A 71145-nucleotide genomic window follows, 5' to 3' on the forward strand; every position below is an offset into this window, starting at 1 on the left:
CTCGGGGCGAACGACGACGACATTGTGATCCCCCATGGTGACCACCACGACGATGCTGCCTCCTTCGAGGCCCTCGCTGTGGCCAATCTTCACGCCCAGGCCGCCGGTGTTCAGAACATCCGCGCCCTGGTGCCGGTCGTTCTGGATCCGTCTTCATCTCACTACAACAAGTGGCGTGATCTCGTTCTCCTCACCCTCGGCCGCTACTCGCTCGCCGACCATGTGACGTCCGACGCCATCTTCCCCGACAATCCGGCATGGCACCGCATGGACTGTGTTGTGCTGTCCTGGATCTACGGCACCATCTCCCCCGAGCTCATGGACGTCGTCCGTATTCATGGGAACACCGCGCGTACAGCTTGGCTCGGCATCGAGCACCAGTTCCTCGGCAACCGCGAGACCCGAGCCCTTCACCTCGACGCCGAGTTCCGTACCTTCACGCAAGGCGATCTCTCCGTCATGACTACTGCCGCAAGATGAAGAGTATGGCGGATGCGCTCGCTGACCTCGGGGAGTACATTCCCGACCGCACTTTGGTCCTGAATGTCCTTCGCAGGTTGAGCGGCAAGTTCGCCTACATGATTCCACACCTCAAGCGGCAATGCCCCTTCCCGACCTTCAGCGAGGTGCGCGACGATCTCCTTCTCGAGGAACTCATGGCGTCGGCTACCTCGTCTACTCCGTTGACCGTCCTGATCGCCACAACGCCCGCCAACCCTAAAGGCACCGGCGGTGCTCCTGTTCCTCCAGCTCCGAAGGGCGCCTCCTCAGGCTCCCAGTCGCGTCCCCCCGCGCAGCCCAGCTCGGCATCTAGCTCTGGCTCCGGTCACCGCTACCGCCAGGGCAGCAGCAACGGCGGGAAGGGCGCCGGCCAGTCCAACTCCAGCAAGGCAGGTGCACCATGGCCATCCTTCTACAACCCGTGGACCGACACAATTCAAATGTGGCCTGGTCCGCAAGGTCCCTCAGGCGAGTCGCAGCACCACCCTCGCCCGCCCGCGCCAACGGCCTTCCAGCCACCGCAAGCTCTGGTTGCTGCCACGACGGGGCCCTTCGGCTACCCTCTGGCACCTCTGCAGTAGCCTAGCCTGCACCCCCCGGCTCTCGGCGCCCCGACCGTCCAGCTACCCTCGACGCCATCTCCATGGACTCCTTGGGCTGGAGTCTCCTGGGACCAGCAGGCACTGGCCAACACTTTTAGCACCATGACCGTCAACTCGCCCTCCACTGGCGAGTGGATCATGGACTCCGGCGCCTCCTCGCATATGACTCCCGACACCGGTAACATCTCCTTGTTTCACCAGCCGCATTCATCCTTTCCTTCCTCCGTCATCGTTGGCAATGGGTCTACTTTACCTGTCACGCACATTGGCCACACAGTCCTACTCGGCCCTTTTTACCTTAATAATGTTCTTGTCACTCCAAACATTATTAAGTCTCTTATTTCTGTGCGCTAGTTTACCATTGAAAATCACTGTTCTTTTGAGTTTGACCCGTTTGGCCTCTCTGTGAAGGATCTTAGTTCCAGGAACGTGATCGCCAGGTGCAATAGCTCCGGTCCGCTTTATTCCTTGCATCTGCCTGTGTCGCACCCGCAGCCTCGCGCCCTCCTCGCCGGTGTCTCCTCCACCATCTGGCATCGTCGTCTCGGACATCCTAGCCACGAGGCGCTCTCCACCCTTGCTAGTGATTCCTCTATTTCATGTAATAAAATTACTAGTGACACTATTTGCCATGCATGCCAACTTGGTCGCCACATACGTTTGCCATTCGCTCGCTCTGTCTCTCAAGCTCTCAAGATTTTTGATCTTATTCATTGTGACTTGTGGACCTCTCCTGTTCTGAGCATGTCCGGTTACAAATATTATTTGGTCATTCTTGCTGATTACTCGCACTTTGCTTGGACGTTTCCTTTACGCCTCAAGTTTGATACTTTTTCCATCTTGGCTAACTTTTTATCCTATGTGGCTACCCAGTTCTCCTGCACAATCAAGAGTGTCCAATGCGACAATAGTCGCGAATTTGACAATTCGTCAATCCATAGCTTCTTCCTCACGCATGGCGTTGCCCTTCGCATGTCATGCCCCTATACTTCCCAGCAGAACGGTAAAGCCGAACGCACTCTTCGCTCTCTCAATAACATGGTGCGCTCACTTCTGTTCCAGGCTTCACTTCCTCCTTCCTACTGGGTCGAGGGTCTCCACACAGCCACCTACTTATTCAACCGCCTCCCCACTAAGACCCTCCACTCCGGCACTCCCTTCTTCGCCCTACATGGCACCCACCCCTTCTACGCCCATCTTCGGGTTTTCGGCTGTGCTTGCTACCCCAATCTCTCCTCCACCACACCCCACAAACTCGCACCCCGCTCCTCTTTGTGCGTTTTCCTGGGATACTCGTCCGAACACAAGGGTTACCGTTGTCTCGATCTTGCCTCTAACAGAGTCATCATCTCTAGGCATGTCGTCTTTGACAAGACACAGTTTCCCCTTTCGGGTGCCAACAAATTGCTTCCCAGCGACCTCGATTTTTTATCTGACTTTGCGGATCAGTCGACACCTATTGGCCCGCCTCGACTGTTCCTTTCTGCAGGACCTCACCACTCTGTGCCCACGACGACCGACGCCATGACCACCGTGGACGCCGCGGCTCCCCATGCCGCGCCCACACCGTGCGCCATGGCTGTCTCGTCACCTCTCGGATCGGCGGTCCCTCTGTTTTTAGCCTGCGCGCCATGCGCGGCCCCGGTGTCGACAGCCTGCGCGCCACGCGCAGCCACGTCGACTCCAGTCACCACACCACACGCGGTCGTGATGTCTCCCACCGGCGCGCCACGCGTGGCCTCGGCGTCTTCAGCCGACACGCCACAGGCGGCCCGGTGTCTCCAGCCAGCGCGCCACGCGCGGCCGACACGCCCCCTCCCGGCAGTGCGTCACACCCAGTGGCGTCGCCCCGACTTGTTACGACACGCACCGGTCTTTGCTCCGCCACCACCGTTCCTCCCGTCGCCAATGCACACAGCATGGTTACACGCGGGAAGGCAGGGTTTCGTGTGGCATCTGATCTGCTTCTGCTTCACGCGGTCACCATGTCACCACTACCAAAGACTTACCGCAGCGCGCTCGCCGACATCAACTGGCGCGCTGCGATGACCGAGGAGTTCGACACCCTCCAGGCAAATCACACCTGGGACCTTGTTCCTCGGCCTTCCGGCGTCAACATCGTGACCGGCAAATGGGTTTTCAAGCACAAGTTCCATGAAGATGGCTCCTTGGATCGACACAAGGCTCGCTGGGTTCTCCGTGGCTTCACCCAGCGGCCTGGTGTCGACTATGATGAGACCTTCAGTCCTATTGTGAAGCTAGCGACCGTCCGCACCGTGCTGTCTCTCGCCCTGTCTCGCGACTGGCCCATCCATCAGCTCGACGTCAAGAATGCCTTCCTCCACGGCACCCTCTCTGAGACGGTATATTGCTCCCAGCCGAGAGGTTTCTCCGATTCGTCGCATCCTGACTGGGTCTGCCGTCTCAACAAGTCCCTCTACGGCCTCAAGCAGGCCCCGCGCGCTTGGTACAGTCGCTTCGCCACCTATCTACTCAGCTTGGGTTTCATGGAGGCCAAGTCAGACACCTCCCTTTTCATTTTTCGTCGCGGCACTGAGATTGTGTACCTCCTGCTTTATGTCAACGACATCGTGCTAACAGCCTCCTCCCTGGCTCTGCTACGTTAGGCCATCACGGCTCTTCAGCGCGAGTTTGCCATGAAGGACCAGCTCTACATCACTTTTTGGGGATCTCTGTCCACAAGTGCTCGGACGGCTTGTTCCTCTCTTAGCAGTAGTATGCTTTGGACATCTAGGAGCGTGCAGGCATGACTGACTGCAAGCCTTGCACCACGCCAGTGGATACTCAGCCTAAGATGTCTGGTACCGATGGGTCTCCTGTCAGTGATCCGACTCACTATCGCAGCTTGGCAGGCGCTTTGCAGTATCTGACTTTCACTCGCCTGGACATCTCCTACGCTGTTCAGCAAGTATGCCTATATATGCATGATCCTCGAGAGCATCATCTCGCTTCTGTCAAGCGCATTTTGCGCTACCTTCGTGGGACCATCGACCACGACCTTCTTCTCCGCTGCTCCGCACCTGACGAGCTCGTTGTCTACTCCGACGCCGACTGGGCTGGCTGCCCCGATACACGCAAGTCCACTTCGGGCTACGCTGTCTTCTTGGGGGCCAACCTAGTCTCGTGGTCGTTGAAGCGGCAGCAGACCGTCTCTCGATCCAGTGCGGAGGCCGAGTACTGCGCCATGGCCAATGGCATCGCCGAGGCCACCTGGCTCCATCAGCTTCTTCAGGAGCTCCACAGCCCTCTTCCTCGGGCTACGCTGGTTTACTGCGACAAAGTCAGTGCCATGTACCTGTCGACAAACCCCAGCACCAATGTACCAAGCATGTGGAGATTGATCTCCACTTCGTCCGCGAGCGGGTCGCCGTGGGTGATGTCTGGGTTCTCCATGTGCCGACTACGTCTCAGTTCGCCGACATCTTCACCAAAGGGCTGGATCCTTTCCTCGCATGGACCTGCCTTGCATGGCAGCCCGTCCATCCTTGCATGCCGCTCCTGCCTTGCATGCTGGATCAGCCTGCTGTGCATGCCACTCTTGCCTTGCATGCATGCCGCTCATGCACCTTCCTTGCATGTCTAAGCAGCCCTCATGCGTATGCGTTCTTCACACACAGCCTACCGTTGTATCTCTCGGTCTAGGCTATTTATTGTAATGCATACCTCTGAATAATACAATTCAACTATTACACGTGAATTATCTCGCTCTCATTCACGGCCAGTAAGGCCATATTAGGTTGTGTCTTCCGCACGCTGCTCTTTGGGCCCCGCCGATAGATCCAGGTCCGTTTGGCTACAATGCTAACTCACGGACGGTAAGGATATATTAGATCATCTTCAAGTGATTCCTGTTAGGGATCAAAATCCTTTCACGAACGGATTTTTATTCTCTTCAACGTTATAACAAGGGATTTCAAAAGTTATTCCCTTCAGGACGGGTTTCTCTCTCATTTCTCTTCACGAATTCCTTCAAAGTAAAACTGTTGGAGATAAGAGAAAACAAAGAGAATAGAAATAGCGAGGGAAATTAGGAAGGGAACGAAATGAAAAGAATATGGTTGGAGATGATCTTAAATTGTGTGTTGCTCTTTGGGTCCCGCTGAGATAGATTCAGGTCCATTTGGCTGTAGCAAAGGTCTATCTCATGTGGACATATTTTCACTTGTTGGTATACGCTCACCACTACACAACCTCATCACAAGCAGTTCAAACGCTAGTGTTACCAAAAGAGGTGTGTATTTATTGGCGACGGCCAAGGAGTGCGAGATAGATAGCATGACTTATAAGGCAAGCATTGGTTCTTTACCTCAGATTCTATATTCGCTCCACGTGTCGTATTTCCACTTTGGCAACCAGTAGCTTACGATTATATGTGAGCTATGGAACTGGCGATCGAAGACCTCACTACTATACAGCTTCATCACAAAGCGGTACAAACACATGTATTTATTAGTGAGGGCCAAGGAGTGCGAGCTGGATTTGCCCAACTTATAAGGCAAGTAACTTTGGTTCTTTGCTTCAGATTCCATATTTTATCCGCTCTATATGTCGCATTTTCACTATGGCAGCTGGTAGCTTATGATTATCCGTGAGCTACGGAACTGGCAGAAGACATATTTTCACTCGTTGGTATTTACTCACTACTATACAGCCATACATGAAAGGATGCCTGCCGTGTGGTACTTCCAGTTACGGCATGTGGTGCACACATGTCTTATGTTTTTAGATGTATGACATGTCCACTTTTGTTAATAATGCACGCATGATACATTGCTAACTCACGAACGGTAAGGCAATATTAGATTATGTCTTCTGCATGCTGCTCTTTGGGTCCCGCCGAGATAGATCCAGGTGATCTATTTAGCTGTAGCAAAGGTACGGTCTGTCTCACGCTGACACCTTTTCACTCGTTGGTATATATTTACTACTACACAACCTCATAACAAGCAGTTCAAACGCTAGTGTTACTAGAAGAGGAGGTGCGTATATATTGGCGAGGGCCTAGGAGTATATAGTGCGAGCTGGATTATGTGACTTATAAGGCAAGCATTGATTCTTTGCCTCAGATTCCATATTCGCTCCATATGTAACTTACGATTATCTGTGAGCTATGGAATTGATGAACATCTCACTACTATATAGCCTCATCACAAGCAGTTCAAAAACTAGTGCTACCAGAAGAGACGTATATTTATTAGTGAGGGCTGAGGAGTGCGAGCTGGATTTGTGTGACTTATAAGGCAAGCAACAATGCAACATTGGTTCTTCGCCTCAGATTCCATATCCGCTATATATGTGGCACTTCCATTATGACAGCTAGTAGCTTACGATTATCTATGAGCGACGAAACTGGTAGACACATTTTCACTCGTTGATATGTACTCACAACTCACTACTATACAGCCATGCATGAAAGGATGCCCGCCATCTGGTACTTGTTGGGTCCGACCACTGATCACGTGCGTGATCACTCCGGATTCGCGACAACGCAACCGACTAGACTTCTCGACCACCCGAGTGACCAAAAAATGGGAGCATGCCAACTCACGACCACCAGTCACGACCAGCTTGAGCGACCAGTTGTACGTGCTCAACCACGACTAGTTTGGCTATCCGCCCTGTACGTGCTGCTCTCGATCACACCGATTGACCAGCAACATCTAGCTACTCCTGAGTCGCATACTACTCGGTGAGAACGAACTCGCGTATCTCGACGAGAAACAAATTGAACGTCAAATAGCAGAAACTTTGATGAGAACAATAAAAACAAGGCAAAAACTCTCTGGGGGAATTTTTAGACTCTATTCAACTCGTGACTTGCACGACTCTGTGTCTTGCTTACAATTTAGAGATTACAACTTATATTTATAACGACCCGCTAACTCCGAATCCTAACACAAATCGTGCCATCCCACGATCCAACTCTGAATCGAACTCTACACACATACGAACGACGCTATAGCCGTATACGAACTCATTGCTTCCGCACTGTCGTGAAACGAGTCTCCGAGGCCTACGGCAAGGATTAAGTCTATCATATTCCCCCCTAATCTTGTCATGGGTCAAGATCATGAACTCCCAAAAAATGTCGCAAGACCGCTAGCTTCACCGCCAACAATGCCTTCGTTGGAGTGTCGGCTCGCTGCTCTTCCGTGCAGATGAAATCTACCTCAATCTAGCCTTCTTCAACGCACTCACGGATAAAATGAAACTTGGTGTCAATGTGTTTACTGCGGTCATGAAACACTGGATTTTTCATTAAAGGAAGCGCTAATTTGTTATCAACAAATAATTTGACTGTTTTAGGCTCTTCTCCTGTCAGCTCCCCCAATAGACTTCTAAGCCACAGTGTTTGGCATGCCGCCGCCGTTGCCGCCATAAACTCAGCTTCGCAAGAAGACAAAGCAACCGTCTTCTGCTTCTGCGAGTTCCATGACACCAGGCTATCATTAATGTAGAAAGCCATACCTCCAGTACTCTTCCTGTTATCTATGTCACCAGCCAGATCACTATCTGCGTAGCTGGTGATCACCTCTGTTCCTCCTCCTCTGGTATACACATTACCATAATGCACAGTGCCCTTCAAATACCGAAGAATTTGCTTTACTGCCTTGTAATGCATCATTGTAGGTATTTTCATGAATCTGCTTGCCACCCCGACAGCAAAAGAAAGGTCAGGTCTTGTATGGAGTAAATACCTTAGGCAACCGATGATGCGACGATACTCAGTTGCATCAATCAGTTGTCTATTTGGATCCTTATGCAGCTGCGCCCTCTGTTCCATGGGGAATTTTCTGGGATTGCAATCCAGCATACCGAATTGACCAAGAACCTTCTTTGCATACGCTGTTTGCTTGATTGTAATTCGCCCATCTTCTTGTGTTACCTCAATCCAGAGATAGTAATTGAGCAATCCGAGATTGGTCATCTCGAACTCACTCATCATCTGCTGCTTGAATCCGATGATCTCCTCTGGACTTTCTCCTATCACAATGAGATCATCAACATATACTCCAACAATAACTCCATGTTGGCATGTTCCTCTTGTGTATACGGCGTGATCTTGAACACACTTCACAAATCCAAGTTTCTTTAAGCTTCTATCAAGCCGGATATTCCAGGCCCATGGCGCTTGCCGAAGTCCATACAACGCCTTGCTGAGTTTGAGCACAAGATGCTCTTTGTTCTTCACTACAAATCCCTTCGGCTGGGTCACGTATACTTCCTCTTCGAGCTCACCATTTAAGAATGTCGATTTAACATCCAGATGATGAACTTGCCAACCTCGGTTGGCTGCAACAGCAAGGATGACACGTACGGTGTCCAGTCTAGCCACCGGCATAAACACTTCTTCAAAATCGATTCCTTACCGCTGCACATATCCCTTCATGACTAGTCTTGCCTTGTGCTTGATCACATCTCCATCTGAGTTCTTCTTCAGTTTGTAAACCCATTTGAGTCCAATTGGCTTGTGACCAGCCGACAACGCTATGAGAGTCCATGTGTTATTCTTTTCTATGGACTCGATCTCCTTGGTCGTGGCATCCTCCCATACCTGCTGTCCAGCAGCCTCAAGGTAGCAAGACGGCTCCTCCGTCTCTACGAGCATGGCCTCTTCTTCCACATCTTCATCGAGATCCACTATTGGAGCATCTCTCATGATGTCGTCAATATGCCTGTAGTGAACATGGCCCTCATCAGTGCTGCTACTCCCGCTCGATAGCGGTGTGGTCTGATCATCCACCGGCAATTCAGGCGCCGGCCTCACCACTACATTGGTGGGATTTTTTGGAGAGTTGGCTACCGTGCGTGCCACAGCGTGTCTCCTGGTTACTGGCCCTTCCGGCGTCACCTCACCGGCCAACGGAGTCGATGAAGGACCTAGATCACCATGTGCCGCGGGTGTTGGCACACCTGCCGGACCACCCGCGAGTGGCATAGTACCGCCCACTGGCGGCTCAGTGCTAATCGCCTCCTCAACATCGAAATCAGACGTCTCTCCACCACCTATTCTTGTACACTAGCTCCACTCCATGCTTTTATTGAATTTAACATCACGGCTTACATGAATTTTCCCGCGCCTTGGATCAAAGAGACAATGTGCCTTGCAGCCGTCTTCGACGCCAAGATACACCATCGGCTGGCTTTGGTCGTCGAGCTTCTTCAAAAGTGGCATTGTCACCTTCGCGTGTGCAGTGCAGCTGAACACACGAAGGTGCGCCAAATGCGGCTTCCTTCCGTTCCAAGCCTCTAACGGGGTGCGTTTGTCCAGCACCTTCGTTGACAAGCGGTTCAGCAAATACACCGCGTACCGCACTGCCTCCCCCCAAAACCTTCTAGGCATGTTCATGCTTTTGAGGAGGGACCTCACCATCACCATCACGGTCCTATTCCTCCGCTCCACCACGTCGTTTTGTTGTGGCATGTATGGTGCGGTGAGGTGCCGTTTGATCCCAGCCTCCTCGCATAACTGGGTGAACTCAGTAGAGAGGAATTCACCGTCGCGATCAGTCCTCAACGTCTAGATGCGTTGCCTGCTCGTATTCTCGGCCTGCAACTTGAACTTTCTGAACACGGAGCAAGCTTGGTCCTTTGACTTGATCATGAACACCCACATCCACCGTGAGTAATCATCAACAATTAACATGAAGTAACTGTTACCGACAAGAGTCGAAGGTGTGATCAGCCCGCAAAGGTCTGCATGTAGCAGCTCTAGTGGCTTCTCCACCCTGAAATTTGCTACTACCAAGAACAGCTACCTCGCCTGCTTTGCCAGCAAATACCCGTGACATAACTCATTCGGGTTTGTGATCGGTGGCACTCCTGCCGCCATCCCCTTGTCGACGAGCAGCTTCATAGCAATGAAGTTGACATGTTCGAGTCTCGCATGCCAAAGCCACACCGGGTCTTGAAGGCTGGTTAAGAGACACACTGGTGTCGCTTGATGCAGCTCGATCTTGTAGAGGCGATTTGGAGTTCGCCTCACTTTCATCAGCAACCATGCAAGACTATTATCATATACACGTAGATGTTCAGCATCCATGATCACCTTGTGTCCAACCTTGGTAAGTTGTCCAAGGCTAATGATGTTGCTGCACAGCCTTGGAATGTAGTAGACCTCCTGCAATAGCCACTGGTCACCGTTCTTGCAGCTAAACATGACAGACCCTAAGCCCATGATCTGCACCATGGAGCCATCCCTGAACTTCACCTTGCCAGTGACACCTTCGTCCAACTCTCTGAACTTCTCTTTGTCACCAGTCATATGATTATTGGCCCCATTGTCCAGGTACCAGACCTCAGAGCTGGAGCCTCCCTCCATTGTGTCGCGTAGTTCCGGCTTCAACTTCTCCTCATTCAGCAGTACGGCTTCCCGCTGGTGCTGCTGTTCTTGTGCTAGCTCTTCTGACACTACGAGTAGCACGGTCGGCTCGGTGTCATCAACACGAGTGAGATGTGTCTTGCCTTTCTATTCCTCCTTCTTCTTTGGTGCCTTGCACTCGTTCGCGTAGTGCCCTATCTTGTAGCAGTTGAAACACTTGATGTGGCTCTTGTTGTGGCGACCGCCACTCGAACCGCTCTCCTCGTCATTGCGCGACATCTCGCTACAACCACCTCTGCCACGGCCTCTGTCGTGTCCACGACCACCCCGGCCGCGGTTGCTGCTATCTGCAGCAAGGTGGGATTTGCCCTTATTGCTTGATGAGGAGTTGCCACCATCCTTCTTTTGCCGCGCTGCCACTCGGCCTGAGTGAACAGAAGCTGGCTGTCGCCGTTGCTATTGCCACCGGATGCACGCGGGCGAGTACATTCTTCAAACACCTTAAGCCGCCCCACGGCTTCCTCGAACAACATCTTGTCGAGGTCGTAGAACTGCTCGATTCCGGCGATCACACTCAGGAATCGATCTAGCACGGTGTCGAACAGCTTTTTCACCAATGTAGCATCGTCGAGCGTCTCCCCTAGGTTTGCGTACCTGACGGACATGCTATTGAGCCATCCAACGTACTGGTCCATGCTCTCTCCCTCCTGCATGCGCATGACGTTGAAGTTGCTCTTCAACGTTAGAAGCCGCGCGTTCTTGATGCAATCCGCGCCGACGAACCTTGTCTTGAGACAATCCCAGACCTCCTTCGCAGTTTTCTTCCTTGCCACCTGCATCAGAAGATCCTCTGGGAGCGCTTGGAAGAGATGTGACCTCACCTTCTTTTCCTTCTTCTCGTCGATGGCCGCCGCACCGGTCACTGGCTTGATTGCTTCCCAGACGCCTTGATCTTCCATCATCGCCTGCACGCGAATCACCCAGCTCGTGTAGTTCGTCGTCGTCAACTGCGGGTACAGGAACGGCCCACCGCCGCTCTCCCACGCCACCTCGCCCTGAGGTACGCTCGACATCTTCACGATTTAGTGCTACGCACTATGAGCTCTAATACCAGATGTTAGGTCTGACCACTGGATCACATGCACGACCACTCCGGATTCGCAACAACACAAGCGACCAAATTTCTCGACCACCCAAGCAAGCGACCAAACTTCTCGACCACCCAAGCGACCAAAAGATGGGAGCACGCCAACTCACGACCACCAGTCACGACCAGCTTGAGCGATCAGTCGTACGTGCTCGACCACGACTAGTCTGGCTATCCGCTGTGTATGTGCTGCTCTCGATCAGTACTTCCACTTACACGATGATACACACGTCTTATGTTTTTAGGGTCTATTCTATATCAACTCCAAAGATGTATGGCATTTCCACTTCTGCTAATAATGCATGCATGATACATTGCTAACTCATGGGCGGTAAGGCCATATTAGATTGTGTCTTCTGCGTGCTGCTCTTTGGGTCCCCTCGAGATAGATCCAGGTCCATTTGGCTGTTCGCAGAGATCTGCCTCACGCGGCGTAGAACCGCCGTGTCGCTAGATAGCTGCAACCTCCCTCATAGCACCGCCCGCCCAAGGTCCCGAGATGACAGCACCACATTAATGCTGCCACATCCGCCACCCTCAGAGCCGCAGCCATCTCCCATGCTCTAGACGCCCAGAACGATCTGCCGCTTCTTAGACCAGCAGCAGCCTCCTAAACTCGTCTTACGGCAAGGGATTTGGATGACACGCTGTGGCGGCAGTAGCGAAGGTTTCTTTTTTGATGCCATGGATGATGAGCAGAGGCTATAGTTACTGTAGATGACTAGTGAGACTGGTGTGCTAGTCTTGCTAGAAGAGGCGTGTATATTGACGAGGAGAGTGATCTGGATTACGCGGCTCAAGGGAAGTATTAGCTCTTTGCTTCGGAATCCATATCCCCTTCATATGTTGCATTTCCACTATGGAAGCTACTAGCGCATGATTATCCATAGCTACAATACTTACGGACATATTCCTACTCGTTGATAGATACTCAAGGCGATCTTACAAATATTTTACGGCACCGCGGTTGTAACTGAAGTATTAGCACTTAGCCTGGGAACCCATATCCCCACCTTGTGGCATTTCCACATTGGATTTGATAGCTTAAAAATATTTGTAGGCTATATATCTGACGGGCACCTTTCTGCTTGTTGGATTGAAACTTGAGTGAACATAACCGTCTGATCAGTTCAATAAGGTACCACGTTGTGGCTAGACCTCACTGGATCTGGATAGGGAGAGGGCCAAGAAGCCGATGGTGCAGATTGTTTGCCATTGTGTATTGTGTTTGTTGCAAAGAAGTAACTTCTCTGTTGCAATCAGTTTTTTTAATGTTGCACAATCAGTTAACTGTTGCTCTTTTGTTTTTTAGTTGTTGCACAAGAGTATTTCTTCTATTGCAACAAGTATATTAATTTGTTGCAGTGTCATAAAGTTTTCAGAGAGAAGATGACACTCTTCAACACTTTTCAATGCTTTTTGCTCTTGATATGTCTATGTGCATCAGATACATCAGATTGTTGCAACAATGTTTTATAGTGGTGTGGTACCATGATAATAAATGCTACAACTATCCTGGAGTTTGCTCATGTTGCAACAATCATTTTCTTTTGTTGCGGTGGTTCATCGTATTTGTTGCAACAAGTATTTTCTTTTTTAGATGTATGGCATTTTCACTTTTACTAATAATGCACGCATGATACATTGCTAACCACTCACTGACAGAAAGGCCATACACTACTAGAAACCGGAATATCCCTGTGTGCCAAAAACCATCAAGAAAATACCCATCAAAGAAAAAAATATCCAAACCACATAGATACTCCTGTTTCCAGTAGTGATACTAGATTGTGTCTTCTGCATGGTCCTCTTTGTGTCCCACCGAGATAGATGCAGCTTCATTTGGCCATAGCAAAGATCTCCCTCACCTGAGCATCGCGGCATCAAACTGCCGCATCGCTGGATAGCCGCCACCTCCCTCGTAGTGCCGACTGCCCAAGATCCCAATGACAATGCTGCCACAAACTTCAACATGGAGGGGGTCAAGATCCCCGCGATAACTTCACATCCCCTAGGCCAAAAACTCAATCCGCCCTCACGGCCGGGGGCGGCCATCTCAGAACGCCCCTGATGTGGCGCATGTGGTGATCCATGGCTCCAAGGAGTAGCAGCCTCCTTACTTCCTGGTGTGGACGAGCAAGGGGCGTCACGTGGCGATGGCGGCCAAGAAGAAGGTTTCTTGTTTGAGTCTATGGACATAACCCACGGGGCTCGTCTGACGTAATGTTAGAGGACAGTTGTCGCTAACATGTAAGTTTAGGTGCGAAAGACTAATATGTTAATGATAACTGTCCTCTAATATTTATGTAAGAGAAACCGGTTTCGGACATAACAGATGAGGAGAGGCTGAGGAGAGGCTAAGGTTTACTCTAGAGGATTAGTGAGGCTGGTGCGCTAGTGTTATCAGACAGAGCATGCATTTATTGACAAGGAAAGTGAGCTAGATTGCATAACTTGTAAGGCAAAGCCATGTTAGCTCCATATATATTGCATTTCCACTATGGAAACTGCTAGCATATGCTTATCCATAGGCTACGGAACTTAAGAGGACACATTTTCAATCATTGGTCCATCCTCAAGGCAATTTTACAGATATCTTATGGGTACTACCGCTCGTAAGTCTAGTATTAGCACTTAGCCTTGGATTACATATCTCCTCCCTATGTGGCATTTCCACATTGGTATTGGCTAGCTACAGATATATGTAGGCTCAAGATCTTACTGACACCTTTCCGCTTGTTTAATAGATATGGAATTAAAGATAGTTTGTTCGCAAAATTATGGATTTGGATACTCAATTCTTTATTGAAGGTAGATTTTTTTTTTATTGATGAGGTTTCTAAAGGCAAAGGGTTATCAATACCACCACCATGAAAGGATGCACGTGTGGCATGTAGGATAAAAATGACGATTAAATGGGTGAATATACGCTTCAATAATTTCTTACAAAATAGATGATCTTTTTTTATTTTTAATCACTCAACGCACTCAAAACTTGAATGGAAACAAAATACTCAGAGAAACAAAGCGACATGGAAAATTTCAAGGCAACATGACTTCACAGATAGAATATGAACCATAGGTTACATTCAAAATCATTTTATGTGTTTTTGTGCCCAAAAGCTCGTAACCTTGAAGATGAACGAAACAGAGACGAGATCACCGGGTAAGTAAACTCTTCAACATGATGGTATAAAGGCAAGGGAATTTAAGACTCCATCACATATACATATGTATGTGAATTTTATGCCTCTATCATCAAGAAAAATAACTTTCCAAATTGTTAAAATTTTAGCTAAAAAAACAAAAATCAACAATAAAACACCAAGAACTTGCAAACTTGCAAAGGAACCAATAGAAAGAAACTAGAATGAGGAGAATTTAAGCATATGCAAAAACTTAAACTTCATTACTCAAAGAGGTCAACCCTATTTTAAACGGATTACAAAAATTTATCTATCAAAACTCTCACCTATTACATAGGCTAAGCACTTATCTCTCTCCCCTCTAACACCCTAACACAAAGCTCTCATATAGATGGCACAAGGGGTGGGCTTCTCAACCAATCAAACCCCTCTATTTATAGCTAGGAAACTTGACCCCAAGTTTCTTTTACTGTTCCCAAAATACCCCTCTTTCGTAGTACATTCCTACTTATCACCAGGGGTATTTTGGTCTATTTTCTCCTCCATCCATCGGATGACCATGGTACCTTCACGACTTAGCTTCACCTCAACGTAAGCTTCACGATGATGCCACGTGCACTCTATCCTCCCGCGGTTTTATGGCCAAATCGGGAAACCAACTTGCACATTTCTTAAAGCGTGACTCACAGCAGCTTGATTTGACCTCAAGCAAGTCTTTCGATGTTGACGTGTGTCTTCTGTCTTACGATCTTGATCACCGGTAAGTCTTCCCCGCTCCCGATCCCTCAAGCCATCTTGTCACTTAAATCAGCATCCCCTTCGCTTGACTTTATCAACACGCCGCCTTCATTAATATTCATCTCTTGCCTTGCTTGACATCCACGTGTACCGATAGGATCATCCTTGACTACGCCTAGCCTCCTTGATCATCCAGTACCAAGCACCCCGCTTAGCCCCGATCACTCGCCGTTGACCGCTAAGTTGCATTCATCACTTGCACACCATGAGACCAGCAAACATGCATCTCTAGAACCATATAACATCATCACATGTTAGTCCAAATCAAAATCAAATTGATTTCTTCTGATAGTCTATAGCACGAGTAGATGATTTCTCTTATTGTATGGATTTCTTCTATTATTTATTACCATAATTGTCCATGTGTCATCCAGGGCTGACCCTGGGCAGGGCGGGCGGGGCAACCACCCTAGGCCCATGAAATCCAGGGCCTTCCAACCACGTATGTATATATATTGGCCTGCCATACTACCTACCAATCCAGCCCAAGTTTGTATGCTGCATAACATGTTAGAAAGTAGCAACCAAGCACAAGTAAGTCTCCAAATATATAAATAGCTTAAGGCCTAATGTTACCTAGTAACCTAACCCAGCTAAACCATGGATGATGGATCGTTTCCTAACTAACGAAGCCTCATGCGCAAGCCTAATTGTGCGCGATAAGAGAAAATTGCTTCTAATTAGTTTTGTGGTACTATAGTCATGCCATCGTCAACCTCAATCAAACCGATCCCAATTCACAGCAATAGCAGCAATAACAATCTTCGCCCATTCCCCTCCCCTCCTTCGACCTCTCCATATCTCCGTCCAAAATGACGCGCCTGCATCAGCTCACCTGATCCTCCTTCTCCTGAAGCTCAAGATCGATCATCCAAAATTGACGAAGGCCTAATCCCCAGCTCGATCGCGGTAAGACATTGTTCGCTTGTTCCCCTCCCCTCTTCTCCTTCTGATCGCCAACAAGTATGGTTCCCATGCTCAATCAAATCAAGGGCTAATCCCCAACCAGATGATTTTGTTTATTTAATTCAATTCTTTTACAGCTTTGCACTAGTTGTCAACCGGTGATGACTATTTTTTAAAAAAAATTAGGACTATTTGCACCTGATTATCATTGTGTGATAATTTACATCTAGAAAGCATATATCTAGCAGTGGAAAAAGGAAAGAAAAAAAAGAAACGAGTTGATAGAGTCACATAAAGAGGACCTTGACAAAAAAAAATTAATATTCAGAATATTGTATTTGCAATTGATATATAAATATTTTGATGTTTATGTTCAGTAAGATATCTATTTTAGTTTCGCCTCGGATCTCCCAAATTTCATAACCGGCCCTGATGCCATCCAATAATTGAGTGTTACATAGACTACCTAAAGATAACAAATTGTATGACTTATGTATTATATTGTTTATAGATGACATAAAACTATACTACAGACTATAGGCATATGTATCGTTGTACGTGCCCTGGTGGACCTGAAATCGGTCACCGGGCCACCGGCTCCTATAGGCTAGGGGTGTGGTGAGGTGGTAGGGTGAGTTTTGAGTAATTTTAAAACTTCAAACGCATTTACCAGTCACCTTTTTCTAAAACTGTTTGTACCATATTGTCGTACATAGTTAGTGCAATAAAATAATATCCATGTTACATATATATTATTTATATTATACCTTTTAAAAAATAGTCTACAATTATAATGCACCGTTTCAATAAATAAAAAAACAAAATATCATGTTCGTCAAACCATTGAAATAGATTTCATCAATTGTTAAATATGTCTTTAAAATTGGTTAATAAGGTACTTATAATTTTTAAGTAGGATTTGTAAATTATTGAATCGCCTCTTCTGAATTGCTAAGTGCGTAAAAAAGAAAAAAACTATGAAACTGAAAATCTAAATCACATGATTAAATCACCAGCAGTATCCGGCCCACCAGGCCCGTTTCGAGCAGCAGAGAGCCCTCGTTGGCTTCTTCCGTTCGAACCCACTGCGCCGCCGCCACAACCCCCACCCTTCCCAGCTCCCAGCTCCCGCCTGGAGAAATTTCTCCTCCGATCTCCAAGTCATCTTGCGCGGTTCCTGGTGAGTTGGACTTCGCGTTCTGATTGATTTCTCGTTTGGTTTCGTTTCTTCGTTCCCATCTTTTTTCTTTTTCCTGCCAATGTTTCAGGAACAGCTCGGACGGAGGCGCGGCGATGGAGCACGGGTCGGTGACGGACTCGAGCGCGTCGACCTTCTCCATCATGGAGGAGGACCACACCCTCGCCAACTCCGCCAGATTCGTCCTCAACCAGGAGTAAGTGAAGTGAGGTTTCTTGGTTTTCTTTTCTTTCCCCCTCCCTTTTCATCTAGTTCCAAAGAATCGGTACCTATCCTTGCTGCCAGAGTGCGATTAGAGAGGCAAAAGAGCGTTCTTGGAGGCAATGGCCCTCTTTGTTTAAGACTACGGTTACAGTGGAGGGAAGGACGGTCAGTTATGGGTTGTTCGATTCAGTCGATTTTGACATGAACTTTCTTGCATAGAGCAATTGGACATCCAGTTCAGTGGGAGCTCCGAATAAAGTTCCAGCAACCAATTTGGATTTTGTTCGGTGATGTCTGGGTAACAGAAAAAAGGCGCAGCAGAGGGCAAGATGTTAGATGGCCAAGTATTAATCCTTTGCGACGACGGTGATCAGCCATTCCCTATGATTGATTACTATTTTGATGTCACTGTACATTCCGGGACACACAGAGAACTAGTCGATACTTGAACCCTGATCGTTTCAGCTCTATGTATAGCAATAGCAATATAGCATGTTATTTCTATCACAATTAGTTTTCAGAAGAGGGCACGGGCAGCTCAGTTGCTGCCAGAGTACTTAGCCATGACTGTGTAGTGTGTACCTCAGGCAAACAAGTGTCATCAGGTAAGGTACAATAGTTCGCAGTTAAAAAAAGTTTGTGGTGTAGGCATTTAATCGTCAATTTAGGAAAACCAGGGATGCTCTGAGGGCAATGCAACCTACAAACTATTATTCAGTTGGGGATGTATTTTGTGATGGTGTTTATTGAGTAGTCATTGATGACTTCACCATTTAGTACATTCCTCGGCTGCAAGAGGAATACTGCAATTGCTACCTCATCTGGTTCTGATCACCATAAACTAGAAACATAAAGTAAGTGTATATGATAGTGTTGTGGAAACAACCATCTTGTTCTGTTAATGTGGTTGTCACTAATCGTTTTATCATTAGTTTGTATTTGTATCAATTTAGATTATCAACTTATCACAAGTCACATTTAGTGTAATTCTGTTGTGTTACATAATAACTCACACACCCTTAAGTGTAGAGGACTGTGTGTCGATAAAGTTAGACTAAGGAATTAGTTTTTTTTCTCCCTTGCACATCACTGGCTCACCTGTTCAGCTTTTGGTGATTATTTCAGCATTGACATGCTAGGTCCCAAGTCAATGTTAAGGATCACTGGTTCAAGCTTCATATTTAGCAAATACAATACATCAATAACTTTCAAGTCAATTCTGAAGATGCATAATTACAAACCATACTGTTGCATTTCAATCATTTGTTGCATTACAGTTTATGATATCTGCAATAGGTCTTTCCTTTTACTTTCTTTGCAAGCTTAAGTCCTTGCAAAGACCATTTGACATTGTTAATAAAAATAATGTGTATGTTGGAATCAAGATTATTTATTCTTTATCTGTGGTCTTCTTTCTGTCCTTGCAGCCCAAGGGTGGCATTTTGTGGATATAGCATCCCTCATCCTGCTGACAATAAAGTTAACATAAGAGTTCAGACTACAGGTATTGTGATTTGTGAAGTGAAATATGATCCTTACAATCTGAATTTCCTTCGGTGGTCATCGTGAATGGGTCTTGATATGTTGTTCACTTTAACACTTAATGAATTTGCAAGAGTTAATAATTAGTATTGCTATGATGGCCATGATGCGCCAAGTCTTTAATCGTCTAGGACACTAAGATGTGTTTGGAGAACTTGTTAAATTTGCTTCTCTGGAATAGATCTGATGTATTGTTTCTTTCATGACGCTGGCTACTTCTAAGTAAACTATTACCATAACACTGATGTCCCTGTTCACGCATAACTCAAATAACAAAATGGTGTCTTCTCATTGCCACTAATTGATTCCTTAACGGTTTCATTACTTCTCTACTCCCTGAAAAAAGTTCTCACATTACTGACGCATCTTGCTTATGTTGGCAGGGGATCCAGCAAAGGATGTTCTAAAAGATGCTTTACAGGACCTGATGGTTATGTGCCAGCATGTCAGAGGGACCTTTGACAATGCAGTGACTGACTACAGAGCAAACAAACCAGCAGAACCAATGGACACTGATCAGAATTAGGAGTGAAATTTCTGGGCACCCCTCATCAGGATTCAGGACCAAGACTATGTGTAACCATATTATCATTGGAGGCAGATTTCTTGTCTTTTATGTCATTTTAGGCGATTTTCCTAAAATCTGGGATGCCACCGCAATCGCCTTGGCTTATGAAAGCTAGTGCTTTGCAGAAAGTCCGAAATCTTCATTTTTTAAGTCTGCTATAGTTAATCGCTTTATGCATTGGTTTCCTTTAGGCTAATGCCAAATTCTTGCAGTTTTATGCGCTAAACCTTCTCCAATGTGTATTATGGTGAATTCAGTTTCTGCAACGGGGTTTGGTTAAACACGCATTTTTGTAGCCGAGTCACAGATATTCCAACAGCGAACCTTCATCAAATGTATTTGCAGTTTTAGTGCTTATCTTAGCATGAATAAAGTATATTCCTATCTACCAATTGCCTTTTATTACTTGCTTATTGAGTACCAATAATACAACATACAGTTCTCAAGGATGTGGCACATTTTCAAAGCATCTTAGTAGATGCTGACTAGTGCTCCACATTCCATGATAGGGCAGACTAATCCAAAGATGGCTACGAAGAAAACAGCACATGAAACAAGATAGGAACAAATTAGAACCCTAGCATTCGAAATGGTACAGCGATGGAAGAAAAGCATCTAGCTACAAAGAAAACCCTAAACACCGCCGACTGGTCGAGCATCACAATGGACGCAAGCTGAGGATGACAGCCAGGTGCATATTCCGAAAGAATAAAGATCAGATGCCTTTCCGGTGTTATTCATGCAATTCCGGAATCGCGCACTTCTACTTTCTTGACGCAGATGACAGCCACACAGTGGTGCAAGCTGATACGGAACCCACAAGAAGAAATGGATGAAAAGACCTAAGTACGAAGAGACCCAGAGGCATCCCCCCGCGAGTTGGGGTCTTTGTGTTTCAGAGACAAGTTGGCAAACTGGGAATCAAGGTCTCTGCTGTTAGTATGACCATGAGCAGGAGCATGCTGCTGCTGCTGATACAGTGATCTGAGACGACCAATTTCCCGCTCAAACATCTCCTGTTGAACTGCAAAATTGAGAAAGTATGTTCAGACAATTTATTATTTCTTATCAGAATAAAAAATTAAGCTCGCACCCAGTATTTCAGCAAAGCAATGTACTGCTCCTGATGAACTGAAAATCATTGAATATAAGATATCTAGTTTGTGAGTAGATAGCGGTTCCTTAGTCACTTTTGAGAAATATAAGCTCCTTAGGTTTTTGTAAGCCAATTAAATTTCTATGATAGCACTCACTATTTGTATGTAAAGCGGATATAACAAGTTAACAACATATGGAAACATTATGAAATACCACTGACATGTTGATTATGTATTAAAATGGCCACATAACAAGATACATGGATATACAAAATAGTTACTCCTATTGTTATTAAGTATACACCGTGTGGCTTATGGCCTTAAGTTCAGTATGTATATTGGGCAATTGATAGGTCACACGGAACCTGTATACTTGCTTGTAGAATTTTAGCTGTTATTGGTTCCACTATGCTTCCCCAAATTGTACAATAAATTCTAGAGATCAGCAAGAGAACATGAGACTATTTGATTCCCTTGCACATCTTGGTTAAGGTTGGAAAAATAGCTTAACTAGGGTAGCCCAGTTTAGCTTGGCTAGGTACTAGGTAGTTCGGTTTTCTATCTTTTAATTACAGGTCCCTTAGATCTTTGAATTAATTAAACAAAGAGTGGTTTGTCAACTGTGTTCGCTGGAAGTTAGAAACCAAAATTCTCAGAATAGCTCGATCGAAAGTTCAACCATAGATGCATAGACATGAGACATCTTGCTGAGAAAACAATTCAATGCTAAACTATCACTTCGGAGTTGGGAGTGCTGTCTGCATGTCAGAGTTGTTCAGTTGAGAAGACATTGTTCGGAAAATTATTTATGCTCATGCTTAGTAGATGCTGAAAATTATTAAGAATTGGTGTTACATAATCACAACAGGTGCCACTGTCCAGTTAACTGAAAAAATGCATTTGAGTTAATGTCTCAAGAAACATGTGCACCTTGTCACATGATAATATCTCAGTAAAACTTAATTCGATTACTGAAATGATTTGGGTGGAAAGCAGAACTCTGAGATAAAATAAAAAAACAAATTACAAGGGAGAATACTTACGGCGTTTAATTAGTTGCTCCTGTGCTAAACTCTCCAGTCTTTGCTTCAAGGCTTTGTTTTCTAGGTCAAGCATAATATTCTGCTGGGTACGAAACTCCACTTCGGCAGACACTTCTATCCCTTCTGACTGCATAGTTCAAACATGAATATCTTTCTGTCACATAAAACACCAAATTTTAGAAGAGAAGTAAAAACGATTCATTGCAGTAAGCTCACCTGTAATGCCTGGACCTTTCTCTCAAGCTCTGCAATATACTGGAGCTTCCGGACACGGGACCTCTGAGCATATTGCCTGCAACCAATATGGCAAAGGAAACCTTAATGCATGAAAAAAAAATGCACGGACATTGTTATCTCAACATATGGATTTGACAAGATTGAATTGCATGATGTCCTAATTTAAATATTGAATTGTATGATTCTTAATTTAAATTGAACATCTCTAGATTATGATATCTTACTTTCAACCAATGTCAATAAGATTTGACAGATTTTGCTGGCATTATACTCTCTCCAATCATAAAAAAATGAGGTTTTGGACATGTTTCGGTTAAACTTTTAAAACTGACTAATAATAGCTTTCAAAATATTTAGTTTGGAAACCTTAAAACCATATGTATAGTTTTGTCTTGAAGAATGCTTTCATAATATCACAAATTTATAAACATATGCTAATAGATTATAGTGGTCAAAGCTATGCATTGGAGATCGAATCTTGTCCCAAACGTCATGTATTTGTGACTAGAGGGAGTAGCTGACAAGTGGAGACATCTGATTCCAAGACTTATCAAGTTGCAAACTGAAAAACTTTGACAAGCTGTTTCTCATTTATGTTACCACAGGTCAATTCTAAAATACTGCCAGTTCACCATGGATATACAGAAAACACAGATTCACAACATATGCACATTGCAGTCTGTAGGCCCACTCAATACCACTTGTTCATTAAGTTATAGCATATATATGGTCAGCCAAACAAATGAAATGAACATAAAATTCACATTATATATATGCATTGTGCAGCCATACAAAACAAACTCCAATGAAAACGCTGCTCACTTCCTCACAATGCAGGTTGTATTCTCAAGGTTAAGAGAAAAACATCAAATAGCAACAGCTGCACCATTCTTACCAAGCGCTCTAAAGAAATGTCTAATTAAGGGGTGATCCTATTGTATGTGTGCTTAAAGTTACAGTGAAAGCCTTGTTCTTTTCAGATTGCCATAAGTAATACTGTGCAAGTGTGAAACTATAAAATCCATAGCCAGATAACTCATGAAAGTGGTAGAACCAATACAACAGCAATCAAACTCACTGTTTAGCACGCTTGTTGTCCGCCTCTAATTGCACATGCTTGGGCGGCACACCCTCGTTTGCCCCAACCTTCTGATCATGCTCAGCCTCATCAGGAGCTCTCTTGTCCATGCCATGGTCATGATCCCTCAATGCATTCGGTGGCCCATGATGCCCACCAACCTTCTCTTTCGCCAGCATTGGTGGGCCACCGCCATGCCTGTAACCCACCAAGTTCGGCATGCCTTGCTCCCATGGCCGGCCCTGCGGCCTCCCAAACGAGCCTGGCTTAGCATAATACTCATGCACACCACCCCATGGCACAGACTGCCCTCCTCCTCCCCCAATCCCCTCAAAACCATTGGCATAGGCACCGGCACCAGCAGCTCCTCCGTCAAACAACGCGAACGAGTCGCTGGACGACCTGCGGTGCCCGGCCCGGCCGTGCTGCCGCACCGGCGTCTCAGGCTCGTCCAGCAGGTCCTCGAGCCACGAAGGCTGCTCCTCTATGAAGCTCTCGGACGACGTGCGCTGGTGGTGCCCATGCCCGTGCCCATGAGCATGCCGGTGGTGCGAGGAGCCCTGCGGCCGGGCGATCAGGACGTGGTCGGCGTACGGTGACGGCGCCGCCGCCGCCGTCGGGAAGGGGCTGCGCGGCGGCAGCAGCGCATGCTTCTGGAGCTTCGCGTTCGCCATCATCGTGCCGTGGACCAAACTGCGAGTAACACACAGCTCATCTCAAACTCAACGTCAAGATTTGAGCAAATTTAACGCCAAACTACCACGAGCTTCCATCCAATCCACGAAGGCGGATTTGAGCAAAATTTAACACTGAAGCACCTGTAGATCTCAGCAAGCACGCGTGGAAAAAATCGAATATTTACGGTTCGAATTCACGTCAAAGATTCGATTTCTCCAAGCGCAAGCATCAAATCGTACCGAGAAAACGGTCAAGATCCACCAAAGAACGAGCTGGAATATGCATATTGGACGAAGAAAAATAGCACGACAACCAAATCGAAATAGAACAGCACGCACTGGAGCGGATCCAGAACTGGAGCAAACCCGACCGAAATTCAGTGCGAGAAACAACCAAAACCCCAAGAAATATTTACCAATTCAGCCGCGATTCCTCCAATCACCCCTCCCGGTCAGCAGCAACCGAGAACCTGATACAAATCTCAAATTGTTCGGATTTTTCCGTGCAGGGTTCAAGAGGAGGGGAGGGTGAGGGGGAGAAGAATGGAGAGAAATCGTATATAGTGGTGGGAGGATGGAGAAAAATCAATAAATATTGCGTTTCTTTTTGCGGGGTGTTTGGGTAAATGTCGGAGGATCGTAAATTTTCGGCACATATGCACCGTTGGATTTTACGATCAGACGGTAGATGATGCTGTACGGACATTCTGTAGTGCGGGGTGGCTGGTGGCCCATACTAGTGGCGAGAGAAATGCTATGGATACTCAGGGGTGTGCACATGAGTAAAGAAAATAACATGATGTACAGGTGTACATGTAGACTTCAGTTGACATGTGAATTTTTTTAATGATACGGGCGTTATTTACAGGATATTTTACAATGATAGATGATTTGTTTACCTCGAATCTTTCTATTATGATGAATTCAGTTAACAACAATATCTTGTTGGAAGGCTGGAACACAATAACCTGCGTATTATGAGCTTACTTGACCCAAATCTACGTATCGTAGTTTATGAGACACGTTTACCATGAAGAAATTAGTGTACATTTGCGAGGGATCAAAGATATAGAACATGCTCACATTACGTTAAATAATTAATTTTAGTGTTTGTAGAACACTCAGGTGTCTTAGGAAAGCAAACACTTGAATTTCCCATCCATCAAATTTGAGATCAACGGCTCATATTTGATCTGACTTGGTAGTAGTAAGAATCGAGTGTTTTTTAGACTCTAGCACCTGGATTTTTATTCCCAGAAACACTACTTGAGTATTAAAAATGATTGTAACTATGAAAATCACAGTAGAAATGATTGTAACTATCTGGCATTGAGTATATTGTGTTTTTTAGCTTGTGTTCTTTGCACTAGCATTGGATATAATGTGTTTTCTAGCTAGTGTTCATTGATAGATATTTAAGAGCATCTCTAAACGATCTTCTAAATAGCTTCCTATAGCCAAATATAGGGATTTTGACTCCAAATTCATCTCCAACAGCCTTTATATCTCACTTTTTTTCCTTACTGAACCCAAAAACACCCATCTTGCTCTCTACTTCTAAGGAGTGCCTCCCACTCCCTATCAGCCCAACAGCCCCTAACCCCAAACCTTCCATCTCTCACCACCCTTGTGCGCCGTGAGCGACTACGCCGTGCTAATGGCCTACTTCACCTACGTTACCGCCGGTGTCCTCAAAAACGCCAAGAAGACTGACCCGGGTGCCATTCCGCGCAAAGAGCTCCTCCACAACCTCGTCTTCCTAGCCATCTTCAATGCCTACGACGGCTTTAAGATCTTCTTGCCGCACCTCGTCAAGTGGTTCGCCCGCGGAGGCATGAAGCTGCACGCTAGGCTAGCCAACGAGGTCCGCGTTGTGGTCCCTGCGGGCACAGACGAGTTTGTCACCCTCTCCGGCATGGAGAAGATGTCGCTGGTGAAGTCGGTTGTCTGGGAGGTGCTGTGCATGAACCCGCCTATGGAGTTCCAGTACAGTTGTGCCCGCCAGGACCTGGTCATGGAGAGCCATGATGCTATGTACGAGGTCAAGAAGGGAGAGATGTTGTTCTGGTACCCGCCGCTCGTGACACGCAATGAATGCATGATCAAGCGTGGCCACGAGTTTGTCTTTGACCGGTTTGCCGTCACCACCGAGGACGAGCGGCGGCGGCTTCTGGAGCACGTGGTCTGGTCTAACGGGCCAGAGACTGGCGCAGCCGCAGAGGGGAACAAGCAGTGCTCGACAAAGGACATGGTGGTGGCAATGGGGCGACTGATGATGCCTCTCCATAGCACGATGATGTCGATGACCACGGGTTGCTCTGTATGCTCGTGAAGAGGAAAGGGGGAGATGACGGGTGAGGTCCAACTATCGATGACACAGTAGATGACATATAGGGCGTGAAGAACTATCCAAATAGTATTCTAATTAATCATCAGGAAGATTATTTGCTTAATTACAACCTCAATAGTTAACAGAAATATCATCCTGGTAGTCTCGACACGTGTTTTGTACCCAAGATTAGAACACATGCCTTTCCAACATATAACATCACAACAAAGCTTAAAAAAGAGCAGGTAATTAACATTAGATTATAAGTTCTTAAATATTCAACCATTTATAACAATTTACATAAAAGATTAGATCAACTATGCAGCGGAAACAAAACTATAGACAACAAAAGAAGAGTGGAACCACATGCCTTTAGGCTCCATCCCAAAAGCTTCGTCACGTGAGAGTAATTGCCTACTCAGGCCCGCCACCAACATCGGCAACATTGGCGGGTGTGAAGTAGCAAAAAATGAGCTCCTCCTCACCAGAAGTACCTGAAAGAGCAGCATGAGTACGAAACTACTCGCAAGACTTAATTCATACAGGTTACATATAAATAGCCTGACTCTAAGGATTATGCATTAAGCTATTAGTAAGAAAAGGTAACATGGTTAAGTAGAACATATGCGACTGCATTCTAGACACATATATGTGAGCATCTAAACTTAACCGACAACCTGTCCAAACCTATAAAAATCTAAACATAAATGTAAACAGAACCAACTCCCAACATACCATATACAAACCACCACACACATTCGTGACGCTAGGACTGCTGCAGATGAACAGAAGTATGCTCATAATTAAGAGTGTGGTATTTCGAAATGTTTTTACACCCCACAGAGCGGTACAACTTTACCTACACTATTTGAGGATCATACGGCTTACATGATCACACAGGTCCATATAAGGGAATACTCATGTCAACCTTTCTCAATAAACCCCGACCGTTTGATCATGCGTTAATAGGTGCAGGGGTCATCTAGAACTACTCCCAGAGCAAACTGTATACCTCAACCGGCCTCTCATGCTCGACACTATCGACTTGCACGCCAAAAAGCCACAACTATAAAGGTAATTATCTTATCATTCCCATATGCGACATATAATAAGCACGGAAAGTGCGAAAACCAACTGCAACAATGATCAGTGCTTAAACGATGCAAACGGTCTACAACATCCGGGTTCCTCTCCTGACATACCCCGGGGAACTCCACATCGAGGTAGGAGAAACACCCCTAACACCGCCCACATCTCACCTCATTCTCACTACTCAACCAACTCAATATCATCATTGTATTTTGTGAACACTAATTAAGCCTTAAGCTCGCAAGCAATAATCACATCATTGCTTGTCTTATACCAATGACCTATGTATTGCTAAGCATATTAAGTCGATCTAGTAACTTAGACAACAATATTATTAACCAGGCTACAAAGATATGGTTAATCAAAAACTCAAGGTAGAGATCATACAACCAACATAGATTCTACCCGAATAAGGCTGACACTTGATTTAATACATGCAAATATACATAAGGTATAATATATCAATTTTAGACTCTATTCAATTTGAACAAGAGGGTGCAATATGCTTAGATGCTTGCTTTGCTGCTCTGGGGTTTGCTTGATACTTTCGGCACAACACTCGCAAAACTCTGGGAGGTTGGCGTTGCCTTCACTCGCTTGAATTGTCGGCGCAACGCTCTCTAAACGGAATAAGAATGCATTGCATAAATAATAAATGATGGATAAGTGTGTACATGATGCATGCTTGAATAATACTAAACGTCGTGTTTCAAAAACATTTGCAAAAGCTCACTAAGTGATTAGGGTTTCAAAGTTTGCAACCCTGGATAAGCTAACCTAAGTCCATCTAGCTTTTAGAGGCTGGCAGACAGACCGACATTGAATTGGCGGTCAGACCACCGGTGTGCAGAAGGTTTTGGCCTCTGGCGGTCAGACCAATGTTGTACTGGTGGTCAAACCGTTGACAACGGTCAGACTGTCCCTAGTGACAATGTAACCCCTGTATAGGGTTTTCAACTAGGATCCTCCGACCCTAACTAGCGGTCAGATCGGCCCTTTCAGCAGTCAGACCACCAGACCTTGCCGGCAGCGCCTTTGTGGGGTCTCCGACAAAACCTTCGATGATGAAGGTTACCAAAATGCTCTATGGAACTAGTGGAGTACTTCTAAAGTGATTTGAACAACATTCACCGAGCTAAACTCAAAATACCCTATGGATTGGATCTAGGCTAGGTTGAACTTAGGTCTAAACGACTTGACAGTCGAATCGAGCTCGAAAACAATGGGGAAACGGTAGAGGATGCCTCACCTTAGTGTATGGCAGCTTCCTAGCGGATCAATCCACTCCGGGGAAGCTCCAGTTTGAAGATCGGGCTCCGGGGTCACGTGCGGGCTTGAGGTTGGACGAGCATGCCTCCAACGAGGGAGAAGAGGGGGAAGACTTATGGAGGTTCCCACCATCGATCTCCGGTTGTCGTGGATGTCGAGGTTGAGTTCTCATTCTCTCTCTAAGATGGAGTGGGGAAGAGAGTGAGAGAGTGAGTGTGAGAGAGAGAGAGAGAGCAAGAGAGAGTAATCGATGCACTTAAGTCGAGCCTCTGCGCTCTGGCAGTCAGACAACCAATGCTCCCGGTTAGACCACAGTAAGTCCACGTGGCAAGCCCATATGGCTACACACCTGGCAATCAAACCACGGTGAGGCCCGATCAGACCGCGAGTGGGGGTTTCTTGCTGAAATCTTTCTAAGTCTCCCCTTTTTGCATACCTCACTAACTTCAAGGCACTTAGGATCTTTCTAACGAGCTCTAAACTATATCCATGTACTTTTAGAATATGTTTAACTCACTTCAATAGAAAAATGCGTATAACACATGCGATGATGATTGAGAATGCTTAATTACGTTATTAATTTTTCGAGATGTGACATAGGGAATTAGGTATTAGATGTCTGTTGGAGATAAAGGAGATTTAGGGAGGAAACCTTTTAGGCATGGCTGTCTATATGAAAATATAAGGAGTGAGTTTTAGAGAGTCTCTTAAAAATGCTCTAACATGGATATATTTGGACTTAGAAATGTTATGTGATGAGTAGATGGGGAAAACCTTCTTTGGATTTTCCCAAGATCTTTAGAATTTATTGATTTATTTCTTACAAGGGTATAACATGATAATTTGAAGTGGAATATACCAAAACACAAACAAAATGTTAGTATGCAATTACATTCCCATTCGACACAGTTTCAAGAGCGCACAATTTGATGTCAAGAAGAAAAAAAGAAAGAGACCACAATAAATATGTCGTTCGTTTTAGCTAGCAGGTACTTACAAACTACAATCTTTCAGCAATTACTATTGTTAGCATGATTCACCATAAGAATATGTATAAACCATATTTATGCTGTAGCTCCACTTCCACGTGGAATAAAAATGTAAGGATGAAGAATACATGAGCTTGAGCTTGCAAAGCTGTTGGTACATCTAATAAAAACAAATAAATGTGGCCTTCGCCGCCCATGTTGGGTAGCGGGGCAGAGTGAGCAACAGCACGACAGCTCAGGATCCAGCTGCGGCCACAACATGACCCGGTGGTGCTGTTTTTTTAATTCCACAACATAATAATATGTGTATCCTCCCTGATCTTGTTCTCTTTCCTAGAGACCATCTCATTGGGAGAAAGCCCAAAAAGAAGTTCATGTCAATAAAAGGGAGAACGCATAGCACTAGAAAATACCTACATGATTGATGATGAGCAAGGAATGCTGCAATTATTTGTTTACAATAAGTTAACAAACATAACCAACGAGGACTGAAGTTAGTAGAAGAAGAAAACTTTGTTTGTTCTAGTAAATAAAAATGCGAAACCACTTGTTTGCAGGTATTTGTCTTATATGAACCATCTGAAGTACTCCTACCTCAATATTTTTGCAAGACGTTGGCGATTATTAAAAGCATTTGTGGCAGCTTGATTTTGAAGTTTTCTTATAGAGAAATAATGTCCACAACAGTCCATCGTGGAACAGGTCCACATACATGCAGTCATGTATTGTTAGAGAATGGATATGTTACGCTAATATAAAATAAAATTTTCTCTATCGTGTTCAACCAAGAAATCATGTGAATAGAGGATCATAGATCGTTACCACAAGATACATAGATCAACAGAAGAAGAGTTGGAGTAGACCGATCTAACGTTGTGTACGTCAATGCAGAAAGAGGTAGCTCTTCGACCAGCTCTGCAACCACGAAGCGGAAGTAGTCGATCACGTCGACCACCTCACTGACCACAAAGATGAAGTAGTCGATCTCATCATAGTGTTCTTGTCGCCGATCAGCACGTAACAACGACAGCCACACCTCTACGGTATTCACACGTACAGGAATGAAACGTCGTGCGCCGGTGTATTAGCACCGTACCTGGTTAGGGTTTCATAGGGGGTTTATGAAGAGGTGGCAGGTAGAGTTTTGATAGTCGAATCTTTGTGTCTACGGCTTCTGCTTCCTCTTATATAAAGTATGTTAATGTATCTTTAATCACGTTAAAATCTATTATCACTCTAAATTCTAATTGAAATTTTAATCATATTAAATTCTACTTACAGATCTAATTTAAATATACTGTCATCTCTAAGACATATCACCAACGTGCATATGTAAGATACCCCCATATAGCAACCACTGTGGAAGGCCCTTTTCAAAACAGTTGGTTTAGAACACTTAAGTTTGGCGCCAAGTCTCGATCCAATGCGATTGCCAGGCCGCTTTCAGCCCACATCACCCGGCTCGTTGTGTTCTCGAACTTGCATGCCCTCTCATTTGGAGCTTCAAACAACTGCACTAATGACTAGTCCTGTTCGAGATAGTTCTGCTCCAGTCGCTGTCAGTTGAATTGTATGCATCACGAATATTGGCTCCCATTACTGGGAGCTCCTCTTTTTTTTTTCTTCTTGTTAAACAGAAGAATGTCTTTAAAGTTGTGTGGATTGTTCGCCTATACCTATCAGTCTATTCGCCAATTGCAAAATTGTGGATTGTTCGCCTATACCTATCAATCTATTCACCAATTTGGTCTATATAGACTTAACAACTTGCAAAATTGTGGATTGTATTTAGAAAACTAGGAATCTTACCCCTCAACTCTCGATACCGGTCAAATTACCCTCCTAGCCAATTTAAAGGTGGTTTATATCTTATGCGGCATTGGCTTTGACACGGTGGTGTCTATGTCATCATCCACATCATCACCTCTCTCCTCATATCCTAAAAAGAAGTAACGAGCCCACATGTCAGCACCTTACTCCCCTCTCCTTCTTCCTTCAATTCCTCATCTCTCTCTTCTCATTTCCTTTCTCCCTATACACCGCCCAAATCATGCCTTGGCATGGCTTGAAGCTGCCATGGCTCAGACCACTCTTGAACTCGCACTGGGCAAGAGCTAGCATGTACACAGGGCTAGCTCTAGATGGGGGTAGGCGGGGTGGTCGCCTCAGGCCCCAAAAATCTAGAGGCCTCCTCTCATATATGTATACATGTATGAGCTTTGGCTTTTGACCGGTCTAAAAGAAATAGCTTTGCTGCTTTGATTTCTTCAGTTCCTCTCATGCAGATGATGCAGTCTTGATTCGCCTTCTTCGGGCCTCAGGTGCTGCGTAGTGGATCACGTCCTCATCGGTCGGTACGGGCCGTCCGATCTCGTGAACCACACATGCTCTTCAGAGACGGCGTCTGGGTGGGTGCCTCCCCCGGAGGGATCATTCACACCGAGGCTCCTATGTTTGTCTCATCGCTCAGGTTTGCTGACCCTATACATGGTTTTACAACGGCCTTGTCTGAGGATCCAAAACAAATCACTAGTGCCCCTATCTAATACATACAGTTGCATGAATGCAAGCATGTTTCAATAACCTAGATCATCTATAATGCATTGCTAGTACTTTAGTTTCCAAAAGGATACCTAAACTCATTGAGATCTAGCCAGGTGTTGCACTGTTGTACTAGCATATTCATTGAAGCTAGAAGCTTCAATCTAGTACTGTTATGTAGTTCTCCAAAATAAAGGAGAAGGTAGAGGTACCACTAATTACCAAACAATATATCCTCCTTTATGTTAGCATTATGATTGTTTTAGACTCGAACCGCCTTTAGCGAAAATGAGCTAATTAAACTATAGAAAAATTATTAGCTTCACCAGATAACTGAATCAACAAGTGAAAAGAAACACGATGATTCTCGTAGAAAAAACGAACAATGGGATGATCATTTTTTTCTCTGGTTAATTGTGATGTTCTTGGAAGGGATAATTACATATTCTTCTCAGTCGTTGCTAATAAAAAGCTAGATCAGCTACTCTATTTTGCAGTATAATTGTAGAAAACATAGAATAGTATGTTATTTGATATCTGAACTTTAAGTGTTTATCGGAAACAATTTTTAATGTACTGAATATTACCTTTACTTTATATATTAATTAATTTTTTATGTTACAATTCAATGGGCTCTGTTTTTAGTTTCGCCTCGGGCCACTAAAATCTTAGGACCAGCCCTGCACGTACAACCACTAATCAAGAGCAGTTGCAATAAATCGAGAGCAGCTACCAGCACGTAAGCGCTGTTGCATTGATCCATGCGATCGAGCTGCATGCAGCACGCACGACAGGGAGGGGCAGACTAGGCACTGGCATCAATCGCTCTCCAACACTGCTTAGGGAGAGATGGCGTATGCTCCCCGATTCAATCAACTATGTAACTCCACGTCCCCGTCCCTAGCAAAGGTTAGGGCTGGCGCTGCACATCAACGGCATAGATGTCAGCGTTGACTGCATTAGTCGGCACTACTATGAAAACCCTGAGTATAGTTGGTTCAAATGCCATGATTGTAGTTGATTTCAAAAACTGAGTGTGATATGGTTATCACAGTCAATTGTTTTCTCAATGGCCTTCTCAAATCATTTCGGTCAGTTTTTAACCACTTACCACAGTTTTTAACCACTTACCACAATTGGTTCCAGCCTAGAACCGACTGGATTTTATCCTAGTCAATTTGTTGCTACAACCAACTAGAATACCTTCATTATTGTCGTAGGGCCCATCCAAGAACCGTTGCAATAATTTCTAGATTATCACAGTGAGATGGTGACTAAAACTAATTGTGATAATCTAGCACAATATACTTATCACGACTAGCTGTTAATCAGACAAAGCAGAGTTGCTTGGTCTGAACAGGAGCCACTTGAGGGCGGCAACCATTTTTCAATATTTGGGAGGAGGAGACTCAAATTTTGAAAGAGGCTTTGATTTTTTTGTGATTCAAGGTATGTAGTTTTTATCTAGCTACCTTGATTCCATATATTAGATCTAGAATGGCTAGCTCTAGGGTTTAGGTGAATGAGAGATGAATGTGGTTTTAGCCATTTATGGCTTCAATTTTAGATAGTATTCTTGGTGCATGTTAGAGATCCATATGAATTTAGCCATCAATTTTAGATATTATTCTTTGTGCATCTTGCTCCAATTTAGGGTTTAGACCTTTTCATTCTTGAGTTCATGAATAAGGAATTTTGTATTTATTTAGGTGAATATGGAAAGGAGCTATTAGATGTGTCGAGGGTAAATCTCTGACAGTGATTCTGGGGTATGTCGGACGGTGGGTGCGTGAACGATGTTTCAGGGAGAGAATATGTCTATTCGTGTAAACGAAGATTTGGGGATACTGGGGGTTATACATGTTTGGGTCTCCCGGAGAATAACAACCCTACGTCTTGTTTTTTGTGTTATAGTAGATCTTACTTGGTTACAGCAGTATTCTAGCAGATTGCCAGATCTGATCTGTCTGTGTTACAATGGGATCTTCATCCCTTTATATAGTAGGGAGAGGGAGAACTAACATGTAGGCACTCCGTAGCCTTTAATGCTACGGGATGGGACACGCCCCCTACACCGCCTATGACCTTATCCATCGGGGCCGGTGCCTGGTGAAGAGAATTGCCCGGGCAAGTGTCCAATCAGGTCCAGCGACCAGGGGGCTGGTCGTGGGTTTGTGTGAAGATGCGGCCAGATTGGTCACTGGAGGCTTTGCAATGGTCGGGGTAGCTCATCAACTGATTAGATTTTTAGGAAATGTTCCCCTGGCTGTTTGCACCCTACGTGGGTCTTGTTTAGCTGGGGTACCTCTTTACTTGGTACACCGACAGTAGCCCCCAAGCTCCCCTGTGATCGCGGTTTGGCCTGATCCTATCACCTGGGTCCCAGGGAAAGCGCAGTTTGCCCCAGGAGTGGTTATTGACGCTGTCCGTCCTCAAAGTTTTAACCTTTGAGCTTCGCATCACGGGGGAGGTTTCAAATGTTCTGGGAGGAGAAGAAAGGGGGAGGCATATTTTATTGCCGTTTGGACCTGAAGGACTTTTGGCTCTTTCTGCGTGCCCTCTTGGTTTTCGAGCGGTTTGAAGGTTTTGTTGTAGTCTTTTCAAAGGACGGGTGTTTGAGGGTCCTCCGAATCCTTCTCCACTCTTTCCTTCTTTTGAGCACTTTTGCGCCTAGAGTCGAGTTTCTTTGTCCCATCTTGTGCTCGGCTCTGTAGAGTAGACGGACCCAGAGGTCATGGCATGTTCCCCTCCCTTCTTACTGGAGAGGTTGATGATTTTGGATGAATCGGTGGAGGGGGTTTTATTTCACTCCCCGAATTTGCCTGTCGTGGTGCTTCCGGACGAATCTTCTGTCGTGGTCGTGATCACGAGATCAGAGCTGATACCCGCCCGAACAACACCCACGACCGGCAAGCCTACGCCGTTCTTCAGAAGGCCACCCTCTGCAGGGCTGTCTCGCTGTCCTGCCTGGGCGGACCCCCTGGTTAATGTCATCGATATTTCAGATGACGAGGAGGAGATTGTTTGGAACCTTCTGGATAAGAGGATCGATGAGGAGGAAGAGTTGGAAAAATGGAAGCGAGGTCTTCGGGGTGTGCTAGGGCTGGTCAACAGCCCTAGCAGGGCTTTTGCGTCAGTCGCGCATCCTGGCCCCTATGCTGGTCGTCGTTCGATCCCTGGAGCGGCGAGCTGTTGTCACAGGGAGGAGTATAAGTGGTTCCTTGACTTGTTCAAGGGGCAGATAGAGGTGAGTGTATGGCAGGTCTTACACGTCAGCCTCGCGCTGGTCTCCAGGTATGGTAGTGGCCGTCAAGCGCGGTCGGACGCTATGGTTGGAAGTCCAATTTGCGGGGAGTCTGTTTTTGGTCAGGAGGTCCTACAAAACAAGGAGTCTGGTTTTTTAATTTGAGGACTTACAGGTCGTATTTCACGCTCGTCCGGAAGGTCCTACAAAAATAGAGAAAACATGCCCGTTTTTTAGCGACCCTACACGTAGAACTTGCATAACAGGGCAATGTTCCAAGAGTTGTGTAACTCACGGCCGTCCTCCATGGCTAACTTGACCGTGCCAGGTCGGGTGACATTGACCACCTTGTAGGGTCCCTCCCATTTGGGGGAGAGCTTATTTTGACCAGCCTTATTCTGAATTTGCCTAAGGATGAGGTCGCCTACGACCAGTGTTCATTGTCGTACCCTTCGATCATGGTAGTGTCTGAGGCTCTACTGATACCGGGCGGCTCGAATTAGAGTGCGATCGCGGAACTCTTCAATCAGGTTTATGTCGTCCTCTCGTCGCACCACTTGGTCATTGTCTGAGTAGATGCTGACTTAGGGTGACTGGAGGGCAATTTCGGAGGGGAGCATGGATTTTGCGCCAAAGACCAAGAAGAAAGGGGTTTTGGCCGTGGCCCAGCTGAGGGTCGTCCGTAGCAACCAGAGTACCATGAAGAGTTCGTCCACCCAATGCCTTGAATAGCTTTTAAGCTGATCAAAAGCTCGGGTTTTGATCCCTTGTAGTATCATCCCATTTGCCCTCTCGACTTGTCCATTTCTTTGGGGGTGAGCCACAGATGCATAGCAAACCTTAGTCCCGATTTGCTCGTAGTAGTCTTGGAAAGCACTACTGGCGAATTGAGTTTCATTGAACATGATTATGCGGCTTGGACTGCCAAATCGCACTACCTGCCTCCGTATGAACTTAATCGCTGCTGTGGTGGTGATCTTCCTGACGGGCTCGTCCTCGATCCACTTAGTGAATTTATCGATTGCCACGAACAGGAACTCAAAACCGCCTGGGGATTTTGGGAATGGTCCCACAATATCGAGCCCCTAGACAGTGAAAGGCCAAGAGAGTGATATAGTTTGCAGTGCCTGGGCTGGTAGGTTGGTATTTCTGTCGTGGTACTGGCACGACTTGCATCGTTTCACCAACTCGCAAGCATCCTAGAGGGTAGTGAGCCAATAAAATCCTTGCCGGAACGCCTTTCTGACCAGAGTGTGGTATGAAGCGTGGCTACCACATATGCATCCATGGATATTAGAGAGCATTGTGCTCCCCTCTTCCTGAGTGATGCATTTCAGTAAGAGGTTGTTGCTCTCTCGGCGGTAGAGGCATCCCTCTACCAGGGAGTATCTGCGGGCTTGCTGCGAGACCTTTTCTGCTGATGCATCATCATTAGGGATTGCTCAGTTCTGAAGGTAGTCCAAGATCTGATCCATCCAGGTCGTACCCGAACCGAGTAGGGCGACCACATGATGGTCACCCGAGGTCGGCGGCATCGAAGGAGGCGTTGCCTCCAAAGGTGTTGTCTCGGGTGCTCTATTTTTGAGCGGAGCATCCCCGTCACCTTGGCCCGAGGCCGTGGTAGATGGTCATGAGAGTCTTTCTTCAAAGAAGATCGGGAAAAATTCTCGAGAAGAAGCTAGTCGGGCCAGCTCATCGGCTAGGAAGTTGTCCTTGCGAGGGACGTGCTTGACCTCAAAGCCGATGAAGCGTCGCTCTAGTTTTCTCACTTCGGTGAGGTATGCCGTCATCGTCGGGTTAGAGCATTGAAACTCCTTTTGCACCTAGTTTACAACTAGTAGCGAGTCCTCTATCGCTAATAATAGTGTAATCCCAAGTGTGGAGGCTGCTCACATTCTGGGCAAGAGGCCCTCATATTCAGCAGTGTTATTAGTGGCTGGAAAATACAATTGAACGATATACCTGAGGATGTCACCAGTGGGTGAGGTCAGAACCACCCCAGCTCCAGCTCCCTTCAGCGTGAATGACCCGTCAAAATGCAAGGTCCAGTGCTCATCTGCCTCCGGTCGCTGCACCTGCTCAGGCTCAGAGGACAACCACTCGGCTACGAAATTGGCCAGTGCCTGAGACTTGATAGAAGTTCAAGGGATGAACTGAAGGTTGAATCCCCCAAGATCCACTGTCCACTTTGCTATTCTCCCTGTTGCATCTCTATTATGGAGAATTTCCCTAATTGGGAATGAGGAGATCACCTTGATTTTGTGAGCCTGAAAGTTGTGTCTGAGCTTGCGAGAGGCTATCATGATGGCATACAACAGTTTCTGAGCCTGTGGGTATCGAGCCTTAGCATCGTGTAAGACCTCACTGATGTAGTATACTGGTCGCTGGAGGCCCTCTCGCTTGGTGATCAGGACCGCGCTTGCGACATGTGGTGTCGCGACAACATAGAACAAGAGCTCCTCGTTGGCCCAAGACGCGGTTAGTACGGGAGGGGTGAAGATGTACCTTTTGAGTTCTTGGAATGCCGTTTCCGCCTCTGGTGTCCACAGGAAGTGGTCATTTTTCTTCAGGAGTCTGAAGAATGGCAATCCCTTTTTCCCCAGCCTTGAGATAAACTTGCTTAGGGCAGCAATGCATCATGTTAGTTTCTGGACTTCCTTTAACCTGGTGGCAGCCGCATATGGCCGATGGCTTTGATCTTGTCGAGGTTTGCCTCAATCCCCCGATGAGATACGAGGAACCCCAGCAGCTTTCCGGATGGAACACCGAATGTACACTTCTCTGGGTTCAGCTTCATACGGTACTTCCGGAGATTATCAAATGTTTCTTGGAGGTCGGCGACTAGGTCTGTCTTGATCCGACTCTTGATGACCACATCGTCCACGTATGCCTCGATGTTTCTACCGAGCTGTGGTCGGAGAATGAGTTGAATGCACCGTTGGTAAGTGGCGTCGGCATATTTCAGGCCAAAAGGCATTTTTATATAACAAAAGATCCCAAAGGGCGTGACAAAAGGCGTTTTCTCTTCATACGCTCTACACATGCTAATTTGATGGTACCCCAACCGGGCATCTAAGAAGTATAACAGGTCGCTGCCGGCAGTTGAGTCAACTAGCTGGTCGATTCGGGGAAGGGGAAAAAGATCTTTCAGGCATGCTTTGTTCAGGTCGGTGAAGTCGACGCGCATCCTCCACTTACCATTGTTCTTCTGGACCATGACTGGGTTAGCCAGCCATTTTGGGTTCTGTACCTCCCAAATGAAGCCTGCCTCAAGAAGCTTGTCGATCTCCTATCGAAGTGCTTCCTTCTAGTCTACCATGAACCGGCGTGCCTTCTGCCTGACGAGTTGTGGGTCCGGCCATACAGATAGTTTGTGCTCGATCATATCCCTGGGGACTCCAGGCATATTAGACGGATCCCATGAAAAGACATTCGCGTTTGCCTGGAGGAAGGTGACGAGCGTGAGTTCCTATTTGGGGTCCAGTGAGGCCCTAATCTGGATGGCCCTGGTCGGGTCAGTGTTGTCCAGGCTTACTGCTTTGAGTCGATCATCTGGGCTGGTGACGACCTGGACTTTTATCGACCATCCACTGGGCTTGGCGGTCTCGGGCTGTGACCCGGGAGTTAGCTCAACCATGTCGAGGCTCCTCATGTCGCAGTGTAGGGCCATCTTGGCATTGCCGGCAATGGTGATGGCCTCTGTTGGCCTAGGGATCTTGATCGCCTGGTACACGTAGTGAGCGACGACCATGAACTGGGCCATTACCGTTCGCTTGAGGATCGCGTTATACGCAGTCTGGAAGTTGGCCACATCAAAAAGGATCCTTTGGGTCTTGAAGTTGTCCGGCGAGCCGAAGGTGATCGGTAGCTCAATTTGTCCTAGCGGTTTGGCCGATGAGCCCGGGGTGATTCCAAAGAAAGGTGGGGAGGGCTTTAAAGAGCTTCTCAGAATTTGCAGGGCGTCCAGTGCATCGGTGAAGAGAAGGTTGATCGAGCTTTCACCGTCGATGAGCACGTGGCCTAGCCAGATGTTCTATACCGTGGGTTCAACCACGATAGGGTAGCAACCAGGGCGCCTGACGTATGCCAGATGGTCGGCCTGGCTGAAGGTGAGCGGGACCTCCGACCACTTGAGACGCGGGCTCGTGTCTGATGCGATTGCCCATACTTCCCGGACCATCGACTTGTACTCCTTATTAGAGGAATATGTCGCGGCACCTCCGAAGATGTGATGGACCATGTGGTCAGCCTGTTGGTATCCTAGTGCCGACTGGTCGGGGGTAGCTTGGTCTTCATTGTTGTTGTTGCATTTGTGCTTGCGCTCTCCGAGCTCCTGGTCGATGATGCCTCGTACGACCTTGCATTCGGTTAGGTCATGGGCATCCGTGCGATGGATCAGGCAGTAGCCCCGAACTTTTTCTCTCGTCTTTCTTTTTGAAGCGTCGGCGTGTAAGGCCGGCTTGTTCGACTGCCAAGACCTCAGGGGATCCGGCTTTTCGCTTGCTCTTCTTATTCTTCCGGTCGGCTCCTTTGGAAGAGGCGGGCCGGTCGGTTGCTGGGCATGACCTGGAGTCGATCTGCCGCTCTCGGGCCTCCGCAGCCTGTGTGCATTTGTTTGCAAGCTCAAAGAGATCGGTGGTGTTTCGGATCATCTGGGTGGCCAGCTTCTTGACCATTTTCTGGTCTTTGAACCCCCCCCCTCCCCCTCCTTTTGAATGCTATGACCACGGATTCCCCCGTGATCCTTGGAATGTCCAGCGCTCAGTGAAGCGTCGGATGTATTCTCATAGCGACTCGCCTTGTCGCTATCGAACCTGATACAGGTCATCCTCGACCCCTGGTCGGGAATAGGTTCCCTGAAAGTTGGCGATGAACTGGTTGCATAGGTCTTCCCAGGAGTGAACTGACCCATGGGGGAGATTCATCAACCAAGATCGGGCAGAACCGATCTGAGCGGTAGGAAAGTAATTGGCCATAACCTTCCCGTGTCCTCTGGCAGCCTGCACCATGGTGGTGTAGATCTGCAAGAACTCTTCTGGGTTGGTCAAGCCGTCATACTTTTCAGCTAGGACAGGCCAAAATTTGTCCAGCCAGCGCACCTCTCGTAGCCTGGCGGACAGGGCGTTACACCCCGTCCCGTAACAGGGCGCTGCTCGTTGCTGGATGGTGGTGCATGTCCCGGGAGAGAGACGGTGGTCTCTGGGCCCTGGTGATGGGGTAGAGCCGTCCAATGCTTCCCTGCAGGGGGAAGGCGTACGGTAGGGTTGTTTGCCCTTTTCTAACACCCATTGGGCCCTGTTCTCCTCCTCTCTAGTGGTCACCTGGCTCTGGATTACGCCACGAAGGTCATGCTGGCGCAGGGAGTCGTGTAGGTCGGAGGGTTGGCCACCCCGACTTGGTGGTGGCCTACGAGTACTTCCCGTTGTTGGGGGAGCACGGGACCTATTCCGTCGCGGGCCCGGCTATGACCCATGGCGACCACGACCCTCACCAAACCTCGTGATAGGCGTGGTGTGCGCCGACATGGTCTGGCGCCAGGTGGTTTCCGTCAGGAGGGCGAGATCACGTAGCCAAGGTGCCGCCGGCGAGCCTTCTGGTACGGACACCGGCGGGTGGCTGAGGAGAACCCGTAACGTCTGGAGGTTCTGTACTGGCGTCATGGTCTCATAGTCGAGACGTTGGGCGTGGAGTGGTGATAGGCCGCGAGGTGGGGATCCCCCAAGGTTGGGGCGGCGCGATGTCCTGGGTGAAGATGCCACCGTAAAAAATGCCCTGTGCAAGGGCGCCTCAGGACGGTGCTGGGAATGCTGGGGCTGTCTTGAAGCTCCTGCCTGTCCAGTGCCAGGCTGGTTTCCCCCTAGGCACAAAGCGGGGGGTTCACTGCCGGCGTTTGAGGCGTGGAGCCCTCCAACGCCCTATGTGGAATGGGCCGCCATGCAGACCTCGCGTTGGATCTCAGAGCTCCCTAATTCTGGCTCGGTGTCCCATGCCAGGAGTACATCTGGTTTGTCCAGGTGGTATCCCATGACAAATACGTTACGGCGGCTAGGGTCCTCGGAACGGGACTCAGTAGTTGCCATGGATTTGGCCATGGGTAGCTTGATCAAGTTTTCTCAAACTTACTGAAATGACAAAAGCGTGCCCCCTACCTAGCGCGCCAAATGTCGAGGGTAAATCCCTGACAGTGATTTCAGGGTATGTCGGACAGTGGGTGCATGAACGGCGTTTCAGGGAGAGAATGTGTCTATTCGTGTAAATGAAGGATTTGGGGACACCGGGGGTTATACATGTTGCTCTACAGGATTATGTTGTAGAGCCTCTATGTCAGCTTGAGATGTGTTTTCCTCCACAAGGTGAAATGATGAAGTGGTTGGCAAATGGCCTGTCAAGTACAACTGCATCATGGCAAACATGTGACATCAATGAGTACACATTTTATACTACAGGCCAGGATGACAAGAGCATGGTCCAAAATAGCGGTGTCCATATAGATGCCTATGACAACAAGGGGAACAAGAACACCTATTATAGATTCATAGAAGAAATTTGGGAGCTCCCGACTACGGTCCAATATTGAAGGTCCCTATGTTTCAATGCAATTGGGTCAAACTCCCAAAGAACGTGGAGGACAAGTACATATTCACTTTTGTGAACCTCAATCATGTCGGCTACAAGGACAACCCATTCGCACTTGCTAACCATGTTGCGTAAGTCCTCTATATAATTGACCCTGCAAATAAGAACATGCACATAGTCTTTTAGAAAAAAGAAGGATTGTTGGAGTTGAGAATGTTGAGGATGAGGAAGAGTACAACCAATTCGACGATGTGTCATCTTTCAAAAACCCTAAAAAAACCAGCTTGTTGAAGTAACCCTTGACAAAACTCCCTTTCTACGCAACGATCATGATGAAGGGACAATTGTTAGAACCGATTAGCTTGGTTAGTTCAATAATATGTAACTTGACATTTACGTGGACTTGATTAATTCTTCCCTTTAATATATTAATTACTCGAATTTATGTTAAGTTATTTAATTAAAACTACATAATCAAGAATAATTAGTTAATATATGTTGAGTTAATTAATAAAAATTATGTTCACAAAATAGTGATATGGTGCAAAGCAACTGAGATTTACCCAGATAGTTGAATATGAGAACCGACTGGGTAAATGAATTTCCTAGTCAGTTGAACTATGGAACCTACTCGGAAAATAATTTCCTGGTCTTTTAATCTATAAAACTGACTAGGAAAATGCAACCCCATATAAACGCATGGGATCCCGTCTATCCACCCCGTCCTCTAGTCACGCATATCCACTGACCTAAGACTTATTCATCGTCATCACCACCTCCCATGTCAGATCCGACCATGACCCTTGTTAGCCTCTTCCCCGATGCCATCACTGTAATCCATCGCATCACCGAACCTGCCCTTGGTGTCCGGCCCTCCACCACCGTAGCGTCGCGAATATCTATTGTGCTTTCCACCATCGTGACATAACCAAGATCTGTAGTGCCCTCCACCACTATGACATTGCCAAGTTGTGTGGTGGCTTCTACCACTGAGTTCGCCCCCAACGTTTATGCCCTCCTCCATAACACCACCAAGCCTGACAATCAACATATGCACCCTCCACCACCGCACAACATTGTCATCCTCCAACAAGGCCAATGCCCTCGAGCTACCGCCACCGTCGTCCTCCACCATGCACTAAGAGCCCACTATCATCATCCTCTACCGAGGCCAAGCGTGTCACCGTCGTCATCATCTTCCATCGACATCCCTGAACCTGCTGTCATTGTCGTCCTCCACATTGTTGTTGTCATCCTCCATCATGGGGCACCAGCCGTGTGCTAAGGTGGGGGCTGATCAAAAGCAGGAGTTTGGGTAGGAGTCGACTATCTATCCCAGCGCAAGCAGGAGCCTAAGCCCACAACGATAGTAGTCCTGGCTCCAGCCAGTTGCTGACCTAGGAGCCCACAGGAGTAGGAGCTGGCCACTGACCCAAGCGTTAATAGGAGCCTAACCCTGGATAGGTGCCCTAACTCATGATCACTGACCCCGAGCCCTAGAAGGAGCCCAAGCTACAACCCATCCATGGACAATGAGGTATCCACGTGCCAAACTTTAGTTTGATGCATTGCTAGATGATGCATGGATGCATGTATACATGTATATATACATGATTGGATTGATGTATATATAGATGATGCCTGTTAATGATGAATGCATAGATGACGTTTTAATGTGGCAATTTGAGTTTAACTACTAATGATGATAATGTCTAATTTGTTTTTAACATGGTATTGTGCTATATAGTGGTTCATGTAGGAAGATTTACCTAAACCCTTCTACCCCCATTAGTAAGTTCAAATACTTGGACAAATAGTTGAGGCATAAATGACTTAAAGTGGGCTTGTGATGATTATGCTACTTATATGGTTTAGGGTAGTAGTATGACTATCACAATTCCACATGTTCTTTTCATCTCTCTCATATTCCATGAGGAGTGGAACAAGAAGGTGTGGAATGGCAACTGTCCATGTGTTGTTGCTTTATGAATTGTTCCCATGAGCTTAGGCCCTTCTTTCAGTTATGTTCAGCTTCTTTTCAACTGCCTATGATGTTGTTGCTTTAGGTACTTGCACCAATGTTACCCTCCATGGCTTGACAGAAAAAGTTTACCATTAAGGGGTCTTAGTGTAACCTCTCTTACATGAGCCAATGAGGGCAATAGTTGCGATACATTGTGCCTAAGGAAATATTTTGCTACATTTCCTTATAACGAGTTTTCTTCATTTCTTTTTTCTTTATTTAAAGATGTTGGTCAGATCTTCGCTGCAACCATCAGAACATGAATGTGAACCAAGGACGATTGGGAAACGAAAGTAGGGACAACATGGTAGAAATGAGAAAGTTGATGGTCGATTGACCATCATGGAGGTCGATGAAAAAGAGATCGTTGTTCTACCTATAGAGATCATAGAGACATACTGGATGTAGTGTGGGGTAATAGTTAAGGATAATTTCCTCATCACCGTAGATGATTGGAGGAAGTTTGAATGGCTGGACCCCAGAAAGAAAGATATGTTGCAGAGTCCGCTTCATGGAAAATTTGAGTTCCCCGAAGGAACCCATGCACGGGTCCATCGACATGCTTTTATGACAATGGGCTAGTACTTCCAGAACTATAAACATGATCTTAACCATGATTATGTGAAGAAAAACTTAGAACCCTATGTTGTGTATGGCCACCTGCGACCGGTATGGGATGCCTTTGTGGCACAAAAGCGGTCAGGAGAAGCTTTCAAGTCAAGTGCAGAACACAAGGAGATCTAGAAGAAGACCAAGCACTACCATAGGCTAGGCTTGGGTCGGTACACGAGAAAGATACATGAATGAAGGATGAGAGAAGAAGAGGCTCATCGGGCCCAGAAAGGAAATCCATTAAGAGATCTGGATGATCAATGTAGGTTCAAGGTCTACACCAGTCAGATACAAATGAAGATAGGGAATTAACTTTCAAAAAGCCCAAATACCAAGTTGTGGCTTAGAAAATGAAAGAGTTGACTTCCTAGTCCTTGTAAGGGTCTTTCACACCTGATAGGGGAAAAGGCGCTCTTACTATAGCACTAGAAAACAAGGAGCACTCGGGTCGTACTCGAGGCATGGGAGCTAGGTTTACCTAGGAAATAGCCAAACACAGCATGCCAACTCATATAGTAGTTGGAACAGATCAAAAGCCAAGTGCAAACAATGGCTACACCAAGCTCTCAGGGCAAGCATCAATGTTGGTGTAACTAGATTGGCCGGCCCTCTTGCTTGACGGAGTAGCTGTGGGTTCACCCCATTTCTAGAAGCAGATGATGGCGCATATCCTGTCGATGATATCTATGAGGCTACACTATGCAAGCTCCATGTGTCAGCTTTGAACATTACAATTAAGGTTGGTGCGGGGCAAGATTATCCAACCTCAGTAGGGATGTTCTTGCATAACCTCTCGGTACCCCCCAGGTTACGCAAAGGTCCAGGTGGACCTGGTAATTCATGAGTTTGTTGGCATTAAGTTGGACATCCCCATAGAAGATGGTATCACAACTTTAGGGGATGCTCTCCACAACCTCATTTTTTGGTGTAAGTGTCATTTTGTCTTGATCCTTCCGGTGATGGCCTCTTCAATCCCTCCAACGCCAACTTCATCAATCCCTCAGTTGGCATTACCTTCTCCTCCATAGCCAACATTTCTGCTACCGTCACTTTAACATCAAAAGTTGGATAAAGTGATTAGTGTGAGAACTACATAGAAGATACGGGGTGGCTCCATAACCTCTCCTAAGAAGAAATAGCTCCTAGTGTAATCCAAGGCATCTGGCTCAAAGCGCAAATCATACAATGAGCCTTTACCCAACTCCAAGGCACTCAATAAGGTGAAAATCAAATTAAAGGCCTCAATGAGGTGAAAACCAAGGCCAAGGACTATAATAAATTATGAGTTCCAAGGGTTTATGAGCGAGGGATGTTGTTATGCTCAATAAAAGACCTAAACAAGATGACACCTTCATGCAAGAGAATACACGATTGGTACACGTAGGCGAAAAATGAGAAGGGCTTATATAGCCTCATTGGGAGATAAAAATATAAGCATTTTTGCCACCTTGAAGGTAGATTTATTGTCGATTTTGATGACTTGCACAACATATTCCACTTCATACACCTTTCTATAGATCTACTAAGATATTAGGCATTATAAGTGTATACAACCTTGGTCTATGTTCATGTTACTACAATTAAATTCCTAGTTACTTTCTTATTTACAAATATATGAATAATGAAGCCATCGAGCTTAAGGAGGCGGTCAGATCCTTGACCCACAATCGATCTGCCAGCTTGCCATCTAGATCGGGCAAGACCATATCCTGGAATACCTAAGAACTACTATGCTTGAGAAATAAAAGTTGAAGTACATCCTCAGAGCCTACAACTTTTGGTAATTGCTTACAACTAGTGTATTTTGCACTTCAATACTTGATCAACTAACAAAACTTATGCTTATATGTTATTTATACACATGCAACGACAATTATATCCTTGTCCTTATGCCACGTGATAGCAAGACGGTGCTCCTGGACCCCTTGAACTATCCTATAGGAAAATACGAAGAATTTATGATGACAGTAAAAGGGTAGAACAAATTCTATATAAATTGTGCTCTTTACATTTTACTTTAATGGTTGATGACAATTTTCTGAAATCATTTACATTGACGAAAGGGTGGAACAAATTCTATACAAATTGTGCTCTTTACATTTTACTTTAATGGTTGATGACAATTTTCTGAAATTATTTACATTGATGGCATTGAAGGGATACAAGGCCAAAGGGGGGAAACACAACGCAAAGAATGACGGAATGACTTTCTGTACTAATTATCTGGTAACTACATATTCTTGTATATCGCACGATTTCTTGTAATGATGAATATTATTGAGCTAATGATTATGTTATTATGTTTTTGCAATGCCACAAGCAGCCACCAGGCACCATGCTCTATGGATAATATGTTTGCCACTATATACGGAAAATGATGACAATAATGGCCGATGAACCTCCTGAGGTTTGTCATTCTACAAAATGTGATAGTAGTTTCACCTTCTCATCTTTACATTTATTGTTACATGTTTTTTTCTCTTTTACACAACATTACCTCGTTTCTCAAAGTGAACTAGATGATTCCAATCTTTCAAAAATCTACGGAGAGTTTTGCTACTTTCTAGTGAGCCAGGTCATTAACCTAAAAGGCTAGTTGTATGATAGAAACTAGTGGAGACTACTTATTTCATGAGTCAATGAATTTGTAACAATATCAAGTGGAGATTATCGGTTTCTATTATTTTTTATGCTCTTGTGGTATTGAACTTCATGATGCCCTTGTGAATATATGTGAATGTATATGTGTATCTGTTGCTTGTGTTTGCTGCTTGTTTCAGAGTGCATGGCTAGCAATTTCTAAGGCTAGCCTGATTACTAATTACTAATGGTGCATGTTTTAAACAATCCTACATTTTTGTAAAGAAGATCGACTATAAAAACATATCAAAAGGTAGTCGGTTCTAGTTTTGAACTGATTATAATAGAACAAACATTCCAGTCGGTTCATATCTTGAACCAACTGCAATACTGAAATTATCCTAGTTGGTTCAAGCTCTGAACCAAATGGGGTAATCCTTATCGCAGTCGATTCTCTACCCTGGATATGATAATTTTCGATTATCACAGTCGCTTGAGTGCAGTCAGTTAGGAAACCAACTGTGATAGCAATTCTGAACCAACTGCACATGGCCTCCCTATAGCAATGCGGCATCGCGATGGCCGCCACCTTCGATCTAGTGTCCACAATGGCGAGACTCGCCCAGATCTACCTTTTGTGCCCCTCCATCATTTCCTCATCCTCCCGATACCTCACCGCGCTTGCCATCGTTGTCAGTTAGGAAACCGACTGTGATAGCAGTTCCGAACCAACTGCACATGGCCTCCCTATAGTAATGCGGCATCGCGATGGCCACCACCTTCGATCTGGTGTCCATAGTGGCGAGACTCGCTTAGGTCTACCTTTTGGGCCCCTCCATCATCTCCCCATCCCCCCAATACCTCACCGCGCTCGCCGTCGTTTCCTCATCTGTCGTGCTTGTTGCCCCAGCGACGACCGAGGATGCTATTACGAGTGGTTGTGAGGCTACAAGGCCATCGACTCGCCAAGTTATAGGCATGGTGCCGGGGAAGGCATGGACGGCGACGCCATTGGCCACCACTTGTGTGCACCGCCACCTGCACGATTCTACAACCGGGACTGAGATGGGACAAGAAGGAGGTGGCGATGAAAATAGTTGATATAGAGAGAGATGTGGAGACTGGCAGGTGGGTCTCAATCTGAGTGACATGGCACAAAAGAGCATGACGTGGTGCAAAACCAATGTGAAAAGAGGGTAGGGGTAGGTTGATCGGTATCAAGAGTTGAGGGGTGTATGATTTCTGGTTTTCTAGTTCAGAGGGTTGAACTGGACTTGTTCTTTTAGTACCTAATCCAAAGAAATAGAAACTTTTGGTCTAAAAAAAAGAAATAGCATTCTTCCCATTTCTATAACGTACCATCCCACGCCGCATACTCTATTTCCTGTCTCATTATCTATGCATGGTGCGTGATTTATTATCTTATTGTTTTCGTGATTTTACTATGATGCCGTGATTTCAGTGACTGCAATACTTATAAACTAATACACAATTTTAGTACTAATGGTTCCAGGGTTGAAATTAAACGTGCCTCGTAGATATTACTGTAAGTCACCAAAATCATGGGTACAAGAAACAAAACACTGAAACAAATAATGAAAACCATGAGAAATAGCATTAACCTACGTCACGGGGCTGTCTGGATAGTATTACAATGTTACAGAGGAATATAAATGAAACAAATGATTTTTTTCGCAAATAGGAAATTTGGGTCCATGCCAGTAAGAGTGGAAAATGCCTACCCACAGTCCGCGGCGCAGAGCAAGTGGAAAATAAATCATTGTGTTTGTAGTGGGCATCCATGCGTGGACAATGACATGTCTCCCTTAAAAAACTACAATATTTCTGTGACTAGAATATTTTAAAATAATATATGAACGATATTGACGATTAGAAGGGATAAATAAACGTCTCAATAAATTTCTTATGAAATCGATGATCTTCTCCTATTTAGATCACTCAACGCATATTAAAACTCAAGCAGAAGAAAAAATCAAGAGAAGTTTTAATAAGAGAAAATTGAGGCAATACGACACCACAAATGGTATATAAATCATAGGTTCTATTCAAGATCAATTCATGTGTCTTAACACTCGAAAGATCCTAACTAGCAAAGAAACAAGAAAAGATGAATACCGAGCAACGAAACTCTCCAAGTTGATTGTTTGGAGTCAAAGGAATTCAAAACCCCATCACATAAACGTGTGCTTCGAATTTTATATCTCTAGCAACTAGAAAATGACCTTACAAGCTGCTAAAATTTCAACCAAAAAATAAAAATGAAAACCAAAACCGAAAAGGAAAAGCAAAAACTTACACACAAGACAAGAGAACCAAGAGAGGGAAACTAGAAGGAGGAAAAATCAAACATGTGAAATAAAATAAACTTCATTGCTCAAAGAGATCAGTCCTATTTTAGACGAATTATAAAAAAATTTCTCTAAAACTTTCACTTATTATATAGGCTAAGCACTCATCATCCTCTCCACTAAAACCCTAACACAATACTCTCATATGAGTGGTACAACAGGCTCAAAATGGCTGATTCTCCGTCTCCGATAGCCCTACCCCTCTATTTATAGGTCTAGGAAACTTGATCCTAAGTTTCCTAGCTTTTTCTCAAAATACCACTCTATTGTAGTACACTTCTACCTACCACCAAGGTTATTTAAGCCTATTTTCTTCTTCATTCATCGGACGGCCGCGATGCCTTTACGACTTAGCTTTGCCTTAACGCAGGCTTCGCAATGGTGCCACGTACTCCTTCAGTTCTCCCACGGTTTTGAGGCCAAACTGCGAAACCCTAGCACGCTTCTCAAAGCATTACTAGCCGTCACTTGCTTCCACCTAAAGCAAGCGCTCCGATGATGATGTGTGTCCTTTGCCTTATGATCTTGACCACTGGCAAGTCTCACGCTCTCGATGCCACCTGCCACCTTGTCACTTGTACCAGCATTCCCTTCGCTTGACTTTGTCAACATGTCATCTTCATCCTCCGTTTCAAGCTTTGTTTGACCTTCATGTGTACAGCTAGGATCACCCTTGACACCGTCCGACCCTCCTTGATCGTCCGACACCAAGCACCCACTTAGCTTCGATCACCCGTCATTGACCGTCAAGTTGCAACCGTCACCTGCACACCTTAAAACAAGCAAACACATTTCTTCACACTTCAAAACATCTCCAGGTTAGCACAAAATCAAAAACTTTAACTCAGAGCACATCCTGCAGAAAACGTGAACACCGGATGTTTTGGTGTGTTCTGCTCCTAAACACCGGTCCATCCAGTGAGTGTAACACTGTCTGTTCTAGGAAAACTTTGCTCTCTGCAAGAAAATGTCTCGTGAAAGTTTCTGGTGATCTTATGTCCATAATCGGATAATCCGTTGTGTGCCAATCCACCGAACCACCCTTCTGCAATCTCTCTGCAACAAAAGGTCCGGTGTATTCTCCGGTATTCACAATCTTAGAATCGGACTATCCGGCGTACATAATCAAACTTGGCGCAAAATATCTCCTCTCTGTAGAAAATACTCCGACGCTCTTAAAGTCCATCACCGAACCATCCGGTGTTTGCTTTCATTTCTACTTCGGCACTGAAAATGCTCCATTGTAACCACCACACTCACTGAATCTTCCGATGCATTGATCTGCAATTTTACCTGAAAAATTGCTCTCTGTAAGAAATAGTCCGACGAGTATACACTGCCTACACCAAAACTTCCGGTGAACACCGGAACATTCAATGTTCACACTGGAACTTCCAGTGTGTGTAATTTTTCTGCGTACAGAGAAGAATTCACTAATTCCAAACACCGCAAACTCAAGTTAGATATGAAAAAGAATAAACATCCACAAACACATGTTAACAAGTCCAAGACATATTAACTATTATTAATGCCTCATCACATGCAAACCAATGCACTTCACTTGGTTTCTCAATCCCCCCTTGATGAGTGCATTGACAACCCTCAGAGCACAAAGATTTAGGATAGAAGAAGTAAAGCACATCCAGGTGACAAAACTTGAGAAAGAGTAAACAAAAATCACTGGGCATAAGACATATTGCAAAAAGGCCGAAAATAGACAAAGACAAGCCAAAAACCTCAAAAGATCAAGAAAAGCTCAAAAACAAATGCTCCCCCTTAATGAATACACATTTTTTTATTATTCTTTGAGATTTGTTGTAAATTTTCTCATTTCTCCTCCTTTGTAGCATATTTTTTTCTTTGTGCATATGCTCTCCCCCTTTGGCAATGTAAACATCAAAGATAAAATATTATGCAATGCATGAACATGCAAACCTAGTGAGCTTTCACAAGTATACCACAAAGCATTTGCAAGTGCTAGAAAGGTGAAAAGAGCTCCAGAAAGGAGAGGATGAAGCTCACAATTTCACAGAGGATAATTATGATAAATTAGAAAATAAGTTTTATTTAGTAAAATAATTTAGAATAATATGTTATAATCCTTTTAGCGCTCAAAAAGAGACAATGACACAAGAACATGAAGCTTGACAAGCTAAACCCAAAGAGTTGGTTGGCGTATTTAATTTCACATAACCAAATCATGTGCAAGGTGACCACCACATAAGCATCCACTCATGCTGAGGCAATACAGACATTAAAAACTAGTCAACTTCAATCTCTTACTAGGCAAACAAGCATTCATAACAGTAGGCTTTGCAAATGCTCATATATGAAACCAAGACTTAGTTATATCAAGTGATTAAAACAAAATTGATCATTTAGTTACATTTCTTTCATTTTTATCCTCAAGTTGACTCTTATCTAAGCGAAGTGTCGCGTGACTAGGTAAGACAAATATCTTGAGGCTTCAAGTATTTGGATCATATTTTAGCACAAGATACTTGAATTCACCACATTATTCATATTTTCACAACAAAACAAGTTTTCACATGATCAAGTCAAGTAGTGTCTTTGTGACACAATGAAAACATGTTCCTCCAAGGTTCTATCATAAGCTAAACATTTTATAACGACAGAAAATATAGTGCAATATTCTCTAATCCACTATCTTGAACCAAAAGGACCTAGAGCAAGATATTAATCAAACTAGCCTTAAAACAAGTATTGACTAAGCCTAAGCAATTACGAATATAGTGATCAAGAATGTAGTATTTTATAACTTATACGATTCATAAAATCGCCAAATTTCATCTTAAGGGGAGCAAGCTTGCTTGAAATGTATCATCAAAGCATCAAAAAGAGTCTAAGATTAAAAGATTGCTCCACACAACTAATCAACTTAGTCTAAATTCAAGTCTAGCAATCAAAAATACTAAAGATATACAAGTCAAAGCTCAACTATTATTATTATCTTACATTATGAAATGTAGTGCAAATACAACAAAAGTAAGATAGAGTATGTACAAAGGACAACTCCCCCTCACATAATGCCATAGGGATGGCACACACCGAGCTCGCCTCTCAAATAGGCAAATCTTGTAGCATCTAGAGGCTTGGTGAATCTATCGGCTAACTGATGTTGGGTATCTATGTAGCTCAATTTAGTGTCCCCCTTCTCATTGTGATCTCTTAGAAAGTAAAATCTCACATCTATGTGTTTGATTCTGGAGTGTTAAACTGAGTTGTCTTGAAATTAAACCCAAAATCCCTCAAAGTAGCAATCATCCACAAAATCTGTGAGCAACATCTAGCAGCAGCTACATATTCAACTTCAGCAGTAGATTGCACAACACTAAACTGTTTGCGAGAAGATCAACACACAAGAGAAGTACCCAAGAAGTGACAAGTACTAGAGGTATTTTTTCTGTCAATTATACAACTAGCCAAATCCGCATCCAAAAAACCTCGAACAGAAAACAAAGAGAAAGCAGAAAACTAAAGCCCATACTCGAGAGTGTGCTCGAGATACCTCAGAATGTGTTTCACCGCTTGGTGGTGAGACGTTTTTGGTGAAGCGTGGAAGCGAGCACACAAGCAAACGACGAAGTGGATGTCGGGTCTTGTCACCATCAAGTACAGGAGAAAGCCAATCATGCTCCTATACTTCCGCTCGTCCACCTCCTCGCCATCTTGAAAGTACTTAATGTCAACTAGAGGAGGGTGAATAGTCATTTTTGAAAATTAAAACTCTGCAGTGGATCAGACAGGGTCCAGAAACTCTGGCTCAATCCGAATACTTCGGGTTACAGAGTCTCCTAGTTTACCCGGATTATCCGAACTATACAGGAACTCGAAATCAAAGTAAATCAAAGTAAGTCTAATATTCTCTACGAGTTACCACAGTATCTATAAAATGTATATGCTCCTTTTCAACAATAACCTGCACTCAAATACTCACACGCAACAATATTGAGGCAAATCTCCAAATAACAATTTGAACGAGTAAAGTGCAAGAAAGTAAATGGAGACAAGATTTGTTCCCGAAGTTGGGCCACCTCACAAAGAAGTGCCTACGTCTCCGTTGAGGAGCTCACAAAGAGCCGGGTCTTTTTCAACCCTATCCTCACCCAAGCGACCACAAAGATCGAGCTAGGGTTCTTACTCAATTTAAGGGTAATACAAACTTCCTGTGGCACTCCACAAAGATTTGGTGCTCTACGTGTGACCCCTTGCCGTCTAGAAGCACGAAGCTTCAAGAGTAAAGACCACGAATTGCAGCTTGGCAAGAACTCAAATTGCTCAAAAGTTTGCTTGTTGCTCTCTTGCTCTAAATCTCACTCCCCAGACCCTAACTCACAAATCTTGCAAAGATCAAGCACTAGAGGGGTTTGGAAGGGCTATTGAATGCTCTGGATAGGGTTGGTTCACAGGTAGCTCAGCAGCATTGAATGGAGGGGGTGAAGAGGTATTTATACCCTCCCTCCAAAAACTAGCCGTTACTGTGCTTTTTAGACAAACTCGGAGTATCCGAATTCACCCGGAGACTCCAGGTAGTACAGAAACGCATGCACCTAACCTGTCAGAACTAGCCGTTACACTGACTCGGAGTATCCGGGTTCACCCGGAGACTCCGGGTAACACTTGAGAAAAACGGCCAAGACACTAGTTCGGAGGATGCACGGAAGGTCCGGAAGCATCAGGACCCGGAGACTCCGGCTTTAGCACCCTCAGCAGAGAGAGACCCTTTCTCGGAGACTCCGGAACACTTAGCAGAATCCGGAGTTTCCGGGCTCAGACAACTCTGCCCTTTTTCCGGTGTTCGTGAGTGAATGTGTCCCTCAAAATTTGATTTTAACAAGATACTTTGAGCACTGAGACACTAGCAAGACTACCAAAATGCATTCATCTTAATAGTACGACATTCCTAAACTTAAATTTAAAAGTAAAATAAATTAAGCCCTATGAGTTTCTTCATGCCTCTTCTCTTTTCTTTTTGAGGGACGTTGACTTCTTTTAACCTTTTCAATAGGGCTAAAACCTGTTCATAAACTCGATAAACTCATTAGTCCCTTAATCGTTTGTCATCAATTAGCCAAAACCCACAAAGGGCCTAGATGCACTTTCAATCTCCCCTCATTTGGTGATTGATGACAACACGATTAAAGCTTACAAAGGATAATAGAATTTAAGGATTTTGAATTTTAAGGTATACGGTGAGCTCCCCCTAAATGTGTGCATTGACTTGAAATATGAATTTGAGTTCATATACACATATTAAAGAAATTTTATGAGAGCTCCCCCTATATCTTAGAATCCGTGGGGTGAAAAAGTGAGTGAACATGTATATCCGTGATGCATATGACATGATATATCACAAAACCTAAGAAAGAGAAAAACAAATATTACATCAAGAAACTATGGCATCACACTAGCACAAATATAGTCTTACGAATTTAAAAGGTTCAACTACAAGCACACCACACATAGTTCAACACAATTATTACAAATGTCTCAAATATCCAACGGAAACGATGAAGAGTTTAATAATGAAGCAAGACAGGACACAAGGATTTCTCTCCCCCTTTGGCATCAAGCACCAAAAATAAAGAGAAGCAAAAGAAAGATATAGTCATTGTCCTCTTCAAAGTCATCGTCTCCATCACCATTGTTGTCCGAAGAGCTTGCTTCGGCTTCTCCCATCTCCTCTTCGTCGTCGGTCTCCTCATCATATTGGGCATGAGAAGGACCCTCAGCAGCTGTCTAGGCTTCATCATACCAAGCCCATGGATTCACGAATTGTGGCTCACTAGCTTCTTCCGCGGTTATAATTAGAGAGCAAGGTGGCTGAATTCCCAGATGAGTGTGAATCTCCTTTTGCCTTGCCTCTATCTTCCTCATCCTTACTTTGGTCTCTCGAATTTGAGTAGCATTGTGAGTGCAAACTTGGAAGATGGCCTTGAGTGCACTCTTTATAAATGATTGAGAGCCACGAGAGGATGGTACAAGCTTGGGAGCTGTTCTTTGTGCCCTTGGAGCTACGGGTGGAGGAGAAGGAGGAGGGGATGATCTAGTGCTCACAATCCTCATCCGATATGGTTCATGCTTAACTTTCTTAAAGAAGTTTTTCTTGGTGACCATTTCTATCATATACATGATGTAAGGAGCATAGGCACAATTTTTATTGGGAGTGTATGATGTAGTGTGAATTTCCTCCCAAACAAAATCAATTACACTGAAAGGCTTGCCCACATTTGGCATTCGAGTTAGCAAGTTCCTTGATATACCTTGAACATTTATAGCAATACCACCTTTGGTATTCAATGTGAGACGAAATAAATTGTTTAAGTACTTGTAATAAGGCTTCATCCCTGTTGTCGTGCCATGAATCACCCTTCCATGATCCAAATACATGAAGTCCATATCATATGGAGATAGCTAATTATCATTATGGAGCTTTGTGTTATGCAAATCGCGAACATCGAATCCAAAAATGTGAGCAAAGGTTTGATAAGTGATTTTGTACTTCTCTCCTTCTATCATCCAAAACATGGATTGGTTTTCCTAGTGATCATAGGAGAAAGTCGCATAAAATTGGGCAATGACTTCCACACTCCAGTCACACTTCAAGCTCATGAAATTCTTGATTTTCTTTTCTTCACAAGCTGCAATGACTGCCTTGAAAGTTGGGTCATTCTTTTTCTCCATGTAATCCCAATCTATCCATTGCATTGGTCTGACAGGATTCTTCTTTTTGAGAATGATGCTTTCATAGAAATCAGTGTGAAACTCACTCCAAAAACGTGGATCTGCCACGCTCTTCTCATACTCATATGGATCATCACTTCTGTTCTTTTCGCACTTAGCAGCCTTCTTCATATAGTCAACCATTTTTCTTGGCATTTGATTTGCCGAGTGAATTCTGAAGGTCTGTGCAGTTTCAGAGAAGCTAACACAATATTCTCTTCTTCAATTTCTTCTTATCCGTGGACACTAGAACCGGCATCCACGGCTTTACCTTTGCCTCTTCCTGCTGTCACAGGGGTTGTTCCCCTTCCTCTAAAAGTACTTGATGTACCCCTTGCCCTCATAGCTTGCAGTCTAGTCAACCCATGAGGCACATTTTTAGATTGTGTCTGCTCCTCGATCTAAATGCCGCTTGACTCAAAACGCGGAGGAGGAACATCACTTTGTCCTTGAGTTTGTGGGTCACTCTTGTGCTTCTTTCTCCTCTCATAGCTATGTCCCTTGTTCCAATCCATCTCAAAGGTCCTGAGGTATACATTAAAGATATCTAAGAGAAAGGACAAGGATCGCTAGAGAAAGAATTTAGAACTGAATGCAGACTGTCAAGTCTGACGGACCCGGAGTATCCGAGCCAATCCGGATACTACAGGTAGCCCAACCCCGGGGCAAAGATTTAGGGTTTGAACGATTCTTCCTCCACATTGCGAAACCCATATAGGAAAAGATTCTAGGGAGCATAAGGAACATCTTCACCAAAGGGATTTGATTCTAGATCAAACTATTGAGAGATCGGGTGGGAGGTACCTTTTAGGGATAAAAGAGCACGGAAGATCGATCTGGAGGGAGGGTCAGAGATTCCGACCTAGAGATGATGAAGATTCCAAGAAGTTCTCCAAAAATCCTTGGACAAGGCTTGAGATCGCTGGAGCTCTCCTCTCACGGTGAAGGGAAGGAAGAAAGAGTGGAATAGATGGAAGAGAGAAGAAAAACTATTTGGTTCTCTATATAAAATGGATAACCCGGAGACTCCGGCCTGACCCGGAGACTCCGAGTGGAGTCTTGAGTCCGAACAGAGAGCCCTTCCCGAAAGGTGACCTGGACCCTCCGGGTTGAGTGACAGAATCCAGATACTCCGGGTTGACCCAGAGACTCCGAGTTTTGTCAACTCAATAGAACCAGAAGCTCGTAGAATAGTACCAGTTCCCGGATACTCCTGCCTAGCCCGGACATTCCAGGTTCTGGAGAAATTGCAGATTGGATTTAAGAGCTGAGATTCAACGAGGGATGGATTGTTGGACAAATGAGACACATATTTACCACTTGTGATCAGCCAATAATCAACATTACATAACTATGATCACAAGTAGCAAAATATGATCCAAAGATCAAATAATCAAATTTTTCAAAAATAGCACACAAGATATTTTGCAAACCTCTATCTACAAAAACTATAAATCTACAACAATCAATTGTATGCAATATATCAAGCCACGTTGCAAGAATATATGATATTAAGCTCACATCTCAACTCGCAAAACTTTCGCTCATCTGATGGCTTTGTGAGGATATCGGCTAGTTGTTTCTCGGTTCTCACATGGCGAATATCGATACCCCCTATGGTTGAGTGGTCTCTCAAGAAGTGGTGATGAATGATTATGTGTTTGGTTCTTGAGTGTTGTACGTAGTTGTTGGCTATTTTGACGGTACTCTCATTATCACACAAAAGTGGGACTTTGGTTATATTGTAGCCGTAATCTCTCAAGGTTTGCCTCATCCAAAGTAGTTGAGCACAATAAGCGCCCGCAGCAACATACTCAGCTTCGGCAGTGGATATGGCTACGGAATTTTATTTCTTTGATGACCAAGACACCAAGGATCTATCCAAGAATTGGCAAGTCCCGGATGTACTCTTTCCATCCACTTTATAACCGCATAATTGAAATCCGAATAGCCAATAAGTTCAAAGGATGAACCTTTAGGGTACCATAAGCCAAGGTATGGAGTATGAACTAAATATATGAGAATTCACTTAACGGCCATTGAATGATACTCTTTTGGAACGGTTTGAAATCTTGCACACATGCACACACTAAGCATTATATCGGGCCTAAATGCACAAAGGTAGAGTAAAGAGCCAATCATGGAATGGTATACCTTTTGATCAACGGCCTTGCCTTCTTCATTTAGGTCGAGATGCCTATTTGATTGCATTGGGTCTTGATGGGCTTTGCATTCTCCATGTCAAACTTCTTAAGCATGTCCATGATATACTTGGTTTGACAAATGAAAGTTCTTTCTTGAGTTGTTTGATTTGAAATCCTAGAAACAACTTTAGTTCACCCATCATTGACATCTCAAACCTCTTGGTCATAATCCTAATAAACTCTTCACAAAACATTTTGTTAGTAGAACCAAATATAATATCATCGACATATATTTGGCAAACAAATAAATCATTATCGATATTTTTAGTAAAAATAGTAGAATCGACTTTGCTTATTTCAAAGCCTTTCTTGATAAGAAAATCTCTAAGGCATTCATACCATGCTCTAGGTGCTTTCTTAAGTCCATAGAGCACCTTATGGAGTTTATACATGTGATGAGGATACTTGGGATCTTCAAATCCGAGAGGTTGCTCCATGTACAACAATTCGGAAATTGATCCATTTAGGAAAGCACTCTTCACATCCATTTGATATATCTTGAAATCATGGTGAGTAGCATAGGCAAGTAATATACGAATTAACTCAAGTCTAGCTACGAGAACATAAGTCTCATCAAAATCCAAACCTTCTATTTGTGTGAAGCCTTAAGCAATCAACCTTGCCTTGTTTCTAGTTACGATCACATTCTCATCTTGTTTATTGCGGAAGACCTATTTGGTGCTAATTACATTTTGGTTTGGTCTTTCCACCAATATCCAAACTTCATTCCTCTTGAAATTATTCAATTCTTCTTGCATGGCCATCACCCAATCCGGATCTCCAAGTGCGTCTTCCACCTTCAATGATTCCAAAGAGAAAACAAAAGAGTAGCATTCACAAAAATTTGCAATTCTAGAATGAGTGGTTACCCCCTTTTGTATATCACCAAATATGTTGTCCATCGGGTGATCTCTTTGGATACTTTAATGAACTCTTGGGTATGTCACTTAGGATTGGGGTTGAATGTCTTCTACATCATCATCAAGAAATTTGTTAAAGTCATCATGAGCTTGATCTTGACTTTATTCTTGATTTTGATCTTACATTTGAGTTGATGTCGATGGCTCTACTTGAATAGATGAAGATGGTTGACTTGGATCATTATTGGTCGTATGCTGCTCTTGGGACTCTTGAGGCTTGATTTCTCCAATTGCCATCTTCTTAATTGCTTCATTGGAATTTTTTATCACCTAAAACATTAGAATCAACTTGCTCCACTTGGGAGCCGTTAGGTTCATCAAATGTCACGTCACGTGCAATTTCAACACAACCAGAGGTTTTGTTGAAAATACGATAGGCGTAGGTATTTGATCCATATCCAAGCATAAAACCTTCATCAACTTTAGGAGCAAATTTAGAACTTCTTTCTTTCTTATTAAGAATGAAATATTTGCTACCAAAAACTCTAAAGTAAGATACATTGAGCTTTTTACCGATTAGAAGTTTGTAGGCGGTCTTCTTCAAGATCTTGTGGAGATATAATTGGATGATTGCATGGCAAGCGGTGTTGACGGCCTCCGCCCAAAATTGATCCGACACCTTGTATTCATCAAGTATAGTCCTTGTTGACTCTATAAGAGTCATATTCTTCCTCTCGACAACCCTATTTTGTTAAGAGGAGTAGGATACTGAGAACTCATGCTTGATTCCTTCTTTATCAAGAAATTCTTCAACTTGAGTGTTCTTAAATTCACTTCCATTGTCGCTTTTCACCCTCTTGATCTTCACATCGAATTCATTTTGAGCTCTTCTCACGAATTTCTTGAATATGGCTTGTGTTTCACTTTTGTCATGCAAAAAGAATACCCAAGTGAAACGAGAATAATCATCAATAATAACTAAACCATATTTGTTACCGCCAATGCTTATATAGGCGATTGGTCCAAATAGATCCATGTGAAGAAGTTCCAATGGCCTTGTTATCATCATCATATTTTTGGTGGGGTGAGGAGCTCCAATTTGCTTTCCCGCTTGACAAGCACTGCAGATCCTATCTTTCTCAAAAGAAACATTTGTTAATCCTAGTATGTGCTCCCTCTTTAGGAGTTTAGACAAATTTCTCATGCCAACATGGGCTAGTCGGCGATGCCATAGCCAACCCATGCTAGACTTAGCAATCAAGCAAGTTTTAGGACTCACTTCATCCGTTGAAAAATCAACAAAGATAAAGTTTACCCTTCAACCTACCCGTGAAAACTATTGATGCGTCCTCCCTTCTAGAGACGGTCACACCCTCATTAGTAAAAAGACAATTGTAACTCATCTCACATAATTGTGACACGGATAACAAATTGTAACTAAGAGATTTAACTAACAAAACATTAGAGATAGAATGATCATTAGAGATAACAATTTTACCTAGACCTATTACCTCTCATTTTCCATCATCATCAAAAATAATGTTTTCATGTGGTCCTTCATCTTCTTCAAACGATGAGAACATACTCTTATCTCCAGTCATATGATTTGTACATCCACTATCGATCATCCAACTCGATACACCGGAGGAGTATACCTACAAAACAAATTTAAGACTTTGTTTTAGGTACCCATATTTGTTTGGGTCCTTTCAAGTTAGTCACAGGCATTTTTTACCCATACACTATTTTTCACAATTCTATCCTTTGTGCGGGCACCAATATATAGAGCAACCACTTTACCACGATGATTCCTCTTGAGACTATAAGAAGCATAGAAAGTAGATTGAGGCACATGAGTCTTTTGTTGCTTCACTTGAGAGGTGTGATCGACTTGCTTGCCTCCGTTAATGAATTTGAGGCACTCCTTTCCATTGATCACAACACGCTCATTTGTCTTGCTAGTATGCGTGTCAAATCCGAAACCTCTCTTTTGTTTGTTGTCTTTGGCTTCAATGGTCTTGCATAGTGCATCCTTTGATTTATAAGTTTTAATGCAGCCATATTTGACCAAAGCATTTAACGTCTCATTTTCTTTTTTAATGCTTGCAAAGATTCAATGTTAGTAGCACAAGCATTTACATCAATGTTATAGCAACGAGAACAAACATTGCTTGTGGAAACGCTAGAGAGCAAAGTTGCATTATTAGAGCGGGATGAGCTATTCTTGAGGATATTAAATTGCACTTCAAGAGTTTTATGGCTTTCATCTAAGCTTGACAATTTCTCTTGAAATATAGAATTGTTATTCTCAAGACTAGCAATTGAGCTATTGGCCAAATTTAGATCTTTGGTCAATTTCTCAACTTTCTTCTTCTCTTTAGCAAGGAGTTCCTCGAGTTTAAGGTTTCTCTCCTTTTCAAGGATGAGCAAGTCATCTTGCTTTTCGAGGATCTCCTCTTGACTCTCTATTGTTTCCATAAGTTCTTTTAATTTAGACATTGCATTCTTGCTAAGATCTTTAAACATGCTTTCATTACAACTATCACTATCACTAACTAAAAGCTTGGGATGTGATTTTACCTTCCGCTCTTTTGCCATAAGGCATGTGGGGGTGTCGTCGTCGCTCATGTCGCCAAAGAGTGATTTTGTTGGTGTAGAGGAACGGATGGCGATGGTGGCGACTCCTTCATTATCGGAGTTGGAGTCAGAGTTTGAATCCCACTCCTCGCCAATATGAGTGTGACCCGAATACTTCTTCTTGTATGTCTTGTTCTTATCTTTCTTGAATGGCTTGCTCTTCTTTTCATCTTTGTCTTTGCCCTTCTTTTTGTTAGGACAATTGGCTGTGAAATGGTCAATTTCACCACACTCATAGCATGCCCTCTTGGATGTTCTTCTTTTGGGCATGTCTCTTTTGTACTTGCTATAGCCTCCTTTCCTCATGAATTTCTAGAATTTCCTCACAAAGAAGGCTATCTCTTCATCATCGGAGCTTTCAACTTCACTTGAACTAAATTCTTCAATTTGTTTGTTCTTGCTTGCCTTGAAAGCTACTTCTTTGTTCTTCGAGGTGGAGCTTTGCTTGGCTAAATTCTTCACTTCATTTGCTTCCTTTTTCATATGCTCATGAGCAAGTATTCTCCCAAGAACATCACTTGGGGTAAGCCTTTTGCAATCTCTTTTTTCCCAGATGAGAGTGACCAAAGTTGGGTTTCTTGGTGCGAAGGTTCTAAGCAACCTCCTCACCACCTTGTGATCATCAAGTTCCTCACTTCCAAGCCCTCTAATCTTATTGACCAACACCATCATCCAGTCATACATGGCTTGGGGAGTCTCATCATCCTCCATCACTAATCTCACCAATTTTCCTTCAAGCAATTCTATCTTAGATTCCCTCAAACTAGTTGTACCTTCATGGGAAACTTGAAGTGTATCCCAAATTGCCTTGGCCTCCTCAAGCCCATCCACCTTGTTGAACTCTTCGGGGCTTAATGCACTAAGTAAAACACTTGTTGCTTGAGCATTTCTATGGATGGCTTGCTCTTGTTCGGGTGTAAGCTCAATATCTTCCGCCAGAAAATCAAGACCTACACACACAATTTTTCAAATGCTCGAATGGAGCGATATTAAATGCATCTTCATATTGTGCCTCCAAGCAGTGTAATGAGTGTCATCAAAAAATGGTGCACGCCCGAAAGGCACGGAGATGAAGTTGTTAGATGAAGAATTTAATTTGCTATAATCAAAATTAATTTCAACTCCATTTCTATCTTTGGAGCCACGGGTTGTTGAAGCATCTCCCGTATCCATTTGCCTTCTTGAACCACCTCCCGAAGTTTCACCTTTAGGACTTCTTGGGCTTTTCTCTTCGGATGCCGACATCTTTAATTCCTCCAAGCGGTTAAGCTTTATAGGAGGTTAGGATATAATACCAATTGAAAGTACTTGATGTCGACTAGAGGGGGATGAATAGTTATTTCTAAAAATTAAAACTCTGCAGCAGATCAGACAGGGTCCGGAAACTTCGGCTCAATTTGGATACTCCGTGTTCCGAAGTAACCGAGTTCACCCAGATTATTTGGACTATACAGGAACTCGAAATCAAAGTAAATCAAAGTAAGTCTAATATTCTCTATGAGTTACCACAGTATCTATAAGATGTATATGCTCTTTTTCAACAATAACATGCACTCAAATACTCACACGCAATAATATTGAGGCAAATCCCCAAATAACAATTTGAACGAGTAAAGTGCAAGAAAGTAAATGGAGACAAGATTTTTTCCCGAAGTTCGGCCACCTCACAAAGAAGTGTCTACATTTCCGTTGAGGAGCTCACAAAGAGCCGGGTCTTTTTCAACCCTATCCTCACCCAAGCGATCACAAAGATCGAGCTAGGGTTCTTACTCAATTCAAGGGTAATACAAACTTTCCGTAGCACTCCACAAAGATTGGGTGCTCTACGGGCGACCTCTTGCCATCTAGAAGCACGAAGCTTCAAAAGTAAATAACACAAATCGTAGCTTGGCAAGAACTCAAATTGCTCAAAGGTTTGCTTGTTGCTCTCTTGCTCTAAATCTCACTCCCCAAACCCTAACTCACAAATCTTGCAAAGATCAAGCACTAGAGGGGTTTGGGAGGGCTATTGAATGCTCTTGAGAGGTTTGGTTCACAGGTAGCTCAGCAGCATTGAATGGAGGGGGTGAAGAGGTATTTATACCCTTCCCCCAAAAACTAGCCATTATTGTGCTTTTCAGACAGACTTGGAGTATCCGGGTTCACTCGAAGTGTCCAGGTAGCACAGAAACACATGCACCTAACATATCAGAATTAGCCATTACACTGACTCGGAGTATCTGGATTCACCCGGAGACTCCGGGTAACACTTGAGAAAAACGGCCAAGACACTAGTTCGGAGGATGCCCAGAAGGTCCGGAAGCATTAGGACCCGGAGACTCCAGACCAACTCGGAGACTCCGGCTTTAGCACCCTCGGCAGACAGACCCTTTCTCGGAGTCTCACTCAGAGACTCTAGAACACTTAACAGAATCTGGAGTTTCCGAGCTTACCCGGAGACTCCGGGCTCAAACAACTTTGCCCTTTTTTCCGGTGTCCGTGAGTGAATGTGTCTCTCAAAATTTGGTTTTAACAAGATACTTTAAGCACTAAGACACTAGCAAGACTACCAAAATGCATCCCTCTTAATAGTACGACATTCCTAAACTCAAATTCAAAAGTAAAATAAATTGAGCCATATGAGTTTCTTCATGCCACTTCTCTTTTCTTTTTGAGGGACGTCGACTTGTTTTAACCTTTGCAATGGGACTAAAACCCGTTCATAAACTCTATAAACTTATTAGTCCCTTAATTGTTTGTCATCAATTAGCCAAAACCCACAAAGGGCCTAGATGCACTTTCACATCTTCATCTGGATCAAGCACAGCCGATGTAGCCATCGGTGTTGCCAAGAGCTTCACATCACTCATGTCGAACTTCTTCAGCAAATCTTTGGTGTGCTCTGTCTGGTGGACGGATGTACCTTACTTACATTGCTTGATTTGCAACCTAAGGAAGAAGTTGAGCTTGCCCGTCATCGACATCCCGAACTCCCTGCTCATAATTTCTGCAAACTTGGCAACAAGTGCATGAGAAGAGCCACCAAAAATGGTATCATCCACATATATCTAAACAAGTAAGATATCATTGTTATACCTGAGAGTGAACAAAGTTTTATCAGCTGACCCCATCACATACCCATGCTCTAGCAAAAAAGACCTAAGCCTATCATACTAAGATATAGGTGCCTGCTTAAGTCCATACAAAGCCTTTCTGAGCTTGTAAACTCTATGTGGTTATTTGGGGTGCTCAAAGGCTAGAGGTTGCCTAATATAGACCTCTTCCTGAATTAAACCATTTAGAAAAGTACTCTTGACATCTATTTGATACAATTTGAAACTCTTGGATGCGCGAATGCAAGAAGGATCCTAATGGTTTCTAGCCTATCTACGGGTGCAAAGGTCTCTCAAAAGTCTATTCTCTCAACCTGAGTGAAACCCTGAGCCACTAGTCTAGTCTTGTTTCTTACTACAGACTCATCCCCCCTGTTTGTTTTTAAAAACCTATTTTGTGCCTATGGTGTGAACATTAGGGGGTGGCTCTACAAGGACTCAAACTTGATTTCTCTCAAAATTTTCAAGCTCTTCATGTATGATATTGATCTAACTCGAATCAGATAATGCATGTCCAACATCATGGGGCTCCAAAGAAGCAACGAATACAGAATCAGTAAAATGACCATGAGAAGCGGTCTTGGACTTCGTTACCCTCTCATCAAGATCTTCGATCATCATGCCGCCGCTGAATGTGTTAAGGGGCCTCACGCCTAAAGATGAACTCCTCCTCAACCTATGCTGGTGCAGGCTCGAGAGCAGCTAAAGTGGAAGTAGACACTGCAGGAACCTCTACTGGAGTAGAAGAAGCAAGAGCCAACTCTGGAGCAGGTGTGGTAGAGGGAAGTAGTGGATTATCTTCGTCATCACCAAGAGCTGGAATGTCATCATCTACAAAGATACTCTCGCTCATCTCTTGATCACCTGCACACTCAAAAAACAGAACTAACACAGAGAGGTGACTCATAAAAAGTCATATCACAGGACTCCATGATGGTATTAGTGTCAAGATTAAAGACAGTATAAGAATGACCACAAAGAGAATATCCCAAGAAAATACCATCGGAAAAATGTGACTCAAACTTGTCAAGGTTGTCATTCTTTAGGATGAAGCAACGATAACCAAAAACTCTCAAATGTGAAACATTCGTCTTCCTCTCAAAGTACAATTCATAAGAAGTCAAATTCAAGATCGAGCGCAAGATAATTTGATTGGAGATGTAGCATGCTGTGCTAATGGCATCAGCCCAAAACCTCATAGGAGTCCTATGCTCATCGAGCATCGTCCTAGCCATCTCCACCAAAGTACGATTCTTCCTCTCAACCACGCCATTCAGCTGAGAAACACGTGTAGGTAAAAAATTGATGCTCAATGCCATGATCAAGACAAAAAAATATCAAAGAGATAGTTCTTAAACTCGGTGTCATTATCACTGCCAATTACTTTCAATGCACCAGAGAGTTCCTTAAATAATCTCAAAGCTAAGCTCCGAAAATGTGAGAATACTTTATCATTGCTCACAAGAAAGAAGACCTAAGAGTAGCAAGAGAAGTCATCAACAATGATTAGAACATACTACTTCCAGCACACCAAACAAACCCGAGAAGGACCAACAGTGTTCATATGGAGAAGTTCTCCTAATCGTTCAGTCATCATCAGATTGACTGGTGGCTGGGAGACAGCAACTATCTTGCCATGCCGACAAGAAGCACAAACAGGATTCTTCTCAAATTTGAGCTTGGGTAATCCTTGGATCAAGCCTAAAGCACTCAAATAAGTAAGCAAATGAAAACTCATGTGCCTAGTCTCCTATGTCACATCCAAAGCTCCGAAGAAGGTTGAGCAATCAAGCAACGAGAAGAACCAAGAGACTCAAAAAAATCAGCTCCAAAAACTCTTCCAACTCGAGAAATCTTCCAAATCAAAGCGCTAGAAGAATCGAGAACTCGAGAAGGTTGTATCCCAGATGCTCCACCAAAACTACATCCTTGAAAGTAAAACTCTCATTCACCCTTACCATACATTTGGCTTTCACCCTTCCTTTCCAATCATCCCCGAATGTGATGTACTCATATCGCTTCATGGGGTGAGACTAGATAACCATGATGAATCTTCGATCATGTAGCACGAACAACCGGAGTCAATGAGCCACTTATTCTCCAAGCCTATGCCTGCCACCTACATATGAGAAGAATAATAGATGGATGACTCAGTACTGAGTTTAGTCAAAAACCTCTTAGGAATCCAGTACTAGGTCATCCGCCCTGAAGTGGTAAAAATAGGTGCAAGTAAAATAGTTGTAGTACGCTGAGGACGAGTACTACGATGAGGAAAACATGGTCCGCCAAAACGCTGAGACTCAAAGCCTCTTATATGTGGACCAAAACCATATGAGTCATGGCAAAATGCACACCGATCAACACCTCTAGGAAGAAACTGAAAAGCACTAGGGACTCGTGAGTGGAAGTAGGGATAATGCTCATATACACTAACAGAGGGGTATATGTCTCGGGTGCTCCACTCCCACTAACGCCGCTCATCTCTCCTATGGAGAAAGCAAAACCAAACCAAGTGACCATCTCTCTGGCAGTAGGTGTAGTGGTAGCGTCTCTCGAGAACTCGACTGCCAATCACTTGGGGCTCTCTCATCTTAGGTTGTGAAACTCTCCTGGGTTGTGGTGTAGGTTTCTTCTTTGTGGGTTGAGGAATATGTTTCTTGATGAGTTATTGTGGTATTGATTTTGGACTTCTCATCTTCTAGGTAGTAGATGTGGTGAACACGATCTTACTCTCCCCACTATAAGCCACCCTCTCAAAACCCAACCCAAGAGCCAAACTCGTCGTGTCAGCACATATCTTGATTTTAGCCAGGATCAAATTCATTTTCCCTTTGCCCTCTGAGCACTTCTCCGCCAGACAAAGGAGGTACTCATTCTCAGTCAAAAACTTTTGAACTTACCCTCTAACCCAGCTGAGTTTGTCCTGAAAGATGGTGCATGTGGAACAATTTGGCTGCACATCCTTAGAACTCCCAGCACTCTCCAATCTAGATTCTAGCTCCTTCACGCTCTCATCTTTCAGTTCAACATCCTTTACAAGCAAATAGCAATTCTTACAAGCACCTAAGAGAGTAGACCTAGACTCTTCCTCAAGGAGCTTATTCTCGGCACTCTCAAGCTGACAAGTGACTTGAGCATGCACATTACGAAGCTCGGCAAGTTCAGCCATGACAAGCACGCAACTCTCACATTTCTCAACATCGGGCCTAGACCTAAGCAATGCAAGTTCAGTAGAGATAGACTCAAACTTAGGCCTAAAATCCTTTAACTCACGCATAACTTTCTTAAGTAACCTATCATGGCTAACGAGAGCATCATTCAAGGTATCAACTTGGATGGAAAGCTGATCGTAGGAAGGCAATACCTCGGAAGGATCTAGCTCGGGGTGGTTGTCGTCGTTATTGTCATTCACCATGAAGCAGATGCCAGTGAAGTCCTTAGCCTTCTTCTTGTTCTTTGCTTGCGGTTCATCCTCCTCTGAGATCTCCTCATCGCTGAAAGAAGTGTCGATATTGCTGAGAGTCATCACAAACACCCTAGAAGCCGCCTTAGTCGCCTTCTTAGCCATCTTATCGTGGTTAATCTTGAAGAAGTGCTTCTTGTTCTTCCTTTTGTGCTTATTGTAGTCGTGGTCGCCGTCCTCCCTCTTCTTGAGCTTGGGGCAGTCTGCCTTAAAGTGGGTAGTGTCACTGCACTCAAAGCAGGAATGAGAACCATCCACCCTCCGGTTTCTGCGATTGATGTAGAATCGAGTGAACTTCTTCACGATCAGCGCAAGGTTCTCATCATCCAGCGCGTTCACCTATTCCTTTTGACAGAAACCAATGAAGATAAAGCAAATCCACTCGATGAAGTGTTAGCACAAAAAAAGCCAGCTGCTGACTAATTGCCACTACCAAGTCTGAAACCAATGCCATGTTATGAGACAGGGGATTTCTGTGACCGATCCGAGCTACCTTGGCTATCTTGATGGATTTGAGCTTGCTAAAGAGCTCATCAAAAATCAATGTGTCATAACTTGGAGACTCTTCAATGCTCGAGATCTTCACTTCCCATATGCTACAGTCAAGAGCAGAGAGAAACTTGATTGCTCTCTCATGATCAAAATAAGCTAAAACACTAGTTGATCGAAGATTGCTAACGATCCCATCAAAGCGAGCAAACATTGCATCCAAAGACTCTCCGAGGCCTTGCATAAACATTTGGTATTCTTGGTTATATGTGCTTTAGCGTCTAGCTTTAATTTGATTAGTGCCTTCATGAAGGACACTCAAAGTATTCCAGATCTCCCAGGTAGTATGTAGGTGCTAGACCCTATTAAACCCATTCCAACTCAGGCTAGTGAACAAAATATTTTTAGCCTTGTTGTTAGCCTCATACTGTTTGATTTGAACATGATTTGTGCGAGCAGTAGGGATCTCATAGTTAGAATCAACTAATATCCATTATGCAGTTCATTGGCTTAGAAGATAAGCCTCTATGCACACCTTATAGTACGAAAAAAATACAGCCATCAAACAGCGGAATCTTCCCACTTCTCTTCATATCATATATGGATCATAAACCCGGTTAAGATCAACAAGTGATCAAACTAGCTCTGATACCATTTGTATGAACAAAATTGACGACTAGAGGGGGGTGAATAGGCATCTCAACAAGTTTCTTACGAAATCGATGGCCTTCCTATTTGGATCACCCAACGTACCTCAAAACTCGAGCATAAGCAAAAATTGAGAGAAGTTTTAACAAGAGAAAATCGAGGCAACACGACATCATGGATGATATATGAACCATATATTCCATATAAGATTAATACATGTGTCTTATCACTTAAAAGATCACAACTAGCAAAGAAACAAGAGAAAATAAACACTGAGCAACGAAACTCTCTAAGTTGATTGTCTAGAGGCAAGAGAATTCAAAACCCCGTCACATAAGTGTGTATGCGAATTTTATGCCTCTAGCAACTAGAAGGAAGACCTCGCAAGGTGCTGAAATTTCAGCCAAAAACAAAAACGAAAATGAAAACCGAAAAGGAAAAACTTGCACACAAGGCAAGAGAACCAAGAGAGAGAAACTAGAAGGAGGGAAAATCAAGCATATGAAACAAAATAAATTTCATTACTCAAAGAGTTCAGCCATATTTTAGACGGATTACAAAGATTTTTCTCTCAAAACTCTCACATATTACATAGTTTAAACACTCATCATCCTCTCCATTGAAACCCTAGCACAATACTCTCATACGAGTGGCATAAGGGGCTCAAAATGACTGGTTCTCACTCTCACATAGTCCTACCCCTTTATTTATATGCATGAGAAACTTGATCCCCAAGTTTCCTAGCTTTTACCAAAATACTCATCTCTTATAGTATATTTCTACCCATCACCGATGGCATTTTACACCATCTGATGAGTGTAACACTATCTATTCTAGAAAAACTTTGCTTTCTGTAAAAAAAAGTCTGGTGAAAGCTTTCGGTGATCTCATATCTAACACCAGATAATCTAGTGTGTGTCAATCCACCGAACCACCCTTCTATAACATCTCTACAATAAAAGGTCTAGTGCATTATCTAGTGTTCACAATCTCAGCACCAGACTATCCAGCGTACATAATCAAACTTGGCGCAAAAATCTCCTCTCTGCAGAAAATACTCTGGCACTCAAGTCCATCACCGGACCATCCAGTGTTTGCTTTCATTTCTGCTTCCGCACTGAAAATGCTTCGGTGATACCCTCCGGTGTAGTCACCATACTCACCGGATCTGCCGATGCATTGATCTCTAAGTTCGTCTGAAAAATTACTCTCTGCAAAAATAGTCCAGCGAGTATACACTACCCACACCGGAACTTCTGGTGAACACATGAACATCCGATGTTTACACCAGAACTTCCGA

General features: G+C 44.4%; 3 protein-coding genes and 1 long non-coding RNA gene across 5 annotated transcripts; 3 read left to right on the forward strand and 1 right to left on the reverse strand.

Moving 5' to 3' along the window:
- Window positions 1–17493: 17493 nt before the first annotated feature.
- LOC133886763 (uncharacterized) lies at window positions 17494–20084 on the forward strand. Of its 2 annotated transcripts, none has more exons than XM_062326580.1 (4): window positions 17494–17623; window positions 17712–17837; window positions 19273–19349; window positions 19771–20084. In XM_062326580.1, exons 2-4 carry the CDS (start codon window positions 17737–17739, stop codon window positions 19911–19913), a joined length of 321 nt encoding a protein of 106 aa, XP_062182564.1. In that variant the 5' UTR covers window positions 17494–17623; window positions 17712–17736; the 3' UTR covers window positions 19914–20084. The 2 variants fall into 2 exon arrangements, with proteins under 2 accessions (XP_062182564.1, XP_062182565.1); XM_062326581.1 differs by having other exon boundaries at window positions 17500–17623; window positions 17718–17837.
- A 236-nt stretch (window positions 20085–20320) lies between these two features.
- LOC133886762 (uncharacterized protein At4g06598-like) lies at window positions 20321–24670 on the reverse strand. The gene is made up of 5 exons (XM_062326578.1): window positions 24504–24670; window positions 23411–24103; window positions 22312–22387; window positions 22096–22222; window positions 20321–20979 (listed from the first exon to the last, which is right to left on the reverse strand). Exons 2-5 carry the CDS (start codon window positions 24085–24087, stop codon window positions 20798–20800), a joined length of 1062 nt encoding a protein of 353 aa, XP_062182562.1. The 5' UTR covers window positions 24088–24103; window positions 24504–24670; the 3' UTR covers window positions 20321–20797.
- Window positions 24671–25744: 1074 nt separating this feature from the next.
- On the forward strand, window positions 25745–26419 carry LOC133886319 (allene oxide synthase 3-like). The gene has a single exon (XM_062326063.1). It carries the CDS (start codon window positions 25745–25747, stop codon window positions 26417–26419), a length of 675 nt encoding a protein of 224 aa, XP_062182047.1.
- Window positions 26420–31726: 5307 nt separating this feature from the next.
- LOC133886210 (uncharacterized) lies at window positions 31727–47269 on the forward strand. The gene is made up of 3 exons (XR_009903373.1): window positions 31727–32233; window positions 46917–46985; window positions 47083–47269. It is a non-coding gene; the product is annotated as an uncharacterized LOC133886210 (long non-coding RNA).
- The last annotated feature ends 23876 nt before the right edge of the window (window positions 47270–71145 follow it).

This window comes from Phragmites australis, chromosome 12 (assembly GCF_958298935.1).
Source record: "Phragmites australis chromosome 12, lpPhrAust1.1, whole genome shotgun sequence".
Taxonomy (NCBI): Eukaryota; Viridiplantae; Streptophyta; class Magnoliopsida; order Poales; family Poaceae; genus Phragmites; species Phragmites australis.

Bases quoted from the DNA above. Each gene is read 5' to 3' on its own strand.
- LOC133886763 (XM_062326580.1), top strand. From the start codon at position 17,737: ATGGAGCACGGGTCGGTGACGGACTCGAGCGCGTCGACCTTCTCCATC. The intron at 17,838-19,272 runs GTAAGTGAAGTG...CTGTCCTTGCAG, and splicing joins AGATTCGTCCTCAACCAGGA to CCCAAGGGTGGCATTTTGTG. The intron at 19,350-19,770 runs GTATTGTGATTT...TTATGTTGGCAG, and splicing joins CATAAGAGTTCAGACTACAG to GGGATCCAGCAAAGGATGTT.
- LOC133886762 (XM_062326578.1), bottom strand. From the start codon at position 24,087: ATGATGGCGAACGCGAAGCTCCAGAAGCATGCGCTGCTGCCGCCGCGC. The intron at 22,388-23,410 runs GTGAGTTTGATT...TATTGGTTGCAG, and splicing joins GACAACAAGCGTGCTAAACA to GCAATATGCTCAGAGGTCCC. The intron at 20,980-22,095 runs GTAAGTATTCTC...TCAATTTTGCAG, and splicing joins GGAGCAACTAATTAAACGCC to TTCAACAGGAGATGTTTGAG.
- LOC133886319 (XM_062326063.1), top strand. From the start codon at position 25,745: ATGGCCTACTTCACCTACGTTACCGCCGGTGTCCTCAAAAACGCCAAG.